This window comes from Copadichromis virginalis, linkage group LG20 (assembly GCF_057382275.1).
Source record: "Copadichromis virginalis isolate Kocher_CV1m ecotype Utaka linkage group LG20, C_Virginalis_male_GT1.1, whole genome shotgun sequence".
Taxonomy (NCBI): Eukaryota; Metazoa; Chordata; class Actinopteri; order Cichliformes; family Cichlidae; genus Copadichromis; species Copadichromis virginalis.
Genome location: NC_140637.1, coordinates 26,701,138 through 26,773,226, shown reverse-complemented (window position 1 = coordinate 26,773,226; position 72,089 = coordinate 26,701,138). Strand labels below are relative to the sequence as shown.

At 38.2% G+C, this 72,089-nt stretch overlaps 3 protein-coding genes and 1 long non-coding RNA gene across 4 annotated transcripts; 2 read left to right on the top strand and 2 right to left on the bottom strand.

Annotated features, from left to right (window-relative positions):
- Positions 1–2,798: 2,798 nt before the first annotated feature.
- On the bottom strand, positions 2,799–5,175 carry LOC146684956 (uncharacterized). The gene is made up of 2 exons (XM_085444559.1): positions 4,992–5,175; positions 2,799–3,601 (listed from the first exon to the last, which is right to left on the bottom strand). Exons 1-2 carry the CDS (start codon positions 5,160–5,162, stop codon positions 3,239–3,241), a joined length of 534 nt encoding a protein of 177 aa, XP_085300685.1. The 5' UTR covers positions 5,163–5,175; the 3' UTR covers positions 2,799–3,238.
- Positions 5,176–7,809: 2,634 nt separating this feature from the next.
- On the top strand, positions 7,810–9,683 carry LOC146684955 (uncharacterized). Its single transcript, XR_014917078.1, has 2 exons — positions 7,810–8,518; positions 8,926–9,683. It is a non-coding gene; the product is annotated as an uncharacterized LOC146684955 (long non-coding RNA).
- Positions 9,684–35,250: 25,567 nt separating this feature from the next.
- On the top strand, positions 35,251–41,654 carry LOC146684954 (PAN2-PAN3 deadenylation complex catalytic subunit PAN2-like). Its single transcript, XM_085444294.1, has 13 exons — positions 35,251–35,946; positions 36,354–36,909; positions 37,039–37,181; positions 37,360–37,466; positions 37,563–37,661; positions 37,759–37,887; positions 38,152–38,289; positions 38,377–38,436; positions 38,527–38,775; positions 38,920–39,063; positions 39,162–39,341; positions 39,449–39,500; positions 39,843–41,654. Exons 2-13 carry the CDS (start codon positions 36,830–36,832, stop codon positions 40,025–40,027), a joined length of 1,566 nt encoding a protein of 521 aa, XP_085300420.1. The 5' UTR covers positions 35,251–35,946; positions 36,354–36,829; the 3' UTR covers positions 40,028–41,654.
- Positions 41,655–43,169: 1,515 nt separating this feature from the next.
- LOC146684953 (uncharacterized) lies at positions 43,170–65,086 on the bottom strand. The gene is made up of 28 exons (XM_085442981.1): positions 64,922–65,086; positions 64,790–64,841; positions 64,388–64,531; positions 64,111–64,296; positions 63,287–63,442; positions 63,023–63,190; positions 62,531–62,560; positions 61,601–61,756; positions 61,320–61,487; positions 60,988–61,017; positions 60,302–60,457; positions 60,021–60,188; positions 59,689–59,718; positions 58,759–58,914; positions 58,479–58,646; positions 57,563–58,350; positions 57,402–57,454; positions 52,315–52,427; positions 51,969–52,190; positions 51,006–51,209; positions 50,675–50,803; positions 50,403–50,581; positions 47,604–47,780; positions 46,129–47,502; positions 45,993–46,034; positions 45,469–45,519; positions 45,282–45,348; positions 43,170–45,048 (listed from the first exon to the last, which is right to left on the bottom strand). Exons 1-28 carry the CDS (start codon positions 65,069–65,071, stop codon positions 44,990–44,992), a joined length of 5,376 nt encoding a protein of 1,791 aa, XP_085299107.1. The 5' UTR covers positions 65,072–65,086; the 3' UTR covers positions 43,170–44,989.
- Positions 65,087–72,089: the final 7,003 nt, after the last annotated feature.

The following is a 72,089-nucleotide window of genomic DNA, read 5'->3' as shown; positions in this document are numbered from 1 at the left end:
AGCTCATTCGTTCCCTTGCAGAGAGCTCAGTGTGGTATCATTCATCAGTTCGAGCAGCCAGTTTGGTTCTAAAGAACATGCAGCTGACTGAATGAGGCGTTTCATGATATTTAACCCACCGACAGCATAAAACAGAGTCGTTAGCTGATGAGCAGACTCTGGATTTTCTGTTGTTTGAGACTCGGTCATAGCAGCGTTTCATGTTAAAGTAAAACATGTTAGACTGGACTGACCTTGACCTTTGAGAGGTCAAACTGAAGGAAGCCTTTGTGTTTTACCTTCATTTTTCTGTTTATGAACAAAGACACGAGTCTGCAGAACATATCGTCGATCAGGCCTCTGTTCCCTAGATTTAGACACATTTCACACCCCTTCAGTGAGTCTTGATCATTTCAGCTGTGTTCTGAAATGAGAAACTGAACCCTTGAACACATCAGGGAACTGTTCACAGAGGTCCCAGAGACCTCTATAGGGCCAGAAGTCTTTTACAGACGCAGGGGTCGCCCCCTGGTGGCCTGTAAATGGAGTACAGTTTTTTTGTTTTGTTGCTTCACTTTTCCAACCTGGCAGCTGTGTCAATGTTCTGATGTCTGTGGTCCTTTTTGGCAGTGACGTCATTCCCGAGTTTGTGCATTCCAGCAGGAAAGTCAGAAAAGCAAAGTAAGATGGGATTTATTTTAGCTGCAGCACGTTCATTGATAGAATGTGGTAAGTGCTTAGCATGTGGCTTATATCATGAGTCACAAATACAGGTGAGTGACAGAGCAGATTATGTTTATGTTCTCTGTCACCATCTTGGATTGTTGAGGCTGCCTGCTCTGACTTTCCAAGAAGGAAATACTAGTTGAGGGGGAGTTCCAGATGAAAATTACTACTGGGAGCTCAGGAATTCCGACTTCCGACTCAATCTGGAATGCACCGTAAGCCAAGGGCCAACAAGACAACAGCAGATATTTTGACGTCGCCCCCTGGTGACAGGACAAGGTTACAGCACCATTGTACAACCACACCGCTGCCTTCAGTGACCTTGCTTTTTAGGTGTAACCACTTTTCTGTATCTCTGTTGACACTTAATCGCAAAAAAAAATGTTGTTTGAAGTCAAAATACAAAGAAATTGTGAGCAGTAATCGGCAAAAATAGTCTGATAATTATGGGGCGCCGTTTGTAAACTGAAACATGCTGAAATTAACGGCAACATTTTTCCACATTTAGCTCAAAACCTTACAAAAACATGTTTTTTCGAGTAATTTTTTACAACATTTAGTAAAATATTTGTAACTTTTCATCAAATGTTAAATATTAAATCTAAATGTTAAATATTAAATCTAAATATTATATTTAAATCTAAATGTTAAATGTTAAACCTAAATGTTTAGGCTAATATGCAAATTTATTGTACGAATCAACGGAAATACCAAAATAAAAGCTTCCCGAAAACCTCCGGTGCAAAATTGTGTCTGTTCTCACCCCTCATTTCTCCCCGCCATGTGCTGCTTCACTTCTTGCCTACGAGCATGTCCAGCGATTTTGCTGGACATGCTTGAGGATTTTGTTTAAGTGTGGTAATGAGATGATGATTCTTTTTTCTGTATAGCTGAACAGGCTCTTGAGATCCTACATGTGCTGCCATCACTGTTCCCATCCACCTCTGCTCCTCCAAAGAGGGCACGAGATGCGAGTGAGGCTCTGGTGCATGTCCTTGAGGTGAGTTGTGTAAAATGTAGTAGTTGTTTTTTGTTTTTGTTCTTTTTGGGACAACAGTATTAAAAAATGCTTCTGATGAGTGCCAAAGTATTTTATATTCACATATTATATGTTCTAAGCCTTCAAAAGGCACCTAAAACACATTTTTGGAATGAGGGTTCTCACAGGTTAGATCTCTGTGACCAGTAAATACAAACATGGATGCATTACGTGGTAGCACATTTTTATCACCTCAATGATACCTAATTAAATGTAGCCTTGGTTTTCTGTTTTTCAGGAAGGCTAGACAGATGTGAACAGTAATTCCATCGAGAATAATTAAAAGTAGCAATTTCAGATGTGTTTTCTCAGAACCTCAACTTTTGTTGTAATTTAGCTTTAGTTATGTGTTTGAAACAAAAGTGCATCATCCTTACAAAAGTATGTCTGTGTTATGTGTTAAAGGACCAAGAAGACCCTAATACCTATCTGATGAAACGTCCTCTCTCCTGCCCAGTCCTGATTGTGAGTCCATCCAACTGCATCCTAGCGGTAGGAGATGTGCCAATAACCACATTTCCAAAAGACTTGGTTACCGAGGGTGCTTTATACCTTATGGCCTACTATTACACCCTTCACCTTACATACCCAAAGTGTGTAGCCACTCTGCTTTCCGTCATACAGACGGAGGTTCTCTTGGACAAAATCCATGAGAGAGATCTCACATCATCTTACAAGAAGAGCATGGCTGAGTGGACTGCTTTTATTGGCCAGTAAAGCCAATATGGTCAGATGGACTATAGGAAAGGACTTCCTCTCTCCTTCCACGGCTACTACAGTCCATGTTGGTTGTGATTGATTTTTGTTTGTAATTTGGCCAGGTTAGCCCAGTGTTATAATTAAGGGTGCACGATAATATTGGCTAACATGCCGACATTTTGTGTTTGGTTTGTGCAGTGCAGAGACAGCCTCGCTTTTAGTTAATTTTAAGATTTTTTTTTTTTTTAATCTTGAGTTTAGACAGAAGACTATTCAGAAAATAGGCTCTACTGTGAAAGAGTAAATTGACTAAGCTGAGACTGACTAGTTTGGTATAAAAGTAAGAATTGCTTTATTGGGTATTGGCTAGTACAACTGTAAAATATTGGATACATCCTTACTCAAACCTATAGACTGTTACCAGACAGAACCGCAGCTGAAATAACAAGGGAGAGTGAAAACTTCCCTTTATTCTTATGGTGTTTACCTAGCAAGAGTTGAAAAGTCCGACATGCGGCTTATTGTGATCTGGTCACCCTGTGTGCATGTCTGGTATGGCTGCTCAGCAGCCATACATTACAGGGAATGAAAAAATCTTTTCAATTTGTTATTGTTGCAATTGCATTCTCTTAATAAAACCCAGTATCTACAGTGCAGGCTCTCCTACTGAAAGTTTTTGAGATACATACATAAAATGTCCAGTTCACCAGCAGTTTAATGCTCTAAAGATTTATTTCAGTCCTTCATGTTCGAGACTCAGATGTTGACACATGGCAGTACTGCACTTTAAAGATTTTACGTGGACTCTGCTGACTCCATTGCTAATTTCAGAACATTTTCAAGTGGCAGGAAGTCACGAGGAAAGGTGTACTCAGTCAGGTTGGAAAGTCCGGACATCACACAGCAGCTCAAGTCTGTGCGGAAAATATCCATGTCGCACGCCTCATACCACTCATTGGTTAAAGCGGTGTAGTACTCGACGTCCGAAGTGGTGGTGAAGCCGTTGAAACCCCCGACGACAAAGAGGCGATCATCAATTACCTCAATGCCAAAGTTGCTGCGGGGGGTCAGCATAGAGAACACGAGGTTCCACGTGTTGGTATGCGGGTTGTAAGCCTCAGCGGTGCGCAGATAGTTGTTTCCATCGAAGCCACCAACCTAAAAGTAAATACGTGGCTCAAATGATTGAATGTAAGTGTAACCAGCTTCACCGTACCCCTGTAAGAAAATGCACCTGCTATATGTCTTTAGCTGCTTTTGCACAGATACTCCAGAAAGTGACGGAAGAATTAAGTTGCAATATTGTCCAAAGTTGCCCTTAATATGTAGCAGATACAAGGAAATTGTTTACCTTAGGTGTGATCTGACTACTGGAAATACTCTGATTGGTTTAGGGTTTTACCTGGATAAAGCGAACAGCTACCTGACATATTCTCATGCTGTTATATAGAGTTTACACATAAAAGTTGTTTAAAAAAGGCCCATTAACGTCCCAGTATTTGCATTTTCACAGGCCCGCATTTGTTGGGAATGTCTAGAAAAGATCAGGGTGCAGTGGTGTGTGAAAATGACTTCTGAATTAAAAGGAGAAAGTAAAATAAAGTAGAAGCCAGCTGTTGTGGAAGTCTGTATGAGACCTTTTTTCACTCAAGCCTCAACTACAGCTATTAAAGTGCTGTTGTCTATTACACCACGCTATTATCAACAAAGATGAATAGCCCTCGACAAAAAGTATTTGTGTTTTCAGTATAAATGTCTTCACAGCTCTTTTGCCTTTAGTCCAAAAAGGAACATTGAGTTCCAGTCCTTTCTTCCTATAACAGATTAAAGTAGCCCTGACAGGCTATAAGTGCCTATAAGCCTGATCAAAGACCCTGAGGTCAGCACCAGGGTAAGGTCACTGCATTCTGCTGATGATAACTTTTCCTTTTTTTGAATAGAGACTTAGTCTGAATAGAAAATAAATACTAAACGGTAGCTAGCTAAATAAAGAAGTGTGTCTCAGAAGGTGAGACTAAAATCTTTGCTTTTTACCAAAGGGTGCAGCTGCAAAACAACTAAATAAGTGGTTTTAAGGCAAATAGCAAGATAAATTTACAGCTAAAAGGCCTACCGTCCCCAGAGGATGAGTTCTAATCACTTGGCTTATTCCCTCATTTTTCTAAAGGTATTGCAGGATAAGTTTGAAATTGTCTCTAACATATGTCCTCTATGGAACGATGAGGATGACAATGTTGGTTTTGAATAAGTATTTCTGTTGTACTGAGTGAAATGTGAAATCATCAAAGACACAACATTTTGGGAATGAGGCACATGAAAAAAAAAAGAGAGGCAGAAACATCACTAATCAGTTAAATTAATACATAGAATGAGTAAGAATGCCTTCTCTGAACCTGTGGTCAGGATAGGAATCTGATCATTGATAAATACAAAACAAAGTTAGCCAAATTCTGTGTCAGCCAAATCTGTGTTAAGCCTTGCTGATCAAAGCACATTACAGATTTGATTTGTATGTTACGTGAGTGTCAGCACTACTTTGTGGTCTTACTGCAAAGACATGATCCGCATATGCAATGACACCTATCCCGCTGCGGCGGCTGTTCATGGGACTGATCATCGTCCACTGGTTGCTCTCTGGGTTGTAATATTCAGCTGTCTGCAGACACTCGTTGCCATTGAGTCCACCACAAATGTAAATCTGAAAACAAAAAAGGGACATTTGAATTTTGTACGTGTTTTGGATTTTGCATGTGTTTTGGAGTTTGTACGTGTTTTGAATTTTGTACGTGTTTTGGATTTTGCATGTGTTTTGGATTTTGTACGTGTTTTGAATTTTGTACGTGTTTTGAATTTTGTACGTGTTTTGGAGTTTGCACGTGTTTTGAAGTTTGCACGTGTTTTGGATTTTGCACGTGTTTTGGATTTTGCACGTGTTTTGTATTTTGTACGTGTTTTGTATTTTGTATGTGTTTTGGAGCTTGTACGTGTCTTGGATTTTGCATGTGTTTTGGAGTTTGCATGTGTTTTGGATTTTGTATGTGTTGAGGAGTTTGTGCGTGCTATTTGGAATTTGTAAGTGTTTTGGAGTTTATACATGCTTTGTCTCTAGGGGCCACCGTACGACAGTATTGAGTGACCTCAAAGTGATAGTGGGGTAATGCGCCGAAAAGGATGCCAGTTGCCGTTAAGCACCGAAGAAGAAGGGGGGAAAAACACTCGAGTTGGTATGAAGGAGCAAAAATGTCGCGATTAAGAAATATTTTTTCTTATTCTAAATTGAAAGAAAACATGTCCAAAAGAACTCAAAGACAGAGAAAACTTTCCGGAAGCTATATAGAAGGGTAAAATGGCCTGGGTGTAGGACCAAGTTCATCTAGAGCCTCTAAACAAGAGTAATTCACTTTTTTTAAATAAAAAAATGGCAACTTTGCTAAAGCTAAGTTTCGTCTTTGTGTTAATTATTTTTTTAATTATATTATAATTTAAAATTATTGTTTTTGATTGTCAAAAAGACTTCTGAATTATCAGTTGGTTTCTTTTTACTCAGTTCAACAAACTTCACTATTATTCATTAAAGTTCTGCATTCTACATTTATAAAATAACTTTTATCCTCAAAGTATGCAAGGTTTTATTGTTATTAATTATTATTTTGGGGGCGGGCGGGGGCTGAAAAACGCAACACTTTTGTACAAACACAAACACTGCAAGAAATCTACAGTGAGGGGAAAAAGTTTGACTGGAAGAACTTAACGCTAGAGTTGTAGAAATATCTTGGACTTCTACTAGACATGGCTGTCATACGGCTACAGATATTTTGCTATGTATAACGTTAGTGTTTCTGAAAATCCTAAAAAAAATCTATTTATTAACAAAATAAACTAAAAATAGACTTTATTATATTTTATAGTTTTAAAATTGGATAACAACTGACTTGAACATAATATGAAAAAATGTGTTTTCACCATGGGAACACTGGGAACATTGATTGCTTTAATAAAGTTATCTATATTTTTATTTTCGTACTTTCCATTTGTATTTAGATGGGGCGATGCATGGCAGATTCTCTGATGTTTCTCTGTTTCTACCTGTACTGATGCTAGCACGACTAAAACTAGCCAAGCAGCATTAAATATGTGAAGCAAGGCAGAAGGATATACTCATAAAATGAACAGAATCATGAGAATATAACACCACAACACTGCAAATGTAACAAAAATATGTCAGTATCAACTGGTATGTTATTTAAAATCTATATGAACACTCAACAGCTTATGCTCCGCGGCTGTTGAGTGACCCCTCATCTGGGACTCTCCTCAGCTCTTTCTGGAATAGTGGTGCTGCAGCCCCTCTTTTAGTCTTCCTTGGTCTCTTGTGTTCTGAGGGCCTCTGGATGTCTGGAGTTTTGATCTCCTCCATACCTGCTTCATGCCCTGGTGGACGGGGCTGTGGCCCCCCCACACCCTCTAACAGATCATTACATGGAACCTTTTAAATACAAGCGCGCTCATGCTCACAGGTGTACACACGGGTGCTCATACACACAAACTACACCCTTTTTGGCTCCTACCTTAAAGCACACTGTGCGCTGTCGATCTTACGTGCTGCACAGTAATGTTTAACATTTAGTATTTACTGTTATATTCCCATAGATCATCGTGATGTTGTTTATTCTATTGCTCTAGTCTTCTTCTGCTTCTTTTCTTTTTTCTTTCTCAACAGGTGATCCAGGAAAAGAAAAAGAGAAAAAAAAGGACACAAAGACAAAGGTGATGAAGCAGATTTTCATTGTCTTTTCTCTCTATCTCTTTTCTCCTTTTTCTTTCCCTCTCCTTCTGTTAACTTTCTTCTGAACTTTTCTTTTTGTTTTTCTTTCCCGTCCACGAGTCTGGCCTGATTACAATAACTTAGAATAAAAATAAGTAATAAAGATCAAATAAACTATGACAATCAAGTGGACCAGTATAGCAAAAGGCCCACTTGGGAAAGTAAATCTGTTGGGCATTTTTCTTGGCCTTCAGACAATAATTCTGATTGCTACAGTGCCAGACAGGACACACACACACACACACACACACAAAAAGACTATGACATTAGAGGTTTTGTGCTTTGAAGTGATTGGTTACATGTCAATGGAACAGCCTTTGAGCTTTAAGTTATCTCATGTGATGCCATCACAAGCTTTTCTTTTGATGTGTGTTGATTGGAAGTATTGCAAAATAGTTGATTATATAATTATATAATTATAAAATAATAATTGTCCAGAAATAGGCTTTTAAAGGCTTTTATTTTTTTTTAGTATATGCTGAATTAACAGTATAAGAGCCTCTCTACCAGAGTATCACTAAAATATAAAGCAAAATAAAACGTTTAAAGGAAAACATGAGGTTTAATAAATGCTTAGGGTTTCCCCCCCCAATTGAATGCTTTCTTTTAATGACATCGTTAACATTTCTCAACAAAAACACATGAAAGTATCACTGATAATTCAACAATAAAATCGCTTCATGTTGTGGCCATCACACAGTGTTTTCCAAAGTGATTCACGAGCTGAAAGTGCGCAGATTTAACGTATATAATCCTTTGTTAGGTTTATTATTTTCATTTCACACGTAAAACACATTTATAGATTCATCCACCACTCCACCACTGTTAGTTTTGGATGCGCTCGGCTCCAACCAATCAGACCAATTTATGCAGACGGCGCACTAATCCCGTAACTGCACACTACCCATAATCCTCAAACGCCGTTGCTATGGAAATGAAGATAACAACAGCTTGGTGCTACCCGTTATTCCTTTATTTACTCTAAAATAATAACCAGCGATAATACGAAAATAAACTGGCCCAGTGTTTAATTATGTAATTACAAATTGCAATTTTTATTTTTTTATTTTATTTTTTACAAATTGCAATATTTATCTACAGCGCGCCTTTAGTGACATGTCAACAGATCTTAAGCAAGGCGATTGGATGGTTTTTACTGCAATGCATCTTGGGAGTCGTAGTAAATGTATCTTTCAACTCACGGTCCTGCAGCGAATCTTTCGACTCGACACGAGGCAGATCCTAGCTAAGTAAGTTGTAACAAACTGTGGGTAATTTGCATGTTAAACTGATATTAAACTTGAAATGTTTTCACAGAGCAGTCTGTGTACCAAGAGAACTACTTCTGCAAAAGTTTATTTAATTTTTTTTGGTGATGTATTCTCATGTGTAAGACACTTGCTTGGCCACCCAGCTAATGTTAGTGCTGCTCGATTTTAGTAATGTATCTTTTCTGTAATCAATTCAGTTTTTTTTAACCCTATTCACGTAATTAACTCAATATTAACGACTTTAATCTCGTAATTGATTTTTTTTCTAAATATGGTGTAATACTGCCTCGTAATATAAGTTATTTCTTTGGTCATAAATTATTTTTGTAATCATTTCACCAAAACAGACCTGAAATAATCCCTACATGTTCCATTTTCATTTGCAGAAATGACAAAGCCAAAAACCAAACCATGCCCTTCCTGTCAGGCTCCAAACACCTGCAACAGGAAGACATGCAGTGGATGTCTGGGCAGCCTGAACGTAAAGGAGGGATTGAAAAAAAACAAGAACAGTTTAAAAACAGTAACTGGGCTGCCTCTGTTAAAAACAACAGAAATGCGAGCAGGGTGGTTAATTCAGCCCAGTTGTCAGTAAGTTTAAAAGTTCTGATCTAATAAGTGGTTGGTCTGCTAGACAATTCTTTATTAATCACAGTTGTCAATGTTTTCTTGTATATCATGAAGTAAGAAACTAACAAGGCATGTATATACGCATAAAATATTAATTTATAAAAGAGCATAAATAAAAAAGTTATTCACATCAGAATAACATCATCACACTAAAGACATCAAACTAGAAAAAACTTGTTAAAAACTATGAGGAGACGACAGGAACAGTCAAGCTAGGTCGCTTAATCCAGAGATGGAATCACTTCATCCTCTACCAGCTCTTCCAGGAGACACAGGAGCAGGAGGATCCACGGGCCTACAGGACGACCAAGAGTAGGTAAAACACAATTTGTTTTTTTTTCTCCATACAGGTGACCCAGGAGTTCTTTTTTTTTTTTCTCTCTCTTCCCCCCGCCTTCTCACCGTCTCTTCTCCCCTTTGGTTTTCTTTCTTTCTCTCCCCCTCTTTCTCTCATTCATTCCCCCTGTCCTATTTATTAAAAAAAAAAAAAAAAATGACAAAGGATGAACTGAAGCTCTGCCATCACGTAATGTCGCATACTGCTGTTTCTGATGTCATTTAAAAAAAAAAAAAGCCATCTATGTCCACTGTGAGCGACCATCTTTGAACAGAGGCGGGGGTTTACGACACCAACTCTCTGCCATCTATAATCCAGTTTTGAGATCCCTTCCCAGATGCGTTAACGCCCACTCACATCCTTTTTTATTTATTTATTTATTTTTTGTCCCGTTTGGATCTATAGCCATCAGAATTGTTGTCTTAATTGGCCTTAAGAAAGATGCCAAGCAGATTTATTTTACCAAGTGGATCATCATGGCCTTGCCATATTGGTCCATTTGATTGACCTTTATTATAATTATGAATTTATTTTATTTTCAGTTGCTACAAAAGGGACAGACATGACTGGGGGATAGGACAGGGAGAAAGAATGAAAGAAAGAGAGGGAGAGAAAGAAAACCAAAGGGGAGAAGAGACGGGGGGAAGAAAGAAAAAAAACCCCAAACAAACAAAAAAAAAACACCTGGGTCACCTGTATGGAGAAAAAAAACAGAAGAGAAAGCAAACAACAAAGAGCAACATAATAAAAAAAAAAAGCACCATCACAATAAACTAGCTAGCAGTAGATATCAGTACTTACTAAATAATAAACGATAATGTGCAGCACGCAAGATAGAAAGCGCACAATGTGCTTTGAGGCAGCAGCCAAGAAAGCTGTAGTCCACGTCTGTGAATATCCAACACCCACTCACATCCTGGGCCATCTGATCTCAGGAATTCGCATGATAAGGTGGGGCCAGGTTTCACAATGAACTCACCCGAAACTCTGGCTGATTGGGACCCACACCCAGTTTCACACCTTGGCTCAGGCATTTAGAGGATCATCAGGGGGTCCTTTTGTCCCTCTGTGGGGGGTTAGTCCCACTAGGTTTATATCTGGGACTCTCCACCATTTGACCTTAGAACTGAAGAAGCTTCTCGGATGAGAGGTGAAACGTCTTCAAGCAACTTAAAGAAGTCCAGACGCTTTTCTTTGCAAGCTCCTTTGACTAAATACAGGTATGTTACTTTTCCTGGAGGGCAGCCATTTTTAAAAACAAGATGGCAGCTGAAGTGTAAGTCAGACTGTGTCAGACCTTCGTCCCGTAATGATTCTCTCCTTCCTGAAACAGTTCCAGGAACTTCCTGTAAAGCTTCAGGGCCGTGCATGAGTCCTCCGTGCTGTCATGGGTTTCTCCCTGGATGTTGAGGCCTGTGGACATGAAAAAGAATGATCAGAAATTATTCTCCTTTCTTTCTCTCTCAGTCTATCTTCCACAAGCTCTTCTGGAAGCTTTGCTGATTTCAAATAACCCTTATCTTCACCTTACACTCTCTTGTTCGTGAGCATGGAAGAGCCTTTGCCTGCCCTGGATCAATTGTTTGGTCTTTTTCACTTATTTTCCTAACTTAGTAGAGTTGAAATGCCTGCTCAACGAGAGAAAGGTAAGATGACATTTTTCTTGCAGACATGCTTGTGGCTCAAGAAAAAATGAGTATCTGTGTTGCATCATTTAGACATATAATGCTTATGAAACTACACATTGTGAATTCAAGAGGGAAATTTGTGTCACACGCTGAAGAGTATTTCATGGTTCTCATGGAGTGGTCACTTTTATCATGAAAGGCAAATGAAACTATGCGGAGAGCAGCATCTGATGAAGGCAGTAGATTCCATGTTGGTTGGTGGAGAAAGATCCTGAAAGACGTCCACTGTTAAAAATAAGCATAAGTGGAGAGACCTGAGTATGGTTTTCATCTAAAGCTAGTCCACCTTCCAGAGGTCGTCTAACTTCCAGGATTATTAATGGTAAACCAAATCAACAGTCAAGTATCTTTTGTCATTAAGTGTATTTTAAATGAAATTCAGCTTTCTGTTGGCTAAACAGCATATAGTACAATTCAGCACCTGGAAACACAACACTTACCAAAGAATCAGTACAGTGGTAGCTTAAGTCAAAGTGAGCCTGCTCAGCACATCTGTGAAACATCCAGCAAAAATCAGCAGCACAATCACATTCAGCCAAAGAAATATGTCTAGTATCTCGTGAACATGGTGGCAGAGTCTTTTTGGTGGCTGCCACTAATCTTTAGGATAACCTCCCCGATTAACATAACAGGTGTCTGATCATTTTAAGACTCTGTTAGAAATCAGTTTACTCTGACTGGCTTTCAGCTTTAGCTGTTTCAGCTGTTTTATTGAGTGTTATGTTTTTATTGTGTATTTCTGTGCATGTTTGTTGATATAGTGATCATAAATGTACATTTTTTTATAGCCTGTACAGCAGGTATTTTAAATGAGCTTAAAAAATAACCCTAGTCTTGACTTCTCACTGAGTAACAAAGGCTTCCCCTTAGAGTTGTTTTTCCTGAGCAGTAAAACCTGGGCTGTAAAGAAAACATGGCAGGGAAAAAGAAAAGTGTCTGACTGCTGTCAAGTGCTTTGCAAAAAGTTTTATTATGACAAGTTTTATTCAGTTTAATCAGCAGCTGGATTGAAAACGTTATATTTGCTTGTAGGAGCTGCACTGAGATCAGAATAAACGCTGAATTTGTCTGTGTTGATGTGGTTTGGTCTTAGATTTTTCTTTCTAAGTTTTAAGAGGCGCTGATCTTGACTATTAAAATAATGCAAGAAGCTCTTTTTAGATATTGTTTTATTATATAATTTAATTTATGGTTGATTTTCACATTTGCTTCATTTAAAATGTAAGTGATTCTCTTGCTTCAGACGTTATATCGGTAACAATAATAGATCGTATTAAAGATGGATGTGTTTTAGGTTTTTAATAGTGAAGCTGACACAGAAGTGTCTTAAAGCTGCATTCTTTCTTATGCTACCAAGGGGCAATACCTGGCTGAAAGATTTGTTGTCCTGTCTGAAGTTGTTTGTTTGATGTTGTTTGAAGTTTCCAGATCCAGATGCTCCTTCAGTCCCCACAGTCAAAGCAACTGAGGCACCTCTGAGAGTTAAAAACGGTCTTTCAATGTGCAGCTGTTCTCAGAGGTGTTACAATAAGGACTTCACCAAGTTCAGTGGAGTTAGAAGTTCACATGAATTTAGCAAGTTAGTTTCAACCTAAATATGATAAACCATGTTCTAACTAAAATGTACAGCTCTACCCTCATCATACGACAGGGAGAAGACACCAAAAACCAATATCACTCACTCATGAAAGGGAACAGCCATGGAATTTATCCATCAGGGTCAACTTTATTTAGCATCAGTAGGAATTTGAATAATGGAGGAACCTTCATTTGATTTTAATGTTATTGAAACACAAAAACTCCCAGGGCTTATGTGGCTGGTAAATTAGCCAACTAAATTAGCTAACTATAAAATTATAGCTTGCAAAAATGATTGCTAGCTAAACCATATCCTTTTATTCTCTTAACTTGTGTTTTATGCAGTCACCAACACATTGAAAAAACACAAAAGTCTCCTTTCTGCAACGTTACAAGCTGTCAGGAGAGATATGTTGAATTTTAACATCCTCCTGGATGTCCAGCAGTTGGTTGTCCTGTCAACGGCAGCATAAACAATGTGGCCGAGAGAGGAAGCAGGAAAGAAAAAAAAAAAAAAAAAAAAAGGAAAGAAAAAACCCCACGTTGCATGTGACAACTTAGTTCAAGCTATGCTGCTTCTTCACAATACGGTTATCTTCAGAGTAGGGGAGATAGGAGGGTGAAGCAGCAGTGTCTGTGCTTTCATAAAGAACTCTAACTTTCGTGAAATGTAAGATGTAAGTTTCCCTGAAACAATTAATAGAATAACGTAATAAACTGAAAAAACAACGCTGAGAGTTCTTTACTGCTCTAGATAGAAAAATACTGATTGAATATGGACCATCTTTTCCCTCAGGTGTTCAGCGATGACTCACAGCGGTCCCACATTTTAATCAGTATGAATTCTCATGTGCTTCTTTAATTTGTTCCTCTCAACAAATCTTTTCCCACAGGTGTTACAAAAATACAGCTTTTCACCTGTGTGAATTCTCATGTGTGTTTTGAATGTTGATGAGGTAGCAAATCTTTTCTCACAGGTGCTACAAGAATACGGCTTCTCACCTGTGTGAATTCTCTTGTGTTTTTTGAATGTTGATAAGTCAGCAAATCTTCTTTAATCTGCGGAGTCTCTGGGTCCTCTTGGTCCAGACTGGAGTTCCTCTCCTGGTTACAGACCTGCTGCTCATACAGATCCTCCTCTTCCTTACAGTCATGTTGTTTTGGGAGGTCTTGAGGAATAAAGAAACACAAGAACAATAATCACTATTGTGTGATACAAAAACTATATATTTTTTATATTTAGTGATTGTTACGGCCCTAGCAGGGCCTCCTCCTGAAGGTGCCTGTGTGGGAGTGTCCTTCAATCGCTTCTGCTTGAGGTGCCACCTTTCCCTTTTACACAGCAGACTCGAAACAACTCAGTTCATTTTTGATCATATCAATACCAGCATATTGCACAACTAGTGATGGGATTTTCGTCTCTTTTTAGAAAGCCGGCTCTTTCGGCTCCCAACCGGCTCTTCAGGTTGTTTTGCTGCTTTAATTAATTAATTATTAACAACAATATAAAATTATGAACAAAAGGAATTACTAATGTAAAAAAAGAAACGTGGTTTTATTTATATAAGTTTATATATAAATATATATGGTGGCCCCTAGAGACAAAGCATGTACAAACTCCAAAACCCATTTCTAGCGTCAACTGAACTTCCAAAACAGAGCTATCTAGATCACTTAATTTACAAAATTGAAATCATATGTGTATTGTTTGTGTATTTATACACAAGCACTCATATATATTCATAAAAAATTCCAAAAACTGTTCATTTACCTGTTACTACCACACACCAAATCCGGTCATTGGTACTTCCTGGCTTGTGTAGCCACTAGGTAACAAAATCTCAACACTGTGCCCTAGCATCCTGGAGCACTTCTGTTGTGTTTTGTACGTGCTTTGGAGTTTTTACGTGTTTTGGGGTTTGTATGTGCTTTGTCTCTAGCGGGCACCGTAAATATACTTTTATTTATTCTCTCCACATAAAATTTAATAAATAAATCATATAATACAAAAAAACAACTATTTACATTTCAACTTTTAACTATTTAAATTTTTAGCTTTTTCCTTTTAAACAAATTTAAAGTGAAACAACACAAAACACTGCAAACCACAACACCAATATAAATTAAAATATGAAAACAAAAAGAAGATGCACATTCTCTGTCATATGGGCCTGCATGAATAAACTTTCTGAATTCTTTATCATCTGCAATTGAAAATAGTTGTGGATGATTACTATACCTTTCTAATGTGACGTTGTTGTCCCTGGCTCTCTTTCTCTCTCTCTCCCTCCTGCTCTGTTACTGTGCTACTGCATGTGTAACAACCGCCCCTCCCCCCTCTTCCCATCGCAAAGCACAAGGCTCGGGTGCAGAGTGAAGCAGGGAAAAAAGTGCGAGAGAGAGGGTGAGAGAGAGAAAAAAAACACGCTTGTGTCGTTCACTTCAAAGAGTCGGCTCTAAGAGCCGTTTCGTTTTGACCAACACATCACTAACAACCATGATGAAAAACGCTCATCTGCTTCCATCACCATCAGCTGATTAACATTGAGCTGCTGCAGTCAACACCATCAAACTAATTTAGTGTTTAATGTTATGTTATTGAATGCTTTTACTTTTAAATCTTTACCAGCGCTTAAAGACTGTAGATGTTCACACCTGGTGTTAGAAAACCGAGCTCACAGCAGTATTTTTTTTATAACAGGAAATTTAAATTTTTATTGGTTACCGTGTTTATTACCACTTTTATCAGTAATGTACTTCCTATAAAATATGGATTTGATAAGTTACCGGTTTATTGAAATCAGCTAGTGAACACATCGATCACTTTATTGAACTACACGCCTTACACTCTTGTGAGCTCTGGTTACTAACAGCAGGTGTGAATGTTTGGAGTCCAAAACGCAGATAAAGATTAGAATAACAAGGTAATGTAAAATCAGTTTAATGCAGTTGACAGTAGCAGCTCAGATGGAAATCAGCCAATTGTGAGGAGAGCAGAGGACCAAAACTGTCAGAGTTGTGGGACAAGTGAAGAGAACACTGTTGGCATTATTGTTAGCATAAAAGATGGAAATTTAAATAAATGTTAAATTTTAAAATAGATCATTGCCTCCTGTGCCTAAATAAATATATGTACTGAATACCAGTAAAAAAAAAAAAAGGATACCCCAAAGACCATCACTTTTCAAAAATAATAATAATAATAAGTAATACAAATAATATGAAAGTTACTTACATGTCAAAGATGGTGCTTGTGATCTTGAAGAATCTAAACGTGATAAGGAAATGAAAGAAAGTGCATGAGAAAATACAAACATTTTTGTTTTTTCCCAGGATAATTCAATATAAAAGATTCTCTTACTAATGCACAAAATGAACAGTGTAATTAAAAGTTTGAAAGGCACTGCATGTGTTTATATGATAAACTGACTAATTCAAGCAGCAAACACTAGCAGTGCAAAAATGTATCTAACTAGCTGACAGACTTTAAAGTCACAGGAAGATATATCAAAATGGTGACTTATGCCAGAACAAATGACTTGACAGACATAAATCCTAAATTCCTTTAAGTAAAAAAGGAATTACTTTTTCATAAGTGGTCCCTAGTGGTTTTCAAATTATTACATGGCTTGTTAATTTTTTATTAAATTATTAAGAAGCCAGATGAGTTCAAAACATTTACAAATTACTATAAAGCACTATCCAAACTTCAAATCAAGTGGCAAAATCTCCAAATTAAAAGTACTCGCAAACTATAAAAATTTGATTATACTTAAAAATATGCAAAAACTAATTTAGTGGAATTTTTACCTGCTCAAGAATACATTAAACATGCAATATTTAATTGAAAAGAACAAAATTTGTGTACTTTTAGAAAGGATTATTAAATATTTGGGGATACTAGCCATAAAGAGGGTGTCGTACATTTATGGGCATCTAATTTCCTGGATTTAATGGTTTAAAGGTTTAATAGGTCTTTGAAGTTGATAATAAAATTGAGTCCATTATTAGCAAAAAGAATTTAAAAAAAAAAGAGCAAAAAAAATGCTTAATATATAATAATTGTTTTAAACTTAAGCTTTGTAATTGTAGCAGATTTCATTATGTCTGTAATTTTTTTATTTAGCCCCACAGTAGTTAAAGCCATAAATGGGAGTTAGATTTATTACTAGTATTTTACACAGCATTCAGCTATAGTAACATGTTCTGCATTTTCCTACTTCACCATCTGATCTGAACAGCTGCACTCTCTTAATTAATTAATGACCTAACATTTCTCAGTAACCAATAAACTAGATGGAACAGCACAGTATCTAAGAGAGAGATCAGACAGTGTTTGAGCTAAAGAATCTGTGTGTTTCTTTTGGGGGCTTTTTACACACTGATCCACCACCGTTTTCCTATAGTACAATGCATATCTGGTAACATTACCGTAAACGTGACCAGTAGGTTCACGTTCAGATCAGAAAACCGTTTCAGCTGCAGGCATCTACTCCTGTAATTTAAACAATCACCTTGCTACACTGCACATGAATATTACGTAACATGGTATGACTAGCTCATGTTCAGACATTTAAGATACTGTTCAGCCATTTTGTTTACTGGGTAGTGCATAATGGCCGAGTTAGCGGAGCAGGAATCCACTAAAGCCAAAAAAATAATATACATTTTTTAAATTAATTACAAAAACCTTATAGGAAAACTTAAGAAACAGTTGCAGAAGCACAGAAAAAAAACTGCCGTGTACGTTATAGTGTGTAAATTCAAAAACTGTATAGGGCTTTGGAGCGTGATGTCACGGGGGGGTGGGCGTGGAAAGGATTTTGGCCCGATCCGCCATTTTGGGGGTCTAGCGCAAGTGAAAAGGGAGCGAAGTCACACACAACAGCCATGGTTCGTATTTGCTGTGTGGTCGGCTGCAATGTTCGATCACACGACCGGCAAGAGAATAAGGTTGAAAATGGTTTATCTTTTCATTCTTTCCCAACCTGGAAGCAACATGAGGCAGCTCGTGTATTGATGTTACCAAACGAAGGCGTCTAGCCTGGATAGCAGCTGTGAGACGAGCTGACGTGCAGTTCTCTTCCATCTCCAAATATCTGTTGGTGCTCCAGACATTTTCATTCCGGTAAGTTCTAAATATGTTCACATCACACTTTATAGCTGAATAATATCATCGTTGGTGGTCTCGGAAGTTATAGAAATTGCGATCAAACATAGAATGGAGTGACTTGATTGGTTGATGTAAAGACAATAAATGAAATGAGACAGGAAGGACACAAATTGGCATTAATAATTTACCCGATTATCAATGTGTTAACTTGCATGTACTTTACAATTATGGGCATATAATATGATAACGATATTTTAGCAGTTAAATGATAAATGTGTAACATTAATTATGGTGGGGGGTGAAAAATGGCTATTTCACTCGATGCACTCCAGCTGACTTACTTTGACGACGTACTCAGAGTTTGGTGGCTTGAAAATAGCCAAATCTTGCACCCAGCCATTTGTAAATTGGATGTGCGCCTCCAGTGACTTGTAATTACGAAACTGGTTCGCTGTGTAAGCGCTTACTCCACAAACAAGATACGTGAAGATATCGGGGTAGGACAGTGACGGTAAGTCGTCTGGGTCTTTACTCCACTGCCGTATTTCAAATGGGTCCAGATTTGCGATGCACTCTATTTTTTTTCAAGTACAGCTGCTTTTCTTTAAATGACTGTCCTTGCCCATGTCTAACCCATGTGAAAAACCCAAGTGGGTCCTACGTGTGTTTCCCATTTTGAAACAAGTGAAGTGTTTCCCATGTTTGACCCAGCCAGGACCTACTATATGTTTCCACTTGGTTTTGCCCATATGGCTTTCATGTGAGAAACCCAAGTGGGTCCCATATATACTAAACAATCTTGAGCCCACGTAAAATATATGCCCATATTAACTTAACATAACCCACCTGGGGCCCACATAGACATGTTTTCAGGGTCTGACTTGCATTTGCTCATGTGCGACCCATATAGTTTGACCAGGTGGGCCCCACGTGTGTCATCAGTGCTAAAAAAATGTATTGATTACCTAACTTTGCCCCACCTGGGGCCCACATAGACATGTTTTCAGGGTCTGACTTGCATTTGCCCATGTGCGACCCATTTAGTTTGACCAGGTGGGCCCCACCTGTGTCATCAATACTAAAACTAATATTGATTACCTAACTTTGCCCCACCTGGGGCACACAACAAAAGCCTATCCTTAAATGACTGTGTTTGCCCATGTCTATCCCAGGTGGAAAACCCAAGTGGGTCCTACATGTGTTTCCCATTTTGGACCAAGTTAAGTGTTTCCCATGTTTGACCCAGCTAGGACCTACTAAAAGTGCTCACTTGGGATGGCCCATATGGGTTTAATGTGAAGAACCCAAGTAGGCCCCATACAAAAAGCCCAGTTTGAGCCCATGCCCACATGGTACCCATCCAGCCCGAGCAAAAACCAGGTGGGGCCCATATATACATGTTGGCTGGGGACTGGCTTTCAGCTTTAGCTGTTTCAGCTGTTTTATTGAGTGTTATGTTTTTATTGTGTATTTCTGTGCATGTTTGTTGATATAGTGATCATAAATGTACATTTTCTTTATAGCCTGTACAGCAGGTATTTTAAATGAGCTTAAAAAAATAACCCTAGTCTTGACTTCTCACTGAGTAACAAAGGCTTCCCCTTAGAGTTGTTTTTCCTGAGCAGTAAAACCTGGGCTGTAAAGAAAACATGGCAGGGAAAAAGAAAAGTGTCTGACTGCTGTCAAGTGCTTTGCAAAAAGTTTTATTATGACAAGTTTTATTCAGTTTAATCAGCAGCTGGATTGAAAACGTTTTAAGAGGCGCTGATCTTGACTATTAAAATAATGCAAGAAGCTCTTTTTAGATACTGTTTTATTATATAATTTAATTTATGGTTGATTTTCACATTTGCTTCATTTAAAATGTAAGTGATTCTCTTGCTTCAGACGTTATATTGGTAACAATAATAGATCGTATTAAAGATGGATGTGTTTTAGGTTTTTAATAGTGAAGCTGACACAGAAGTGTCTTAAAGCTGCATTCTTTCTTATGCTACCAAGGGGCAATACCTGGCTGAAAGATTTGTTGTCCTGTCTGAAGTTGTTTGTTTGATGTTGTTTGAAGTTTCCAGATCCAGATGCTCCTTCAGTCCCCACAGTCAAAGCAACTGAGGCACCTCTGAGAGTTAAAAACGGTCTTTCAATGTGCAGCTGTTCTCAGAGGTGTTACAATAAGGACTTCACCAAGTTCAGTGGAGTTAGAAGTTCACATGAATTTAGCAAGTTAGTTTCAACCTAAATATGATAAACCATGTTCTAACTAAAATGTACAGCTCTACCCTCATCATACGACAGGGAGAAGACACCAAAAACCAATATCACTCACTCATGAAAGGGAACAGCCATGGAATTTATCCATCAGGGTCAACTTTATTTAGCATCAGTAGGAATTTGAATAATGGAGGAACCTTCATTTGATTTTAATGTTATTGAAACACAAAAACTCCCAGGGCTTATGTGGCTGGTAAATTAGCCAACTAAATTAGCTAACTATAAAATTATGGCTTGCAAAAATGATTGCTAGCTAAACCATATCCTTTTATTCTCTTAACTTGTGTTTTATGCAGTCACCAACACATTGAAATCTTTATGCTGATAGTGACCTATACAGTATTTAATCAGGTCTCTGATACATGCAAAAATATAACAAAACAGTGTTATGTATATTTTCTCACTGTTCACTGTCATGTCTGTCAATAAAGTACTTGGTTGTGGTTAATATATACTGTGGTTTCCAATAAAGCAGGAACTTCAGTTTCCTAGTGAACCTTAAACCAAAGGTTGTGATTTTAACAAACAAATCTATTTTCTGCCCGTGTGCATCGTGTTCACCTTTGGTTTGCTGCAGTTAAACTGCTCCAACAGGAGGACGTTTTTGAACCAGAGCAGAAAAGTTCTAAAGCTGAACGTCCATCTTTTCTCTCTCCTATTTTCTTTTTATGTTTCCTGTGTTAAAAACACTACTTCTCAAAAACAGCAGTTAATATTTCCCAGCCGAATTGAACTCTAATCATTGACTAATTAAGGAATCACTGCAGCTACAATGTATTTATTGGATTTGAAAACTGATGGAAAAAAAAATGTTATGCAATGTTCTAATTGTGTGAGCTGTATGTTAGTCAAGAATACACTTAGTGCCTGGAAATACGCCCAGATTAAAAAATATTTATCTGCTCATTATAGTGCACACACACTCATAACTGTCCTTGTGAGAAGCCCCTAGAAGGAAAAGCGCTATTGTGTGACAGTTTTAAAGCAAAAAAAGGGTGGGACTGACAAAATGTACTTGTTAGGATGCCTGGGTCGTTGACCCAGGGTTTTGAGTTTATTATATTATTTATCATTTCTAGTCTTTGGTTTCTTTGTTAGAGTTCTGTCTTATGGTTTATGTCTCTATGTTCTCTAGTTGCTCTGTCTCCCCTGTCAGTTGTATCCCCTTGTCAAGTTCGCATCTCTGTGTTATGTTTCCTGTTTTACTTTGAAAGTCCGTGTCTCATGTAAATGCGTCTGGTTTTGCTTCCTTTGTCTTGTTAGGCCTGATTTGCCCCAGCTGTGTTTCCCTCCTTTTACCCATTCCCTGATTGCTCCATCTATGTATTTCAGCCCTGTGTTTCTCTGTGTCGCGATCTACCCTTATCTACCTGTGTGTTCTGTCTGTGTAAGTGGATTTTGTATTCCTAGTTTTTGCCCTTTTGAGTTCAGCATTAAAGCTGTTTTGAGTTCACGTCTGTCTCCGGAGTCTGCACTTTGGATCCTTTTCCTGCCTGCACACAGCCGTCACATAACAGTACTGGGGACTTCCCCCTTCAAGCATGAAACTTTGTATTTCATACTTTTGCTCCCTTACAAGAATAAACACAATTCTTGACTGTTGTTCATTTTTATTGTGGCAAAAACTCACTTGACCAAAGGATTAAAATTATAAACCAGAGGATTTGGACTGGTTTTTGGTCCATTAGTGCCATTATAGTGTATAAAGCAATACTAATGAACAGACCTAAACAATGAACCAATAGAACAGGAGCATAAAGAACTCTTTTTTTTTTTTTTTTTTCCCCAGTTAACAACCTTTATTGATTCCCCCTGTGTGAAATACAAGTGCGGATTGTCATTGGATGGTTGCCAACTAGTTAGAACAAAAAGTAAAACCCTAAAACTATCACCATAGAGAAATATACATAAAAATATACCTCTGAAAAACTTCATATAGACATTTCCTAACAGCTTATAGTCAGGGCTCAATCAGTAGCAATAAAGACTGGTATGATGTGAACACAGAAGAAAAAACAAAACAAACACAAGGCCCTGCCCCATCTCACCCAGACACTGGACAGACGGTCATGTTACAGGAAGTATGGCTGACATGGGGAATGTAGGTTAATATTGCTTTACATAAACACAAGCTAGGTTCAGATTAGCTGGATTTGAACTGACTGCAGACAAACTGAATTCTTTGGCGTTTTATTCAGAGTACTTAAAACCATAAAACCAAAGTCTGAAATGGAAAAAAGAAATAAAAACAAAAAGCGCCTGCGTTTTAACCGTTCTTGCATATAGGATAAGCACCTGAAGAGTCCCTGCTTGTACCCCGGTGGCGAGCTAACGTTCCTCTCACACAACATGCGTCTGAAACTGGGGTGAAAAATGGACACATTCCTTCAATAAGACTTGAGTGTAAGAAGCATTCGCACTCTCCTCTTGAGGCACTGAAAACCCAGTTTCGATCAACACTTTAGGCGGCGCTGAAGAATCTGCGGGACTGAACGAGCGTCATTTCCTGCCTCTCATTGCACCTTTATCATATTTGAGTCACAAAGCCGATTGTTCTGTTCTCAAAATGTGACATCTCCAGATCAGAAATGCCTGACACGAGTCTGCTCAGCTTGTTTGACAATTACGTCTTAAATAAACGCACAAATTATGGCTGCTCGTCACGTTCTATGAAAACCACGACGCTCAGACTTAAATGTCATCGCAAATTGTGAGGATCTGCTTCTGTGAAGTGAAGCAGTCTCTTTCTCCAGCTTCTTAGCAACTCACTGACATAATTAGTGGGTGGGGGAGAGGTGAAGGCGATGGCATTGAACAGGCTCGCTGCTTCTTACTGCAAACACTAACAGAGCGTTTCCACATTTGTAACTAAATCGTTTAGAGCAGGTAAAAAAAAAAAAGAAGTGTGAGTGACGTGCTGGAATGATGCCTCGACACATTTGAGGAAGATTAAAGAAACATTTACATGTGTCTAATGCTAAATGTAACAGATCATCGTCTATATTATAAAGTAAAACCATACCACACCCCAGGCTTCCCCCATCAACACAGCTTTAAGATAAACAGCACACAAAAACACAAAGTCTCCTTTCTGCAACGTTACAAGCTGTCAGGAGAGATATATTGAATTTTAACATCCTCCTGGATGTCCAGCAGTTGGTTGTCCTGTCAACGGCAGCATAAACAATGTGGCCGAGAGAGGAAGCAGGAAAGAAAAAAAAAGGAAAGAAAAAACCCCACGTTGCATGTGACAACTTAGTTCAAGCTATGCTGCTTCTTCACAATACGGTTATCTTCAGAGTAGGGGAGATAGGAGGGTGAAGCAGCAGTGTCTGTGCTTTCATAAAGAACTCTAACTTTCGTGAAATGTAAGATGTAAGTTTCCCTGAAACAATTAATAGAATAATGTAATAAACTGAAAAAACAACGCTGAGAGTTCTTTACTGCTCTAGATAGAAAAATACTGATTGAATATGGACCATCTTTTCCCTCAGGTGTTCAGCGATGACTCACAGCGGTCCCACATTTTAAACAGTATGAATTCTCATGTGCTTCTTTAATTTGTTCCTCTCAACAAATCTTTTCCCACAGGTGTTACAAAAATACAGCTTTTCACCTGTGTGAATTCTCATGTGTGTTTTGAATGTTGATGAGGTAGCAAATCTTTTCTCACAGGTGCTACAAGAATACGGCTTCTCACCTGTGTGAATTCTCTTGTGTTTTTTGAATGTTGATAAGTCAGCAAATCTTCTTTAATCTGCGGAGTCTCTGGGTCCTCTTGGTCCAGACTGGAGTTCCTCTCCTGGTTACAGACCTGCTGCTCATCCAGATCCTCCTCTTCCTTACAGTCATGTTGTTTTGGGAGGTCTTGAGGAATAAAGAAACACAAGAACAATAATCACTATTGTGTGATACAAAAACGATATATTTTTTATATTTAGTGATTGTTACGGCCCTAGCAGGGCTCCTCCTGAAGGTGCCTGTGTGGGAGTGTCCTTTAATCGCTTCTGCTTGAGGTGCCACCTTTCCCTTTTACACAGCTGACTCTCATCAGTAATTAAAGGTATTTAACCCCAGGGAAAGGTGAGCTCTGGGCCAGAGTGCCATGTGAGTGGTTACAGCTAGTGAGCTGAGAGTTTGTGGTGTTTGCCGCTAGTGAGCTGTGTTATTGTGGTTTGCAGCTAGTGAGCTGCTCTTTCTTTTTGGCTTATGTTTTACTTTATTGACCAACGCCTGAGTTTTGTTTTTTTTCTTAAATGGTGATAGCGGCTCTTTTAGTTGAGCTACTTTAATAAAACTGTTTAATTTAACCCGTTTGCCTCCTTAACTCTTTTTCCTGACCCAGACACTTTTTGTTACTTCCCCCTCACCACCTAGACCCCTCAGGGGAACATAACAGTGATATAAAAACTAATATTTTTAAAAGCATGAATCAAAACCCAAGAAATGGTGATCAGCCTATCATATGACCCATTACGAGCCCCACACACACACACGCGCACGCTCAGGGAAATAGTTGTGCACACTCACAGCAAGGATCCTCACTGTGAGCAAAGACACAAAGTTCACCAAACTAAAATGCAATGTGACCACCATGAAAACAGTGTGTGTAAGGAAGAGGACTCCCTTACTGCATTTATTTATATTGTATTGTCTGTATAGCACTTTAGAGCACACCTTTCACTTTATTAAAAGCACCTTATCAAGCAATTTATGAGCATTGCACTTTAAGCATGGATTTGCACACTTCTTCCTCCTAGCGTTTTTCCCGCTCGGTTGCAGGGTCCGCTTTTCTGCAAAGTCGTCTCCACTTGGGTCGGTCAAGGGCGTCGGTCAGATCGGCTTCGATCTTCTTCACGTCGTCCTTGATTCGGTCCATCCATCTCCGCTTTGGTCTGCCTCTAGGTCGACGTCCTTGGGGGCTGAGCCGCAGTGCTGTTCTCACCACTGAGTTCTCATCGCTCCGTACCACATGTCCGTACCACGGACATGTGGTAAGCATGGATTTGCACACAAGAAGTTTAAATATTTGTTGACTATTTATTGGGAATTTTAGGGTCAGTTGGTGGCCTTGTTTCAGATCCTGCACAGCTGTTCCTCGTCAAGGAATGTGGTGGTTGTCTGTCAGGAGAGAAGAATGGTGATTGAGATTGTGATTAAGGTTTACCAATAAGGAAAACTAATGCAAATGTGTGTGTGAAATCTAGGGATAAAAGTGGTGCAAATAAGTGTTTGTAAGTTAATGATTACTCACCTTTCTTGCCTGTGTCTTCTTCAAGGTGTTTGGGCAAATGTTTCCCCTGGGGTCCAGACACCATTTAAAGGTTCCGGGAGAGACCATTGGTAAAGAGAGTGTGGTGAATCTTTTTGTGCTTGGGTTTCTGGGTTTTTATAATATTGGGGTTGGGGTAACATTAAAGTGTGAAATATTTATTAATATGTAAATGTGAAAATGTATTTATGTATTTATTTATTCTTATTGATATATTGTGTACTGTGGTGGAAGGTTGGGATTTAAGAATTTACCTGAGAGTGGAATAATGGTTAAGTCTGTGACAGCTGAACATATTTAAGGCTGCCAGTTGTCATTAGAGGGTGGATTTTTTTTTTGTGCTGTGAAGAAGCTCGACAAGTTAATTGTTTTAAGGAGAGCCATATAGCAAATAAATACTTTGTTCCACTACACTTGCCTTGGTCTGTCTCACTGTGTTTCCAGCCGCTAAGGGCTGCCCTGTTACAGTGTGTAAAATCCTTTTTTAAATGAAACTTCACTTCAACTTCAGAGAAGGCTGTTAACAACTTGTTAAATGTGTATTCCGCTGACATCTAACTATATTTTACTGCACAATCTCAGTGTTTACAGATGATCTAAAACACTAATGCCTGATGTACTCAACATTGGAATCTGTTAGAGAAAAAATTTAAATAAATAAATGAATTAAAATGTATTAAAACCTAACCTATCAGTGACCATCGACCTGCACCAGTTCAACATAGTCCATCACTGAACATTGAACTACAGCACTGATAAATTCAATTTATTTATTTATATAGCGCCAAATCACAACAACAGTCGCCTCAAGGCACTTTATATTGTACAGTGGATTCTACAATAACAAATACAGAGAAAAACCCAACAATCATATGACCCCCTTTGAGTGAGCACTTTGGCGACAGTAGGAAGGAAAAACTCCCTTTTAACAGGAAGAAACCGCCGGCAGAACCAGGCTCAGGGAGGGGCCGGGCCATCTGCTGCGACCGATTGGGATGAGCAAAGGATACCCAGTTTAACATATTCTAGTAAAGCTAATCATACTGAAGAATCTCAGCTTCAACAGCACATTGTTAAAAACATGTCCATACCTATGATGTGTGAGTTTCTGTCAGGTTTCCGGTTGATATCCTGTCTGCGTAGACGGTTGATCTCCTCCTCATACTGGATGATGGTTTTTTGAACCTCTGAGAAGATTTCTTCATAAACAGCAGTTAGTCTCTCCTTGATGAACTCTCTCAGATACTGTACTGAACTCATTGCTGCTTCAACTGAGACTGGGCGGATCAATACAAGCATCAATAGAAGTGACACAGATGTTAATATTGGTATCAGATCCACACTAACTTGACGGGATCAATACTTTAGCTTCTGTCTCTTCTCTAGGTTCAGTCCGCTTCTTCAGCAGCAGCTATGTCTGCAAACACACTGCTCCACTACCACAGTAGTGCTGTCCTCCTCCCTTCTTCTTTGGGGGTTGATGGCGTTTGACATATCAGCTTACAGATGCATTTATCCCACCTTCTGGACTGGAGTGTGAACAGGAGAATAGCAGGGAAGACAATTATATTCTTTCATCAGTCTTATAATTCAATACTACAATTTTCCATTTACGCCTAGATTTCTGGGTTTAATGTTTTCCATAACACGTTGTATGCCTGTATTAAAGAAGACAGCTATCATCATTTCCTTATTTGTTTGAGCTTTCCTGATTTCTGATTCCAAACATAATAAACTATCCATCATCCCTTTCTTTATGAAACCCATTCTGATCCCCAGAGAAGAGACTGTTAGTATCTAAAAATCAGGTTAATCTGTTTTCTTTTAGAAGTTGAGAAAGAAATTAATAGATTACCCACAAACTGAACATGGACAGGATTTACTACAGTAGTTGAAAAATCCACTGGAAAAGGCACACATGAGATTATAGGTTTCACCTCTCGTTCGCTCTTTCCCTCCGTGCTCTGTTTGTGCGCAGGCTCACACTGCACTCACCCTCCCCCGAGCTAAACATCCAATCACTGTTAGTATGCAAATGACCCTGCGTCAGGTTTCTCATTAGGCAGGGCTTTAGGGGTTATTTATTTGAATTAGACTAGCCAATCAAGATAAATTTTATGTTGTTGGTTGTAAAGATCTTGATGGACATTTGATTTTATTTTTTATTCTAGTTTTCAGTTTTATTTTTTAAGCTTTGCTGAATTTCCTTTTTTTTTTTTTTTTTTTTTTAAACTTGGTGTTAAGGCCCCTGGTCTCGGAGGAAGTGGCCGGCCATCCTGTAAAGAAATCCAAGCGTGCCAGGACTCACAGACGATTGGCTGGCTGGGGACCCGTGCCTGCCCACTTGCATGTAGATTTTAATGTGCCAGTCCTCAAGACCATTGACTGCCTGGGGATTTGTGGTGCTCCAGGGACCAATGAAGCGACTAACTGTGTTCATTGTGGCAACAAAAGCCTGAGGATCCTTCACTCAGGGGAAGACTATGTTTTTGGACTGAGCAGGCAAGTTGTCCCTCTTGCCTCTGTCCTTGACCCCGCTTGCCTAACTCAGGTTAAGCGTGGGAGTTCTGCATGAGTAGCCTTGAGATGTGTTTCTGCCTGAGTGGCTAGTTTTCATTTGTATTTGAATGTGTGAGAGTTCTTTTGTGTTGTTTAATTAGTGATTCGCTGTAAGCTACACTAACAGTTTTCAGTTCTGTGTTTGTAATAAACCCTTTTCTTATATTGACCTCCCTTGTGATGGGCTCGTTTATGTTACCTTCCATGGCCCCAAGCCGGGTCGTAACACTTGGCCTAACCTTGTTAGTTTTGTTAATATTGGCATTGTGTTAATGTCATATTTGATATAAGCTACTCTGCATTTATTAAGGCTGTTGTGTGCTTAACATGTTTTAATCCTTTGTATCTTGTTTTCTTTAATCTAGGGCTGCTCGATTATGGCAAAAATGATAATCACGATTATTTTCACTGAAATTGAGATCACGATTATTTGACGATATTTATTTAACCCTTTAAGACCTACTATAGAACCAAGTCCACCAGAGCTTATATTATTTTATTTTTTTTACATGCTGTAGTGCCATTTGTGGGAGCATTTCAAGTTGCTATACATCAATACAACTGTTATAGCCCATATTTTAATAATATGTATGCATTAAGTCCATAGTAATTACATAAATTGCAAAAAAGTGCAATAAACTACAAAAAAAATTGAAAATCGCTTTTGTTTTGTTTACATATATTTCTACTTGGAGAAATTTAAGAGGTTTATCCCTCAAAACTTTAAATACAATAAAGTTGCAAAAAATAGTTTACAACAACAGGAAATTTATTTTGAGTGTCTTCATAGTTTTATTTTGGAGATACACCAATTTTTATATACTGCAGGAAAAACAAAAAACAATCCTATGATGCAAATTTGCAAAGAAAACAGCATGTGCATCATTTCACTGTGGGAAGTGTTACGAACAGCTGATAGGAACGGCAAAGCGTGTTTCTGGAATATTATGTTTTTGTTCCTGCAAGCACTTTTTATGCAATTTTTGCAAAGCTATATGTGGAACGAAACCGTGACCGAGGACAAGCTGATGGCATAAGATGTAAGTACAACTCCTCCGGTTTCATATGCAAAACAAATTATTGCGCTATAGCTTACACGGTCCAGGTTCTACAGGGATTTAAAAATAGTTACGCAAAACGGAGCGTGCTGCTCTGACCGGCTTTAAAGGGTTAACAATGACTTTAAAAAATAATATAAAATAGTGTGCAACACCACTGAAGTTTTTTTTTTTAAACTCTCTTTTCAACCAACGGCAGTCACTCTCCAAATAACTTCTGCTTAGCTTTCCGAGCTTCCCTCGGGTCCTCTTAATCAGCGGTCTCCAACCTTTTTTGCGCCACGGACCGGTTTATGCCCGACAATATTTTCACGGACCGGCCTTTAAGGTGTCGCGGATAAATGAGGGAGGGGCTAATAATCGGCTCAGTCATTTTTAATGATCGTTGAAAGCCCAGATCGTAATCGTGATTAAAATTCGATTAATTGAGCAGCCCTACTTTAATCTGAACAAGCACCTAAAAACAGACAGTGATCTCTGTCGGCCTCTCTCGGTTTCATTGCCACCATTCATTTTAAAGCTCCGTTTTTAAAACCTTACGATGTAACTCCAGCCCAGCCTATTGTTGTTCTGCTAACTGAAGTTTGGTCCTTTTACAGCATCCTGCCATGTGATTACATTTATCCCTTACCATCGGGAATCCTCACGTTAACTTTCACCAAGTGGAAAACAGTTAGCATTCATCTTCCAGCTTCACTGTGTTTATATTATGCTAAGCATAGCTGTGCAGCTAGCCACCAAGTAGCACATCATTATATACCAGCTAGCCCACCTTCAGTAACCCAACAAACATCACTGCCATTTAGTTTTCTCTCTTAATTTATGTCACAAGTGATAGCAGAGCTGTGTGTTTTAATTTTTCCAGAAATCCATCAGTCAGGGTTTGCTCACCACCATAAGCTCATGTGCCCCCTTTACATTTCTGTCTGCCCCCTCATGTATGCCTGTCTAGAACCGGCTCAGATAGCACTCTTAATCTCCCAACATGCTTATTTATTGGTGTTGTTGCTGAATCTGGTTCCACTCACCAAACGACGGCCATTCTGGATTTTATGATCACTTGAAATCCCTCTTCCCGTTATCTTATTTCACTTCTACATCATCTCTCCTGCCATCTACTTCTGCTCTCCTTTCACTTCCGTCACATCACTTTCCCGCCTGCTGTCCAGTCACAGCCTAACCGGCCAACCGCGCCCCTCCCCCTCCACTCCTGCTCTACTGTGAGTTGTTGTTGTGTGGCCAAGAGACTAAACAGACGCCTTTGTTTGTTTGTTTTTGGTTTACAAAACTTATCCGGTTGTTCAGTGATGACGCGACGAATCCTACTTCCGGGTCTAAAATAGTCTGCGTTTAATATGGCTTTTGTGTTGTTAACATGTTTAATGCTATGTATTTTCTTCTATTTGATCTCAAAAAGCTCCTAAAACAGTCAGTGATCCCTGTTGACCTCCCTCGGCTTTTATTACCACTAATCATTTATTTAACCCTTGTGTGGTGTTCGTATTTTTGTTACTCAGCCAGTGTTCATGGGTCTGGTGGACCCGCTAGAGCAGGGGTGCTCAATACGTCGATCGCGATCGACCAGTCGATCGCAAAGGTAGTATTGGTAGATCGCATGGCATTAAAAAAATAGATGCCAGCCTATCATCCATCCCGTCACTTGATTGATACAGGGAAGCCAGTCAGATGACAGCAGATTTTTTCTGACGCTTAGGTCGCTGCGCATGCGCAAACAGCGGCGCGAAATGTAGTAAAACTGACAAGCTAGTCAGCGAGTTAACTCCAATTTTTAGCTCTCGGTTTTTTCTCTTAAACCTGGCCGTCAGCAGCTACTGTCCGGACTATGCATCCCTGGCTGATTCAATTCAGTGCAAGTCATCAGAGTAAACTCAGGTAATGACAAAAAATTTACATAGTTAATTGTGTTGTGAAATATTGGATATTGCGGTTATGCATGTATATACATTGTAGATATAAAGAATCCTCAATATATTTATAAATAAGTATATGTTTTGGATTTTTGTAGTGGGTAGATCATTTTGACTTGGTCATTTTATAAGTAGCTCACATGCAGAAAAAGTGTGAGCACCCCTGCGCTAGAGTTTTGGCTTTCCAAATTAACACTATCAAACAATTTTATGTTAAATTACTCAACAGATGTTTACTTCATCCCAATTACATATGAACAGCAAACATGGTTAATTTTTTCCCTTTACCTTTGTTAGATCACATTTATGAATTAATGTGCTTCTCGTTTTTCTTTTATATAAAATGTTATAAATAAATCAGTTATAATCAAGTGGAGTGAGTGGAAAGACACAACACATTTACACGTGAAAAAATAATTAATTGTTTAATTTTTCTTTTGAAAAAAACTGAACACGGGTCTCACAGACCCGAACACCATACAAGGGTTAAGCTCAGTTTTTAAAACCTTAGGATGTAACTACAGCCCAGCCCATGCAACAGTATATGAATGACTAACCTCGTATTGTGGATGGATTATCTCAGTTGTTCTCCTGGCTGAAGTTTGGTCCTTTTACAGCATCCTGCCATGCGATTACATTTGTTTCTGACCACCAAGAACACTCACGTTAACTTTTATCGAGTGGAAAAAAAGTTAGCTTGTTTATATTATGCTAACATAGCTGTGTCGCTAGCAGTCACGTAGCACATCATTATATACCAGCTAGCCCAACTTCAGTAACCCTACAAGCGTCACTGCTGTTTAGTTTTCTGTCTTCATTTATGCTGGAAGTGATAGCAGAGCTGTACGCTTTAATTTGTTTCCAAAACCCCGCAGTCAGGACATGCTATATTGTATTTAGATAGAAGCTAGCGAGCTAACTCCCTGCTAACTTCTAACTCTGTTAAATGTCATAAATTCCGTTTTCATGGATGCCTGGATGTTAAACTCAATTGTTACACCTGGTAGAGCAGAACGCTGATCATTTTATTAAAGATGAAAGACTTTAGACAGTTTTTCAACTCTCAGTAATGCCACAGTGATCGTTTGATATATGGACCTGCAGCGGAGTTTAGACCCAGACACGGCTAGTGACGTCAGACTGAACAACCGGATAGAGACAGTGTAAACAGGTCCGTACAACAAACCTGCGACATTACCCACAAACTGAAAGGTTAAGAAATACACTTTATTAACCTTGTTATTGATACAGTATTTATTACAGGTGCTCCATGCATTCTCCTGCTGTATATCATTAAGCAGGGCTGCCCGTTTGTCACCTATTCTGTTCGTAATTATTTTTATGGACAGAATTTCTGGGCGTAGCCAAGTGGCGGAAGACTTTCACTTGGGTGGTCTCAAAATCTCATCTCTGCTTTTCGTAGTTGATGTGGTTCTTTGGCTTCGTCGAGTGATGGCCTCCGGCTCGCACTGGAACAGTTCGCAGCCGAGTGTGAAGCGGTGGGAATGAGAATCAGCACCAAATCTGAGGCCATGATCCTCAACAGGTGGTGTGCCAAAAAGTGATTGTCTGCCAGAAAGTTGCTTATAAAGCTGCAGCGCCCAGATTACGCACGTTGACAGCTACTTCCGTGCGACTGATTATGAAAAAACAACAACATTTATGCATTTGTTATTAGACACAGGTATGCAGTTATGAAACTTTAACGTTTCTTGTAACCGAATTATGACGCTTGTCAGAAGTTTGCTTTCAGTGTGTAGCGCAGTCACGAATAACTACACGCTTGAAATAATTAATGCCTACAGGTTTAGTATATATACTCTCGTTTATTATATTTGTTTTAGTATTTTATATTTCATATGCATTCATTTTGTTTTCTTTGTTCTTTTTAAACATACTGTAAGAAGTTTGTAAGAATAAATCATTCCCATTGCCATACACGGGAGGTAACTCTAAAGGTGGTGGAAATTACGGCGGCTGGCTCGAGTACATAATGTCAGTGGCACAGGAAGGGCGACAATATTGAGTGACCTCAAAGTGATAGTGCAGTAATGCGCCGAAAAGGATGCCAGTTGCCGTTAAGCACCGAAGAAGAAAGGGGGAAAAACACTCGAGTTGGTATGAAGGAGCAAAAATGTCGCGATTAAGAAATATTTTTTCTTATTCTAAATTGAAAGAAAACATGTCCAAAAGAACTCAAAGACAGAGAAAACTTTCCGGAAGCTATATAGAAGGGTAAAATGGCCTGGGTTTAGGACCAAGTTCGTCTAGAGCCTCAAAACAAGAGTAATTCACTTTTTTTAAATAAAAAAAATGGCAACTTTGCTAAAGCTAAGTTTCGTCTTTGTGTTAATTATTTTTTTAATTATATTATAATTTAAAATTATTGTTTTTGATTGTCAAAAAGACTTCTGAATTATCAGTTGGTTTCTTTTTACTCAGTTCAACAAACTTCACTATTATTCATTAAAGTTCTGCATTCTACATTTATAAAATAACTTTTATCCTCAAAGTATGCAAGGTTTTATTGTTATTAATTATTATTTTGGGGGCGGGCGGGGGCTGAAAAACGCAACACTTTTGTACAAACACAAACACTGCAAGAAATCTACAGTGAGGGGAAAAAGTTTGACTGGAAGAACCTAACGCTAGAGTTGTAGAAATATCTTGGACTTCTACTATACATGGCTGTCATACGGCTACAGATATTTTGCTATGTATAACGTTAGTGTTTCTGAAAATCCTAAAAAAAACTATTTATTAACAAAATAAACTAAAAATAGACTTTATTATATGTTATAGTTTTAAAATTGGATAACAACTGACTTGAACATAATATGAAAAAATGTGTTTTCACCATGGGAACACTGGGAACATTGATTGCTTTAATAAAGTTATCTATATTTTTATTTTCGTACTTTCCATTTGTATTTAGATGGGGCGATGCATGGCAGATTCTCTGATGTTTCTCTGTTTCTACCTGTACTGATGCTAGCACGACTAAAACTAGCCAAGCAGCATTAAATATGTGAAGCAAGGCAGAAGGATATACTCATAAAATGAACAGAATCATGAGAATATAACACCACAACACTGCAAATGTAACAAAAATATGTCAGTATCAACTGGTATGTTATTTAAAATCTATATGAACACTCAACAGCTTATGCTCCGCGGCTGTTGAGTGACCCCTCATCTGGGACTCTCCTCAGCTCTTTCTGGGATAGTGGTGCGGCAGCCCCTCTTTTAGTCTTCCTTGGTCTCTTGTGTTCTGAGGGCCTCTGGATGTCTGGAGTTTTGATCTCCTCCATACCTGCTTCATGCCCTGGTGGACGGGGCTGTGGCCCCCCCACACCCTCTAACAGATCATTACATGGAACCTTTTAAATACAAGTGCGCTCATGCTCACAGGTGTACACATGGGTGCTCATACACACAAACTACACCCTTTTTGGCTCCTACCTTAAAGCACACTGTGCGCTGTCGATCTTACGTGCTGCACAGTAATGTTTAACATTTAGTATTTACTGTTATATTCCCATAGATCATCGTGATGTTGTTTATTCTGTTGCTCTAGTCTTCTTCTGCTTCTTTTCTTTTTTCTTTCTCAACAGGTGATCCAGGAAAAGAAAAAGAGAAAAAAAAGGACACAAAGACAAAGGTGATGAAGCAGATTTTCATTGTCTTTTCTCTCTATCTCTTTTCTCCTTTTTCTTTCCCTCTCCTTCTGTTAACTTTCTTCTGAACTTTTCTTTTTGTTTTTCTTTCCCGTCCACGAGTCTGGCCTGATTACAATAACTTAGAATAAAAATAAGTAATAAAGATCAAATAAACTATGACAATCAAGTGGACCAGTATAGCAAAAGGCCCACTTGGGAAAGTAAATCTGTTGGGCATTTTTCTTGGCCTTCAGACAATAATTCTGATTGCTACAGTGCCAGACAGGACACACACACACACACACACACACACACAAAAAGACTATGACATTAGAGGTTTTGTGCTTTGAAGTGATTGGTTACATGTCAATGGAACAGCCTTTGAGCTTTAAGTTATCTCATGTGATGCCATCACAAGCCTTTCTTTTGATGTGTGTTGATTGGAAGTATTGCAAAATAGTTGATTATATAATTATATAATTATAAAATAATAATTGTCCAGAAATAGGCTTTTAAAGGCTTTTATTTTTTTTTAGTATATGCTGAATTAACAGTATAAGAGCCTCTCTAGCAGAGTATCACTAAAATATAAAGCAAAATAAAACGTTTAAAGGAAAACATGAGGTTTAATAAATGCTTAGGGTTTCCCCCCCCAATTGAATGCTTTCTTTTAATGACATCGTTAACATTTCTCAACAAAAACACATGAAAGTATCACTGATAATTCAACAATAAAATCGCTTCATGTTGTGGCCATCACACAGTGTTTTCCAAAGTGATTCACGAGCTGAAAGTGCGCAGATTTAACGTATATAATCCTTTGTTAGGTTTATTATTTTCATTTCACACGTAAAACACATTTATAGATTCATCCACCACTCCACCACTGTTAGTTTTGGATGCGCTCGGCTCCAACCAATCAGACCAATTTATGCAGACGGCGCACTAATCCCGTAACTGCACACTACCCATAATCCTCAAACGCCGTTGCTATGGAAATGAAGATAACAACAGCTTGGTGCTACCCGTTATTCCTTTATTTACTCTAAAATAATAACCAGCGATAATACGAAAATAAACTGGCCCAGTGTTTAATTATGTAATTACAAATTGCAAATTTTATTTTTTTATTTTATTTTTTACAAATTGCAATATTTATCTACAGCGCGCCTTTAGTGACATGTCAACAGATCGTAAGCAAGGCGATTGGATGGTTTTTACTGCAATGCATCTTGGGAGTCGTAGTAAATGTATCTTTCAACTCACGGTCCTGCAGCGAATCTTTCGACTCGACACGAGGCAGATCCTAGCTAAGTAAGTTGTAATAAACTGTGGGTAATTTGCATGTTAAACTGATATTAAACTTGAAATGTTTTCACAGAGCAGTCTGTGTACCAAGAGAACTACTTCTGCAAAAGTTTATTTAATTTTTTTTGGTGATGTATTCTCATGTGTAAGACACTTGCTTGGCCACCCAGCTAATGTTAGTGCTGCTCGATTTTAGCAATGTATCTTTTCTGTAATCAATTCAGTTTTTTTTAACCCTATTCACGTAATTAACTCAATATTAACGACTTTAATCTCGTAATTGATTTTTTTTCTAAATATGGTGTAATACTGCCTCGTAATATAAGTTTTTTCTTTGGTCATAAATTATTTTTGTAATCATTTCACCAAAACAGACCTGAAATAATCCCTACATGTTCCATTTTCATTTGCAGAAATGACAAAGCCAAAAACCAAACCATGCCCTTCCTGTCAGGCTCCAAACACCTGCAACAGGAAGACATGCAGTGGATGTCTGGGCAGCCTGAACGTAAAGGAGGGATTGAAAAAAAACAAGAACAGTTTAAAAACAGTAACTGGGCTGCCTCTGTTAAAAACAACAGAAATGCGAGCAGGGTGGTTAATTCAGCCCAGTTGTCAGTAAGTTTAAAAGTTCTGATCTAATAAGTGGTTGGTCTGCTAGACAATTCTTTATTAATCACAGTTGTCAATGTTTTCTTGTATATCATGAAGTAAGAAACTAACAAGGCATGTATATACGCATAAAATATTAATTTATAAAAGAGCATAAATAAAAAAGTTATTCACATCAGAATAACATCATCACATTAAAGACATCAAACTAGAAAAAACTTGTTAAAAACTATGAGGAGACGACAGGAACAGTCAAGCTAGGTCGCTTAATCCAGAGATGGAATCACTTCATCCTCTACCAGCTCTTCCAGGAGACACAGGAGCAGGAGGATCCACGGGCCTACAGGACGACCAGGAGCAGGTAAAACACATCGTTGTTGACCTGCATTCTTACTGGACACTGTCCCAGTCTTATCATTATGTTTGTTTATAAATGCAGAGTTTTCCTTCTGGTTTCTGAAACTGTGATTTGTGTTTGTGTTGCAGTTCTCTGGGCTCCCCTGGCGACTCTGTCATTAGAGAGCTGTTTTGTTCTGAAGTTGAGAACCGCAGCCCGTGTCTCTGTGGCATAGAAACAGTCTACTCCTCCCTCGTGTTGCTGTTCAACATGCATTACCCTGACTCTCAAGGTGAGTCTGAGAGCACTGAGAGCATGGATATCTGTGACTGTGAATTACTCTGTCTTTGAAACTTGAACTATTAATGATTACATAATAGTTTGAATTAATTTAGTTTTTGAATGAGCAGAGGGAAATATCTGCTTGATTTGATGTATACACTGATATTCATTGTACTTTGACACTTCAGGAGAAAGAATAAAGGAGCACGACTTTGCTGAGATCCTGAAGAAAAGCATCTGCCTGCAGCAGAGATCTCACACATGGTGTGGAAACTGTGACAAGTATCAGCCCACAGTGAGTTACAGCTTTCATTCACTCATAATGACAATTCATTTATGGTTGATTGTTACCTGTTGTGCAGGGTAATCATTTCTTTGTGTTACACTGTAGGTGCAGACACGCAACATTCGACGTCTCCCAGATGTTTTGGTGATAAACTGTGAGGTGAACAGCAGCAAAGAGGCCGAATTCTGGAAGGTTCAGGCCGAGGTAAGCCACTGATTCACTGTGTTTAAATACAGTTAAAAGAAAGTAATGATTTATCTGTTCATTATTTACATGATTGCCCATGTTTCTGTTTTTATAGTACACCTTCAACAAATCCATGCAGAAGACAGATCAGGATCAGCGTCACGTGTGGATCCCCGCCACTCTCAAGATGTCCCTCAGCAAAAGTCAGAGACTGGAGATCAGCAGCTGGCCTGAGGGCGAGGAGGTGAGGACTTTAGATTTTCAGCTGATCTTTGCACTTGAAGAAATAACTGAGTAACTTTTCATTACTAAGTTAAAATTTCACTTCAAAATTAAATCCATATTTCCAGGAGCAATATTTTTAAAACATTATTACACTAATCTGAAGCATTGTAGATATTGAACTATAGGTTGGTTTTAGTGTTTTTGTTTCTGTAACACATGAATTTCTCAACTTTTGTGAAATGAAAAAGTTTATCTTACAATTATTTGCACTTTCTGTTACTAGTTAAGTGCTGCTGAACAGGCGGAGGGAGCTTCTCTGTATGACTTGGTGGCCACGGTGCCGCACATCCTGGACGCTGGCGTGGGTGGTAATCTGGTCGCACACATCAAAGTGGGTGAGACCTACCATCAAAGAAAAGAGGTGAGCGACGCTTAGATAAGAAAATTTGACATCTGCTGACTACAAAAAGTTTCATTTTTAACATTCAAAATGATTTTATTATTTCAGGGAGTCTCTCGCCAGCAGTGGTACCTCTTCAATGACTTCCTCATTGAGCCGATTGAGCAGGTAAGGATCCTAGATAAGATTCCTGCTTGTTTATTCATGCTAACTTTAATGTGTGCAGTCATTTAAAAATGTTTCTCCTTTTGTTTTCAGACTGAGGCTGCACAGTTTGATGTGAGCTGGAAAGTGCCAGCCATCCTGTGTTACGCCAAGAGAAACTACCACACCAAATACGACCTCCGCAGTGAGTTTCAGCACAATCAGTCTGAAGTCAAATCCGACTTATATCGGACTCAGAAGCAGAGCAAGACAGACGCCACTTTCATCCCACTCACAGTCAGTGAGATGCCGCAGGCTGGTGACCTGGTGGGGCTGGACGCTGAGTTTGTAAAACTCAGTGAGGTAAGTCTGGCTATGATACCATCATTAATTATAATATAGGATCAAAAACAATTTTAAATATTCCTAATACATATTTTCAGTAGTTCAGCTAATCTGACTCAAGTATTTAAAACAAATTTGACCCCTGAATGTGTGCGTTTGCAGGAGGAAGCAGTGCTGCATAGTCACGGCACCAAATCAACCATCACGCCCAGTCAGATGTCTGTGGCCAGGATCACCTGTGTGAGGGGTCAGGGGCCCAACGAGGGGGTCCCCTTCATCGATGACTACATCTCCACTCAGGAGCAGGTGAGAAGCTGCAGAGAGAAAAGACCACGATGACCTAAAAGAATGAATATATAATGTTTCAAGGATCCACCCGCTAACTTGTCAATTTGTTCTTCCAGGTGGTCGACTATTTGACAAAATACTCTGGAATCGAACCTGGAGACCTGGATGCCACAGTATCCTCTAAGCACGTGACCACGCTGAAGTCGACCTACCTGAAGCTACGCTTCCTCATCGATGCAGGAGTTCGCTTCGTCGGCCACGGCCTGCAGAATGACTTTCGTGTCATTAATTTAGTGGTACGTTATTTCATCTGTTATATATTTCAAATTAGTTCATATAGTTTAGAGATGTTTTTTTATAGATGTGCTTTGATTTTAATGTTTTTTATTTTCTGTTTCTTAAGGTTCCCAAAGATCAAGTTATCGACACGAAATTCCTTGCTTGGTATTTTCTTGGTAAGTTAGTAGAAATAAAAAAAACAAAAATCTAATCCAAATATGAGTCTGTAATCGAATTAAATCACATTATTACAGTGAGAGGGATTAGGATTTAAATATGTAAACTGGATAATCCGCTCATATTACTGTCAGTATTAAGTTAAGTATTCAGTATTAAGTCAGTATAGTTTTAGTTGTCATCAAACTCATCTTGGAATTAAATCTGAACAACAAAGTATTTAGAGGCTTTTTTGAGTTCATGCACTAAAGCGTACGTGTCAATTCCTCATATCCACACTGTAATCTGAAGCTGAACACTTTCATTTTAATCATTCCTGACCTTTTTTTTCATGTCCACAGGCCTCAACATCCAGGGAGAAACCCACGACAGCATGGAGGACTCATGCACGGCCCTGAAGCTTTACAGGAAGTACCTGGAGCTGTATCAGGAAGGAGGGAATCATTACGTGACGAAGGTGCTCTACGAAGTCTACAACAAAGGCTTCCAGTTGAACTGGAAAGTCCCTGATTCGGACATGAGATAGTCCGTCTGAGTGGACTGAATGCACTCTCCTTCCATCCACGGGTGCTGCTGTGCTTCCCTCTGTGATGGGACTGTGAGCAACACCATGACCTGAGGATGCTCGGGCTGCTTATTTTGTATCATATTTTATAGTTATTTGCTTTGAGTCAGTGACTCAGTTGTTTTTTTCCATATCTAAATGCTTTTTATATCAGAGAGGTTTACAGGGGGGAAAGTGATCATTCAGAATATGAATTTGAACCTTTTTTTTTTCTTTAAAAGAAAAAAACAAAATTGTTGCATATAAATGAAGTCATCCTGAGCACTGTGTTACAATCCAATGTTGTCAGTGTTTTGTTTAGGCGTGACTGTTATGTGTTTCCTGCTTTACTTTGAAGGTCTGTCTTATCTCAGTGTGTTCAGTTTACGCTTCCTTGTCTCGTCAGTTCTGATTTGCCCCAGCTGTGTTTCCCTCCTGTTGTCCGTTCCCTGATAGCTCCCTCTATGTATTTAAGCCCTATATTTCAGTTTGTCATTGTTGCTGTTGTGGGCAGCACGGTGGCACGGTGGTTAGCACTGTTGCCGCACAGCAAGAAGGTCCTGAGTTCAATTCCACCATCAGGCCGGGTCTTTCTGTGTGGAGTTTGCATGTTTTCCCTGTGTCTGCGTGGGTTCCCTCCGGGTACTCCGGTTTCCTCCCACCGTCCAAAGACTTGCAGTTTGTGGGGATAGGTTAATCGGATAATCCAAATTGCCACTAGGTGTGAATGTGAGTATGAATGGTTGTCTGTCCTTGTGTGTTAGCCCTGCGACAGACTGGCGACCTGTCCAGGGTGTACCCTGCCTCTCGCCCTATGACAGCTGGGATTGGCTCCAGCACCCCCCGCGACCCTGAAAAGGATAAGCGGTAGCGAATGGATGGATGGATTGTTGTGATCTCCCCCTGTGTTGTAAATAGTTTGTTGTATATAGATGTAAATAGTTGTCGATACTTTGTCTTACTTGGTAGCTGTAGGGGTGAGAAGCCATTTTTCTTTGGGAACCTTTTCTCCTGTTTTTGGTTAGGGAGGCAGGTAAGACACCTGTAATTTTCGTTTGGGGTTTTCTGTGAAGGTAAGCCAGCTGCATTTCATTTCTAGAGTTTTTGTTTGTTGTTTTGGCCATGCTCACCCTGACGCCTGCTACCTTTTGGGACTTGATAAATTGACAGGCTGTTGTGAAATCCGTGGTAGCTGTTTTTTGTTGGTTCGTCTTCCTTGAGAGCAGGGAGTGTGGGGGCATTTCTCCTTATTTTTATTTTTCTTCTGTTGCACGCCAGTTTTCCCTGGGCTGGGGTGTAACAACTGTAAAATGTTTGTTGTTTGATACCAGGAAGTGGAGAATGTGCATGAATCCATGCAAATCTTGATTAAAACAGATTCCAACCACAATGAATTTAGTTTGTTTGTTTCACCAGCTTCTGTGAAATCTGTTGCACTGTTCATTTTACAGCTGGATTTTTATTTTTATTTTTTTAGGTTTCTCAGAATTCAGATCGATTTTTAATTTTTCAAAAGCTGTTATTTCTCTTCTATAAATGACACATGTAACATTTTTGGGGGAAAAAAATGTCCTCAATATTTCACCTCGAGCTCTTTAAAAAGCCCTAACTGGTAAGGACTGTGCTTCAAGTGCAGCATTTACAGCCACCACCTTTGAAAAGTAGTAACTATACTTTAATAGATGTGTTTAATTTAACCCTGTCAAGGCAGGCGTTGCAGATTTGCAACAAGTAAAAGCTAAACAACCTGATTACCCCACATACATATTTTATGAGGTTTTTTTTTCCCCTCAGAAGTACCACTGGAGGTATTCTTTTGTACATTAGCAACAAAAACTTAATTTGAGCCTGAGAGGGTTAATAAATCTTTAAGTCACATTTGAACGATTTTTTTGATATAATGGTGCCCTCTGCTGGATGATCTGCATACTCTTACCGTTTCCACACAGTTGTTTTTAAAGGTTTATGTCATTATTTTCATTGTTTTTTTTTTTGGCTTGTTTTGTTTTGGGAACCATAAAATTTTTCGAGCTCCTTGTCTGGTCTTACAACAACTCTACAAGTAAAACCAAACATACAGTTAGTAATGATCCAGGAGATATGTTAAAAAGATTTCCACGAAAGAATTTGTAAATCTACACAGTATAGTAATCCTGTTCAGCTGGATATGAGGAGGTCAGGGATGAATGTGTTGTGTAGTCTCAATAATGTTAAAGCAATAGTGTGATCACAAAACTGATAACTGGGAGGCTTAAAAACGAGCTCTCAGAAATATTGTAACATCGAGTAAGTAAATGCATGTATTTGGAAACATATACTTCTAAAAATACTTTTATTGCACCATGTTCATTCACTCATGAGCTGCTGTAACATGAATCAAATGGCTGAATTTCCAACTCAGCATGCAGTCAAGTTCTATAGTCTTGCTAATGACCTACTAGGTGTGTTACGCGTCGGGAGTGAGAACGGGTTGTGCAACAGGGACACATGGAAAAGTTGCAGGACGGCGGCCCTCGAGGACTGGAGTTTGAGACCCCTGCCGTATGGTGTTCATGCAGTTATCTACCCCACAGTGACAGCATGTCTGACTGCCTGTTCAGCATATGTAAAAATATATGATGAGTTTAAGCATGTGATGACAAACATGGTGTTTGTCATCACATGTCACATACATCTGGATGATCATTTGGAATAAACAAGAAACTAAAAACTTGTTGCTTCATCTTTTACCGTTATTATCATTATTATTATTATTGATCTTATTTTACATTTTTCATTGTTAGGCATTAGGTTTATTTTTTTTTCCTTCCAACTTCTTTTCCTCTTCCATGTTACTGTGTCAGCTTGTCAGCATCTATTTGGGGTTGGGAGCGGAACAGAAAGTAAGGAAATCCAAAGTGCCATTTAAACCAGGAGAGGTTCTTTTTCAGAAGAAGGGATTAATTCAAAAGAAATGAATTTACACAGGTGTTGTCGAGTTTGGCGGGCCACTCAAGCGGCCCTACTACGCACAAAAGAGAACAACAAACGCATCGCAGATCGGCACCGGACCCGTTCCCTGTGCAACTGTGACTGAGCAAGAAGAGTGGTGGAGAAAAGAGGAGCTGTTTGTGTGTGGAAACCCCCTCCCCTGGACTCTGGCCCCTTTCACTCCTGGACCCTGGAACCCTGGCCCTTTCCCCCAAACACCTTTGTATATATATTGCACTGTGGCAGATCACTGTAAATAAATTCACTCTTGTTCGAAAGGAGTTTGTGGTCTGCGCTTGAGTCTGTCCCTCTACTCCTCTTCAGTTCGCCTCAACATAAGCTCATCATATTCTATGATTTACTCTCAGGTGTTTGACGAGGTTAATGGTGCTGTCACAACACCTTACTGTCTTGCCACATGTATCGCAAACCGCGTCTTAGCTGTTTGTGGAGGTAAAATACATCCACACATGACTCCGTTTATGCTCAGCCATTGCTGTGAGTGTGCATGCCAGAGGCTGCTACACATTTATCCAGCCGTATTTCACAAATGACTAAGGCGTAAGAGGAAGTAGTTCCTTCCAATTTAGATGATCCGAATGATATAGTTTATTTCCACTGTTCCTGTTAATGAAACACTACAAATTTACCCCAAAGTACTAAAATATCGATATTTTAATATGAGAATCGATTCTAGAACATAAATTACTGGTATCGGAAGAATCGATATTTCAATATCGATCCGCACACCACTATTAGGAACTTCGTCTGTGTGTCATTCCAATTCAGGTTTTTATTATTTTATTTTATTTATTTATTTATTTATTTATTTATTTATTTATTTATTTATTTGTTTGTTTGTTTTAGGAATTTGGATTTTAGGATACTTCAAACAAATCTGCCAGATTAACAGGGTGTGTGAAGCTGGAGTTTGACACAAGATTGGTATTTTTAAAAGATTTAAATCACCAAATTCTGAATAAAAGTTTAACAAATTCAGGACATAATTAGTAATAGAAAGTAATAGAAAGCTAGTTGTATACATTATTAATCAGGATCAAAATTAAGGCATGTCAAAGCTATCCAAAAACATACCACATTAAATGCACAAAAGGCGCACAGAAAGCATACTTAGTTAATCTTTGAGTAGCCAGTAAAGATTATGAAGGTGCTAATTAGAATAACAGTTATCTGTTCTGCAAAGAAAAAAATAAATATGGGTAAAATTAACATGAGTATGAGAAATTTCAGCATTAAGATCTACCTAATGTGCAACAGTTCCCTGACATCTGTTTCATCTTTACAACACATGGCTACTTCACAAAATGCACAAAATAAAAGATTACCAGAAATTATTGAATTACAAATGAATGAAATTGTTACAGCTCAATTAACAGTTTTCATGTGGATCTTTGTGGGACTGTGTGCCATGATACATACTGACACAGAATGAAACGGCAAGATTTTGAGTAGATGTCCCCAACACAAAAACGTTTTTTTAAACAAAGGTAGTTTGTATTTCTGTGTATATTGCGAGTACAATGTTTTACTTATGTTTACATCAGACATCAAATCTACTCACTCTTTAGAATATAAGAACACTCAACTCTTTTCTTTAAAAACATCTATAGATTGATAAAAATCTATTAGTATAACTACAAATCTATGCTCTGTGCTGTGTTGATAATCATGCATGCAAATCAAAATCAAAGATGAAAACGATGACATAATTTTTTTTAAAGTTTGATTACAATTCCAAAATTTATTATGCCATTCAAAAATATTTTGGTGATCACACATATTTTTCTTTATTTGTTTTCCTTAAAAACCAAGCCAAATTCTTCTGGGATTAAATATTATATAAGCTATTAATAAAAACACAACAGATTAACTCACTGATACTATGGAAAAAAGGAACAAAGAAAAGCCTGACTTCTTGTTGGTTATCTGAATAACCACAGATTTCTGCATTCATTATGTGTTGCTAGCTGAATGTAAATCACTGGATGCACTGGATGTCATGTTGTAGCCATCTAAAAAAAACAGAGCAGTATAGTTAATCTGTGGCAAAAAATAATACACAGTAGACACTGAAGTAAGAAGTAAAATAATTGTATGAATAAATAAAATTAAAAAAATTAATTTGTGTTAATGTGCAACCCATCCAATTGTTTTCTGTGTTGGACTGCCTGATTAAGGTACAAGCACACCTAACAACACACAGCTTTTCCTGCATCTTTATGTTAATTTTTTAATTGTTATTTACCTCTTCCACGTCTCCAGTTCCTTAAAAATCGAAGTCCACTTGACGATGAGTTTCCAGCACTTGTGCTCTAAAATACAATACAAAAAACAAATCATGCAATATTTGAAAAAACAAAACAAAACAAAAAACAAGTTGGCTGAGATCCAAAAATAAGGAAAGAAAAAAGGAACACGAAAACTGTTCTTACCCCTGTCCCACTTCTGGACGGTCGTGCATATGATGATATTGCTGACCGCACCTGGTAAGTGAAATCTCAAATGTTACACTACAATGGAAGTTGCACAAGTTAGCTGTAAAAGTAAATTAATTCATGATGCCCAGCCAAACACTAAAAGGAATCTTTTTGTAAGTCTATGGTGATGTTTATCTTGCTTTTTTGTGTGCTTGTGTGGGATACGAACACATACATATAACTGTTATTTATTGAAGTGTGGGCCCACCTGCTGTTTGCTACTTTCACCATCAAGTCTGAATTAGTCATTTATATGGATTTACAGAGAAACCATGAAATGGCACTAAAAGGCAGAAGTTTGACTTGACAAGAGGATTTTAGTGTAGTATTATTACAATTCATATTCCTTTGTCAGTAAAGGTTTGTAGACATTAAGCACTTTGTTGGTTAAACCAAATTATATCATTTAACATTAATTTAAAGTAATTCAACAATAAGCACTTATTCATTAACTTGACTTAAAATTGAGCTGTACATACCTTACCATCCAGCAGTGTTCCAAACACCAAAATAAAGAAGCCCTTTTTTAAAAGACAGAGTAATGTCCGTTATCAAGGATTCAGTGATTAAAGATTCTGCTATTATGGTATAAAAAGGTAAAAAGTTTATTTGTACCTGTAGCGAATTGAAGAGTGCGAATGCAATATTGATTCCTATGTCTCTTGGATGCACCAGAAGTCCAGCTCCCAAACCCCAAGTTATTCCAAAAAATGGTGTAAGCACAGCCAAGCTCTTGACAATAACCAGTAAAACGCTCTTTTCACCTGCTTGTGCAGCAGTTGTTCCAACCCTTCTCCTTATAATTTTGTACAAAACCACAACCAGGATAATGAGATTTATCAGCACTATTGAAAGTGCAGGAATCACAAACGCCAGTAGAGCTTTGGACTCATCCCAGTTGAGCCAGCAGATTACATTTTCTCTGATATATTTGTTGTCTGGTGCAGTTGCAGCTATAGTTACTGTTGCTATGATTAGAGGAGCTCCGTAGCCTAGAGAAAATCCAATGGCCAGCATAGATGCTTTAGACAAACCCCCACCAAAGACATTAGTTGTACGGTAGAGCAGCAACAAAGCTGAGGCAAACATCCAGAAGAACAGAGCTAGGTAGAACAAATGGATAAAAAAGGTAGTTGCAGTGCATGCTGAGTGGTTTTTATGATTTGCATCTGAAATGGCTGCTCCAATTATAAACCAAATATCTGCAATCAGGAGGGACACAGCAATGTTAACTATGGAAACATGACGCAGGTAAGAGGTTTCATTCGTTCTTATTTTTCTCCATATGAGGCCTTCAATGATGAGACATATGACCAAGGAACCCATGGAAATGCCAACTCCGATGTAGGTTATATAGTCCAAAATTGGGCTAATTGGACTGTTTGGTGACATCAGGATAGAGAATGAGGTCAGGTGGTTGCAGTTGCAGGTGACAGTTCCAGTTTCATTTGTATTTACCACTTCACAGCCCTCATCGTCCCATCCTCCGAGACCATTAAGGAGACTGAAGTTCCAGAAGACACATTTTGGATCTCTCAGTGTATCATTTAAAATATCAAATGTCAAAGAGATATTATTGATTTGGCCACTGGACTGAACAAGTACAACCCTGCCACCGATGACCTTAATCGATGAATTGTCTATTTCTCTTGCAGGGAGTACATTATTGAGCGAGGCAAATGTTATCACTGTGATTGACTTAGTTTTACCCTCATTCTGTGGTATTTCTATCACCACTGAAGAATTAAAATCACCAATGATAGGGTTTGTGTATATAGTTCTGTTCAAGATGATAAAAGGCGTGTCAATACCAGAATTATTGAAACTGGCAAGGTGTTTTGTTATTATTTCAAGAGACTGCAATAATGATGAACTAACACCGTCAGGGTTAGAGATGTTATACGAGATACTTTCATTGTTTTTGTTCAGAAAGTTCCATGAGTCCCTTGCCTGATCTGTGGTGAGAACACCTGCAGTTATCAGGATATCCTACAGTAAAAAAAAAAGTATTAGATTGAATAAACAAATACAAAATTAAAAAAAAGCATGTATTATTTAGAATACTCAAACTTCAGTAAACTAGCATGTACCTTCATTGAGTTTTCATTGATTGCGATATTGAATAATTCTGTTCTGTTGGCTACATTTCTGAGGATTTGAACAACAGCATCAATATTTTTAGGTGAGTTAACCACTTGCTCAGAATTCCCATTAGTAACATTGCTGAGCTGTTGCAAAAATGCTGGCAGTGTAGTGGCAGTCAAGACCTGCAAGAGTTGAAGAGAAAAAGTATTTAGTTTCACAATTTAACTCAATGTTTAAGTTAGAATGACAAACTTGGGCTTCCTATTTACTAATTCCTATCTCAAAGGTTTTTGTTTGTAGAAATCCTCACAGAATCTGGCTTACGTTTACTACAGTCTTTTAACCTTAATCTGCCTGCAGTTATAAACCGAACAGTGAATACCGTGTAGTGATGCGCGAATCATGAACGAATCGTTCAATACTCGAGAATCACTTTACTGACTCATGAATCATGATTCACAAGTCCAACTGACTCACTGACTCATCCCTGTTGCTGTTAGCAGCAATGTATCTAGCTTATAATTAAAATTGTGGAGAAAAACACAACATCCAGTATCGTAACAAAAAAACTTCTGCTCTGAACTGGAAGAAAAAACCCTGAGTAGAAGCTCACATCAAGAAAATAGCTCCTCGGTTCACAGTAGCATCGCTCTGCCTAAGCGAATCACTTAGGACTCGCTCACCCCCTCCCTCCTGGCTCACAGCTTCTTCTTCTTCTTGGTTGGCAACCAATGTTAAGGCGCATTACCGCCCCCTGGCTCACAGCTCAGTGGACATTTAGATGAGAAAATATATATTTAACACATTTAAGGAAAATACTAATAAAATAAAATAAAATAAATGTTTATTAAGCAACTTTGATAGGAAATTGCTTAATTTTAGAAATGTTTTTGCTCTTTTTTGCTCTATAAAATTGTTGTTTTCTTTTAGAATCATTCATCTTAGCAGTAGGATTTACATGAAAAGGGAAACAAATTAAGTTTGATTGAAAATGTACATTTTTTGCACTCTCTGGTCAACTGACACAGTGAATCAAATGACTAAAAAACCGATTCACTTTGGTAAGTGACTCATTAAAACTCGATTCAGTAAAAAGAATCGAATTTACCATCGCTAATACCGTGTTTCATTTGTGCTTTCCATGTCTTCTGATCACAAATTGTAAATAGTGCTGTAGTGGCAAAACAAAGAAACACTACTTACTTACTTTGTGGTTATTTATTGAAAAAGTGTTTTTTTGTGCATACTTTATAAACTTAAACTACCTGCTTACTTTGTGGTTATTTATTTGACAAGTTTTATTTTTATTAAATGGGTGACAAGTTTATTTTGTATTAACAGTTTGTCTGTCATCACAAATTGTATTAACAGTTTGTCTGTCATCACAAATGGTATAAAACTGTAAAACATGTATTGCACAAAGTTAAAGGGCTTGATAAGCATTGACTCATTGCAGCTTACTTTAATTTCTGTTGTGCGGGGTTTTTTGGTGCAGTGGTTATCCTTTTTTATCTTTTTTTTTCTTTTTAACTTTCTGAGGTTTGTACTATGAAGCAGAACTTTGTCTTATCCGGGTAACTTTGGGGTGAACCAGGGTTTTCTGTAGTGATGGGATTTCCGGCTCCTTTTAGAGAACCGGCTCTTTCAGCTCCCAAAACTCGAAAAGCACATACAAACTCCAAAGCACGTACAATTTAGGGGCATCTATTTGTACTTGTGGACAATATAAATTGGTTACTTTAAATTAGGGAATATTACATTTCCTACATTTTGTATTTGTATTTTACTTATTCTCAGACTATTAAACAACATCAAGGTTCCAGCTGAAAGAATAATAACTAAAACTGCGTTATGCAAATTTAAACATTTATTTAACTCTTTTTTTTCACCATTGGCACAGCACCTGCCCCAGCTCTGATGCTTTCGGAAGGAAGAGAAGACAAGCTTTATGGTGATATTTTAAGTATCATGTTAGCACAACGCATTCAGAAGGTACTGTTGTCTGAACACAGACAGAAAAATCAGCTTCTACTAGATACTAGTTAACATGTGCAGTTCACATCACTGTAATGCTTTAACCATTTTGGGCTAGAGAGAGAATTCAAATGTTCCTTGAAAGAGGAGAATTATATCTCTAATTTTATAGCTGAAACTTAGTTAACTTAGTAGTTGTGATGTTTGACGTTAGGGCAATTGAATCCAAATAATGGAAAGAATCCCTGTATATATTTAACTTACTTTGTAGTACATAGAGCCCTGGAACTTGAAACTAACACTAGAAAACTAAAGTCAACTAAAACTCAAGTATGTTCACCAAGAAATAAAAACACCACTTAATCCTAAGACCATGATCGTTTTGCTGTCTAACAGGATACCATCCATTTGGAAACTGGTTGAAGGAGCTGTAATAATTTGAGAGGTGGATTCATCTTCCATTATAGCCCAGAATAGAATCAACAGGATTGTGTTGAGAACCATTTATATTTTACATTACATTACATGGTCATTTCCATCATCAGCAAAATTGAAATGTAGAGTAGAAAAAATTAGTCATTTAAGAGCCTATCTTACCATTTGATATAATCTAGTTTTGAAATTTATAGTCACAGTTGTCAAGTAAAACACATAGCAAATTAACTTTAATTAAAAGAGTAACTTAAAGAGAGGTTTGTGTAATATTTTTGTGGCTTCACTTAGGTGAACTTTCTAAACTCTTTAAAATATGTAATATTGTGATTTATCTCTAAGGTACATTTTCCACAATACAAAGAACTAAAAAGAACATGGCAGTTTATATAAGTCACCTCAGATTGGTCAAGCAGCTCCTTAATGGGTTGCAGTATGCAGGTGTCTCGTATTTCAGTATATGTTGTGATGTTGCACAATGCACTCTTTTCTCCTTCCTCATTGTTTGCACAGGGTATTCTGGCTCTGGAACCACTAACTGCCTTTCCAAATTCTTTATCATCACACATTTGAGGATCTAATAAAACAAAAACAAAAAAAAGACCTTATTAAATGTAGATAATTTTTAACCTGAATTTAATAAATTGCTTTATAATGTGTTAATACTCACTTCCTTTGTAAAATCTGAGTGTTATTGTTTCTTTGAATTCAGGATAGGTAGTTGATTGACAGGTAATTGTATCCTGCTCTTTGTCTGTACAGCTATCAGTTTTATATTGATAGGAAATGCTTTTTTTACCTTTGGATAAATCGCAGAAACAACAAAGTCAATATGAATAGCAATACAAGCTAAACATTCAGAGCTGATGTAATATTAATCAGACTAGTTTTTAAAAAGTTTTGTCTCATATTAGTAAATAACGTAAGTATTGCAAGATGAGCAGAGAAATTATTTCCCAATAGCTGATTTGCATTTTGTTGATTCTTTGTTTCAGATTTACCGCTAATATTCACGTTTGTGAAATTAATATTGTAGTCATTGTTGACAGTGCAGCTTAGTGGCACATTTTGACCACTACAATTCAAAAATTTTTGAATTGGGTCCACTCTGATCAAGGGTTTCTCTTTGAGTGTGAAGGCTCCATTGGATCGTTGTCGATAAAATGATTCATCCTTTTTCCGTATGAGCCTGCATTCATAATTTCCTGGAATGAAAGTAAATTATTATATACATAAATAAAATAGTGTTGCCAAACAAAAATAATAATATATGGGTTGACAGTGTCACTTATTTCTGTATTATACAGTTGTAATATGGCTGGTTCTCCTATGCAGATTCAGTGTTTCCTACAAAAAAGCAATAATGTAGCTGATAACGAGTTTTTGCTCCATTTTGTTTCAAGAATACCATTCTCTGTCTAGCAACATTTTATTTTACTGTTATATTATTAAGAGCTCAGCAACCATTTATTTCCAAATTTAAATAGGATTTCTAATATGAATTAGTTGACATCTGTGTTCACACAAGTACACATTTACACTGGCACTTGTAATTTGGTATTTCTTTCTCTTGAGAAAGGCTTGTGCAACAGCAATGGTTTAACTATTTAAATCAAATGATTTCAGTCCTTCTGCACTAATATTGATTGCTCCATTGCAGTAACAACGTTTTCCTTAACCCTCTGGGGTTGCAGCGACCCAGCGACTCCATTTCAACTTGGGTCAGAAGTGCGGACTTCAAACTATATACCAGATTTTAAATTGTGTCGATAGGCCACGTAAAAGAGTTATGATAAAAGATACATGTGATGTTTTTTTCTGAACCAAACAAGTTTTACCCTTAAGCCAATCAGAATGTTGTAATTGCACTTGCTGAATCACTAAAAAATGCTGAGACTGCACTCGCATTTTAAATGTATATGATTTGTGAATTTCCCCATGGAATGCAGTTGTTTGCTTCTTACCACTGTCAGCACGAATGAACTGTGACACAGATAAGACTGAGTGACTGTTGTTTTTTGAAATGGTATGATGTACTCCATCTGCAACTATGACATTGCCATCACGTCTCCACTCTGCTCTCCAGTCAGTACGAAAGAGATCCAATGGTGGATGGCCACATGTTACATTGACTTTATCCTCCCAAAATCCACTACCTTCAAATTTAAAATCCAGAAAACGTGGCTCTATAAAAATGAACATAAATATAAAAAAATGATTAAACAATCATCTGATCTCATGTGTTTTTTGATATGACCTTAAACATATATGTAAAATTGAATAAAATCACAAATGTAGACAAGTGCTTACCATCTGATATCATAGAGTAGATTTTTGCTAGCTGGTCAAAAATTCCATTGTTTAGTGTTTGGATGACTGTAGTAGCAGCAGTGACATTATATTCAGCGATGGTGCTTCCACTCCTATAATATGGAAAAGGATTGGAAACGCTAACATTTCTGGCATGTAATGTACATTTTCACTCTCACACCTACAGATAAGTCAATGATAGTTGAGTCATAGTTTTATATTTTCAGTCTACTAGCACTTGGAATCCAATCCCCTAAATAGCTTTGCACTATACTTAACTTAAAAAGAATTCTCCAAAAACCTCACATTTTTCTTCAATTTACGAGTTAGTAGTTTACCATTTGGTAAAATCAAGTTATTATTATTATTATTATTATTATTATTATTATTATTATTATTATTATTATTATGACCACAACATATTACTCAAATGACTGGAGAACTGGGCAGGTCTTTCAGGAACTGTACTGAACTGGTTCAAAACATACTTAGAAAACAGGAAATACTTTGTATCAATAGGTAACTTCACATCTTCACAAATGACCATAAACAAACTCCTAAGCATTGTGGAAAGTATTCCCAGAAGATCTGAAGCTATTATAGCTGTAAAGAGTTGGTCGATATTATATTAAGAGGGAAATATCACTCAAGATCATATGTGTGTGAAGGCAGAATACTTTTGGCAATATAGTGAATATATATATATTTTTTTCAAACCATTATCTGTAAACCCTGGAGCTAGTTGTGCAGGAAGATGTGAGTAGATCAGCATTTTCTTAATTCTTAGACAAATCTGTCTTGCCCCAATAACCATGCCACGTTCAAAGTTACATAAATTACTTTTCTTTCCCATTCTGATGCTAGGCTCTTATAGACTAGAGAATGACAGACTAAGTGGACTGGGTTTACAGTTTTTTACAGACACTAGGACACATTTCTCAATACTTAGGTCACTTTTGCAAAACTCCTCACACAGTGAGCACAACAGAAGTCTATGTGGGCTAAACTGAGGATCAGTTATCATTGTTTTGGCACAAAATGCATTCAATGACTACATCTCTCAAATTTCATGAATTATTTTCTCACTCAGACACAACAACTGCCAAAAATCTTTGTACGTACAGGACATTTTGCATGTACTTACATACTGTTTTCAAAACTGTTAAACTTATGGCCAAAACAATAACATAATGCAAAACTGAATAAGACAGCAAAATTCAACAGCAATATTTTATTGAAACATATTTTACAGTTTTTTCTGAATGCTTAAACCCTAACTGTGATTCCTGTAGCACAATCTCTAAAACTATTCAGACTTATAGCAAAACCACTCACTGAGTTTGCAAAACTAAAAGCACAAAAACTGCTTTGCACTCAGTTTGCAATTTTGTAACACACACTTTGCAAAACTGTAGGCACAATTCACTGCACAACACTCAATTACCAAATTTCCAACACACTCCTAGCAAAAGTATACACATGTATGGCTATCATTAACACTAATTTGCCAACTGTCTGGCACACTTTCACATGTGAAAACTTTTTTAGATAATTAGTTCACTTTGCAATCAGCCTAAGCACTATAATACAGGTAAGCTGTGTGTGCGGAGTACAATGGAGGGAGCAGAAAGAGTGAGAAGTAGAGGAAGCCGAGGAAGAGGACGTGGAGGTGAAGAAGTAGGATGAAGAGGATGACAAGGACAAGGAGGAGCAAGAGGAAGACGAGGAGGGGGGAGAGGAAGATGAGGAGGGGGGAGAGGAAGGGTAGGAAGAGTAAGAAATAGAATTGCTGATGACATCAGAGCTACAATAGTGGACCATGTAATCAACCGTGGAATGACCCTGAGGGTAGCTGGCCAACGGGTCCAGCCTAACTCGAGCCGCTACACTGTAGCAAGCACCATAAGGACATCTTGAAATGAGAATCGGTTAGTACAGTCACTTCGCACAAAGATTTGTAGCACTGCCATATGCCAATGAGAAACACACCAATACCATTGATGTAAAAATACTGAAATTGTTACTTTACAGAATTGCTAGATGACCAGATGCTGGGGCAGAGGAAGCATGTTCACTGCAGACCAAGTAACCCATATAGTCATTATGGCGATTGCAAATAATCCTATACTTGGAAATAAACACTTGTGTTTGTTTTGATGTGTTTGAATAAACACCAGGGGCCTGTTCTTCGTACCGCGCTAAGTGAGTTAGCTGGATGAGATTGTTGACGATTTCGCGTGATCCTGGATCGTTCGGTTCCCCGAAGCCCATCCGGGACTTGCTGTCATAGCAACAGAGCCGTAAGCGTAAACCTGCTGGGGAGCAGGTTTACTTTATGTAAACAGGATTAGATCGCGGCCACGCAGGTATGTCCGCGTCATTCATACGAAAGCAACAGCGATATTCCACCACTGTTTCACCATAAATAAATAACATCAATGTAACTAAAGATAATGCAGCACTTGATCCTTTTATTGATTTCACACAGATACATACAGGTCATTCCCTAAAAAAGGGAAATGTACTATTAACATTCTATTACATGTATGTGATTATTACAGATGTAATTCATATTTCAGAGTAGTAATTGTAAATTACTTCGTGTAATCAAGATGAGAGACCACGGCTATAAAAGCGAAGGTGGATTTGGGAAGTCTGTCGCAGTTATATCCTGTCCGTTTACGCGAGCCACCCATTGCGGAAGGTGCAAGATTGATAAGGAGAGTCCTCAGAATTCAGCGTATATTGCGGGACAGACAGGATCCTTTAGCTCAGCGCGACAGTGTGCTCATAGAGAGATATCGATTTTCCCGTGAGGGTATTATTCACTTAACCAACTTGTTGACGAGGGGGTGCAGGACCACCACCTGTCTTTTTTTTTGCTCTGCCCTTTTCTTGGTTGCTGTTATAAACAAACAGATCATTCCAGGGTCTCTTTCCAAGAGACTAAAAGCAATATAAGTGATAAATATTACCATTCTGTAGAATATTCTTATATTTCACTTTTACTTGTTCCCATGTTCTAGTGGGTCCTGTTGTGGCTCTCATGTGAAAGGGGATATAATATAACATATTATAATATAATATAATGTAATATAATATTGGATAATATGGTGTGATATGATAAATCTACCCTACCGCCTACTGGTGTTGGCCAGAGGGGCCGATGGCGCAATATGGCAGCCTGGCTTCTGTCAGTCTGCCCCAGGGCAGCTGTGGCTACAACCGTAGCTTGCCTCCACCAGTGTGTGAATGTGAGAGTGAATGAATAGTGGCATTGTAAAGCGCTTTGGGTGCCTTGAAAAGCGCTATATAAATCCACTCCATTATTATTGTTATTATTGAATTACTTACGAGTTTGATTTGTCAGCAACTTTCTGCCAGCCCTCTCTCCTTGCTTTTGCAGCCTTTGCAGTGTTCTCTTGCGTTTTAATTAAACTCTGAAACTCCTGAAATCCCTCACTCAAGAGTTCTTGCTCTGCTGCCGAAAAATACCGAGCGCGCTCCTTCGACATTTTCGCCGACCAATCAAAGGGTTGCCGATCAATGTTTCTACTATCGATGCGTAGCCCCTGTTGGGCCACCCAGTGATCTCACATTACTTCATCCAGCTATACTAATCGTCAACAACAGGTGTGTTCGGGGAACCGGAATAGCGAGCTCAGAGTTAGCGCGATGATTTGGTCTTGGATGTTTCATTTGATCTTGGATGTAGTAAGCGACGTACGAAGCACAGGGCCCAGTACTTGAAGTTTGGATCCCTCCATGCTTATGGATCTATGACAGAAGTATGAGCTCAAACTGACATAGCCTACCTTGTGCACAGAGAAAGCAAAAGCCAGATGTGTTTTGTATTCATACCATCAGTGTGCAGTTGGCGCATTGTGTGCTTAGTAGATGATGGCTTGTGTGTACTGTTTGATACGGAAACACCATTTTTACGAAGGTGTGAAGAGTTAATCTAGCTGTGTTTGCTTTTGCAAGAGAACTACAATGTTTTGATTATTGGGTGACAGGTTTTCTTATTTGTGTGAAGAGTTTTGCAAAATTAGCCAATAGTTACAAAAAATGTGCTTAAGCAATCAGAAAAAACTGTAAATCTAAAAATGCAGTTTAACCAGCCACAGCTGATTCTCATTGTAGATGAACATCTACACAGGTGTTACTCCTTCAATTTTTCAACTCCTTCAATTCTGGCATGCCAGAAGATTCTTTCCTAGGTGTATTGCCCTAGATGACATAAGATGTGATGTGGATGGGAACCTGTGGCCAAATGGAGAAGACCGAGTAGATTAGCATTACTATTGTATGTGTATCAGTGGATGGTGTGTATACAAATTCTTGTATTTTGGGATTACTTAGTGCAAAAAACTAAAAATACATAAACAAATATTGACGAATTCTGCATGATGTCTAATTCATTCCAGTAACATATATTGAAATTATAAACAGAGATGTGTCCTTGTTTTACACAAGAAAACACTGTGTAATGCTACATGTTGCTAGTGTTTTTTAGGTCATTGTTTTGTGGGTGACAAAGTGTGTTTGTCGGCTGTCAACCTTTGCTAGTGTTCTGGAAGAATGAATTTATTTGAGACCTGAATAAAGTGTTTTGGTAGTTGTAGTGCATTTTGAATGTGAAATGAACTGCTTTGCCAAGCTGAAGGTCAGTTAGGAGAATTGTGTGAAGAGTTTTGCAAAAGTGACCTAAGTATTGAGAAATGTGTCCTAGCGGCTGTAAAAAACTGTAAGTCAAGTTCTTGGCCTGTATTAGAGTCTCAGTCTGCCTCTGTATAAGGTGATGATTATACAGATGTTATACTAGATGTTTTTGCCAGTATGGTGTGTGTGTAAGTGATTCATGGGTAGTGGAACTTTAGGTTGTAGTTATCCCTTTTTTGTAGGGCATTTATGTTAAGAAGCTTCAAGGTAGCCACATAATGATTTTTTCTTTTGACTTGCAGTGTTGACACAGAGGAGAAACTTTTCAAAGACTGTAACAACTGTAAAAAAACAAACAAACAAAAAAACCTAAACAAAGAAACAATTGTTAGGATTGGTATATTAAAAAAGATAATGTGACTTACCGGAATTTAATTAATTGTGCTGTGATTTTGTTCTTCTGTGCTTCTGCTTTAATCTGTTTGAGATAGTGACATTGCCAAACATGAATTAAACCACCTGAATTGAGTAGTTTGAGATTATGTGAAAATTGAATGACACAAAGATGGGGCTAATTGAGACTTACAGCAGTGCTAACATTTCCGAAAAAATCACTGTTTGGATTATTGTATGTGTCACTAAATTCCACATTTATGGTCAATTGATCTGTTGTAACAGAAGCAGTAGTTGGTGTTATTGTAGTAGTTGTGTTTGCTGTTGTTGTTGTAGTTGACATCGCTGTGGTTGTAGTAGTTGGCACTCTTGTAGTACTCGAAACCCGTGTTGTTGTTGTGTCTGTCATTGGTGTGGTTGTATTTGGCATCAGAATTGTTGTATTGGTTAGAATTGGTGTTGGTGCAGTTGTTGGTAATGGTTTTGTTGTAGTAGGATCTGGTGTAGTTGTGTTTGGAATCAGTGTTGTTGTGTTTAGCATTGGTGTTGTTGTAGTAGGATCTGGTGTTGTTGTGTTTAGCATTGGTGTTGTAGTAGTAGGATCTGGTGTTGTTGTGTTTGGCATCAGTGTTGTTGTGTTTAGCATTGGTGTTGTTGTAGTAGGATCTGGTGTTGTTGTGTTTAGCATTGGTGTTGTTATAGTAGGGTCTGGTGTTGTTGTGTTTAGCATTGGTGTTGTAGTTGTAGGATCTGGTGTTGTTGTGTTTAGCATTGGTGTTGTAGTAGTAGGATCTGGTGTTGTTGTGTTTGGCATCAGTGTTGTTGTGTTTAGCATTGGTGTTGTTGTAGTAGGATCTGGTGTTGTTGTGTTTAGCATTGGTGTTGTTATAGTAGGGTCTGGTGTTGTTGTGTTTAGCATTGGTGTTGTAGTTGTAGGATCTGGTGTTGTTGTGTTTGGCATTGGTGGACAGGGAATGATATCTGTGGAGAAACATTCAAGAATTCCTTATATTGTTTTAGTGACACGGAGAACACTCATGACGCAAACTTGATGAATTTAAAGTGAATAAAAAAAATACATCTTGTTATAAAAACGACAAGGTCCTTACTTGTGACTGGTTCACAGAATTCTCCATCAGGAGGAAATCCCTTTATGCAATCACAGGTTTGTGAGGTAACATTACTGCATGCGCCGTACTCATCACACTTGCCACATGACCAAGCAAACTGGTCTTCACACTGACACTGGAGTCCTCCAGTGGAGTTTGGATAGCACCCTTTTCAAGACATTTAAAAGAATAACAAAACACAGTTCACAAGTCATACAGCACCATATGAACAGCATTAAATGTGTTGGAGTGCAAAAGTCAAATAAGATCAGGTCCTTACATGTGGTGAAGTTCAAGTCTTTCAGTGTTAAAGACCCAGTGATGATTTTGGGGAAGGAGAAATTTCTCAGAATATTTCTGAGCACAACACTGAAATTCTGGGGCACACTAGATGCTGGGATGTGCAGTTCAAGGTCTATATCAAAGTCCACTGGTGCTGTGAAGGAGAAAAGGGGAAATCCATCACATACAACTGTTGCAATGATGGGAAACTATATTTACGTGAAAATGTAAAACTGACCCAAGTTCGACTCATGCATGTTACAGATTTTCAAATACCTTTATCATTTAAGAATGCATTACTTATTAAAGTATGTTACTTGTCCAGGTTTATCCATTACCAACACATGGGTTTAGGTCAATGCCTAAAAAGCTACTTGGTAAGTTTTAGAAAATTAGCAGCGGCTGAGCTAAAGCACAACAGTAGCCATATCTTTTGAAAGTGTTTTCTTTGTTGCCAAATTGATGGCCTCCATGTTTTTCTCTCTAAATAAAATATTGTATACACTTTCCATTGTAAAAATAATTTCTTACATATTGATAATTAATAACACACCCAAAATACAAATGAAACATAACAAGATCATTTGTGTCTTTGAACAGAAACAATCAGATAATTCTGTAGTGATGACTTCACAAACTGCCATGAGACTGGGATGCTCAGTTCGTCTGGTGTTTCTTCAAATACAATTTTTTATGTTTTAAGAGTTTACACTATATCTCAGGCATACAAAGAAACAATAGAGGTGATATTTAGAACATCCTGTACAGTATTCTTTTAAAGAATAAGAATGTATAAATGTGTGTCACATTTAAAGAATTTGCAAATAATGAACGCAGTGTTAGATCTGTCAATGTTTCTTTAATACAGTGTGTATAGAATGAATTGAACTGTGCTTCCACAAATGAATAACAAAGATGTTTGTCATACCAGGAGGTGGTGTTGGGCAAGGAGCAACGCCTGTGGAAAAACATTACATGTTTAATTATTTAAATTTCAAGCCAGAAACTAAACACCATGACTTTGGTTATGTCATAGAAATGTCAGCAAGGATAATGAATGCAGTGTTAGATGTGTTAATGTTTCTTTAATACAGTGAGTATAGAATTAATTGCAGTGTGTTTCCACAGAGCAATTCATATCTAATGTCTAATCACTCTCATAACACAATGTTAGGTAATCAGACAGTTGAAAAGTTCATTCATTTATTTGATAAAGGCAGTAGTCTGTTCATCCAACAGCTAGATGATATCAGTTCTTACTTGTGATTGGTTGACAGAACTCCCCACTCAGAGGAAATCCCTTTATGCAATTACAGGTTTGTGAGGTGACATTACTGCATGTGCTGTACTCATCACACTTGCCACATGACCAAGCAAACTGGTCTTCACACTGACACTGGAGTCCTCCAGTGGAGTTTGGATAGCACCCTTTTCAAGACATTTAAAAGAATAACAAAACACAGTTCACAAGTCATACAGCACCATATGAACAGCATTAAATGTGTTGGAGTGTTGGAAGTCAAATAAGATCAGGTCCTTACATGTGGTGAAGTTCAAGTCTTTCAGTGTTAAAGACCCAGTGATGATTTTGGGGAAGGAGAAATTTCTCAGAATATTTCTGAGCACAACACTGAAATTCTGGGGCACACTAGATGCTGGGATGTGCAGTTCAAGGTCTATATCAAAGTCCACTGGTGCTGTGAAGGAGAAAAGGGGAAATCCATCACATACAACTGTTGCAATGATGGGAAACTATATTTACGTGAAAATGTAAAACTGACCCAAGTTCGACTCATGCATGTTACAGATTTTCAAATACCTTTATCATTTAAGAATGCATTACTTATTAAAGTATGTTACTTGTCCAGGTTTATCCATTACCAACACATGGGTTTAGGTCAATGCCTAAAAAGCTACTTGGTAAGTTTTAGAAAATTAGCAGCGGCTGAGCTAAAGCACAACAGTAGCCATATCTTTTGAAAGTGTTTTCTTTGTTGCCAAATTGATGGCCTCCACGTTTTTCTCTCTAAATAACATATTGTATACACTTTCCATTGTAAAAATAATTTCTTACATATTGATATTTGATAACACACACAAAATACAAATTAAACATAACAAGATCATTTGTGTCTTTGAACACAAACAATCAGATAATTTAATACAGTGTGTATAGAATGAATTGAACTGTGCTTCCACAAATGAATAACAAAGATGTTTGTCATACCAGGAGGTGGTGTTGGGCAAGGAGCGACACCTGTGGAAAAACATTACATGTTTAATTATTTAAATTTCAAGCCAGAAACTAAACACCATGACTTTGGTTATGTCATAGAAATGTCAGCAAGGATAATGAATGCAGTGTTAGGTGTGTTAATGTTTCTTTAATACAGTGAGTATAGAATTAATTGCAGTGTGTTTCCACAGAGCAATTCATATCTAATGTCTAATCACTCTCATAACACAATGTTAGGTAATTAGACAGTTGAAAAGTTCATTCATTTATTTGATAAAGGCAGTAGTCTGTTCATCCAACAGCAAGATGATATCAGTTCTTACTTGTGATTGGTTGACAGAACTCCCCACTCAGAGGAAATCCCTTTATGCAATTACAGGTTTGTGAGGTGACATTACTGCATGTGCTGTACTCATCACACTTGCCACATGACCAAGCAAACTGGTCTTCACACTGACACTGGAGTCCTCCAGTGGAGTTTGGATAGCACCCTTTTCAAGACATTTAAAAGAATAACAAAACACAGTTCACAAGTCATACAGCACCATATGAACAGCATTAAATGTGTTGGAGTGTTGGAAGTCAAATAAGATCAGGTCCTTACATGTGGTGAAGTTCAAGTCTTTCAGTGTTAAAGACCCAGTGATGATTTTGGGGAAGGAGAAATTTCTCAGAATATTTCTGAGCACAACACTGAAATTCTGGGGCACACTAGATGCTGGGATGTGCAGTTCAAGGTCTATATCAAAGTCCACTGGTGCTGTGAAGGAGAAAAGGGGAAATCCATCACATACAACTGTTGCAATGATGGGAAACTATATTTACGTGAAAATGTAAAACTGACCCAAGTTCGACTCATGCATGTTACAGATTTTCAAATACCTTTATCATTTAAGAATGCATTACTTATTAAAGTATGTTACTTGTCCAGGTTTATCCATTACCAACACATGGGTTTAGGTCAATGCCTAAAAAGCTACTTGGTAAGTTTTAGAAAATTAGCAGCGGCTGAGCTAAAGCACAACAGTAGCCATATCTTTTGAAAGTGTTTTCTTTGTTGCCAAATTGATGGCCTCCATGTTTTTCTCTCTAAATAAAATATTGTATACACTTTCCATTGTAAAAATAATTTCTTACATATTGATAATTAATAACACACCCAAAATACAAATGAAACATAACAAGATCATTTGTGTCTTTGAACAGAAACAATCAGATAATTCTGTAGTGATGACTTCACAAACTGCCATGAGACTGGGATGCTCAGTTCGTCTGGTGTTTCTTCAAATACAATTTTTTATGTTTTAAGAGTTTACACTATATCTCAGGCATACAAAGAAACAATAGAGGTGATATTTAGAACATCCTGTACAGTATTCTTTTAAAGAATAAGAATGTATAAATGTGTGTCACATTTAAAGAATTTGCAAATAATGAACGCAGTGTTAGATCTGTCAATGTTTCTTTAATACAGTGTGTATAGAATGAATTGAACTGTGCTTCCACAAATGAATAACAAAGATGTTTGTCATACCAGGAGGTGGTGTTGGGCAAGGAGCGACGCCTGTGGAAAAACATTACATGTTTAATTATTTCAATTTCAAGCCAGAAACTAAACACCATGACTTTGGTTATGTCATAGAAATGTCAGCAAGGATAATGAATGCAGTGTTAGGTGTGTTAATGTTTCTTTAATACAGTGAGTATAGAATTAATTGCAGTGTGTTTCCACAGAGCAATTCATATCTAATGTCTAATCACTCTCATAACACAATGTTAGGTAATCAGACAGTTGAAAAGTTCATTCATCTATTTGATAAAGGAAGTAGTCTGTTCATCCAACAGCTAGACAATTGCAGTTCTTACTTGTGATTGGTTGCCAGAACTCCCCACTCAGAGGAAGTCCATAACTTTTGGTTATGTCATAGCAATGTCAGTAAGGATTTTGAACGCAATGTTAGATCTGTTAATGTTTCTTTAATATGCTTCTAAAATGCTTCTATTTCTTCAGCTGCAAGTTTCTTACTTGCGTTTGGTTCACAGAACTCTCCATCAGGAGGAAGCCCTTTGATGCATCCACAGGCTTGTGAGGTGACATTACTGCATGCACCGTATAGGCCACACTTTTCACATGACCAACCAAAGTGGTCCTCACACTGACACTGCATTCCTCCGGTGGAGTTTGGATAGCACCCTGTTAAAGTCATTCAAAACAATGACAAAACACACCTCATAAACCATGCACCAGAGTATGAACACATTTAAATCTGTCCGAGTACAAAATTCTTACATGTGGTGAAGTTCAAGTCTTCTATTATTAAAGACTGAGTGATGGTTTTGGGGAATGACAAATTTCCCACATAGTTTCTGAACAGATCAATGAAATTTGGGGGCAGGCTGGATACTGGCAAGAGCAAGTTAAAGTCTATATCATACTCCACTGGCACTGTAGAGGAGACAAAAAACAAGCACCCCATTTATTTAAGATGTTTCTACTTCTGTTGCAACTTTATATATATAATATACATGTGAAATACATATATCACATGTATATTAAATTACATGTGATATATCATTTAGTGATATAGCTGTTGGTGTAGCTAGTGTTGACACTGAGAAAACATTTCTCAAACATTTCATAAATTTTAAATATCTCTCGTAAACAAGAAAATTGCGACTACAGCAACTGAACCTTTGAAACAAATTTCATACAAATGGTCAGAGGGCCCGGTGGCGCCAGTGTCCGGCAGCCTCGCCTCTGTCAGTGCGCCCCAGGTTGGCTGTGGGTACAATGTAGCTTGCCATCACCAGTGTGTGAATGTGTGTGTGTGAATGGGTGGATGACTGGATATGTAAAGCGCTTTGGGGTCCTTAGGGACTAGTAAAGCGCTATATAAATATAGGCCATTTACCATTTTTATACAAAGTTATGGCTTTAGGATAGAATTCAAATCAACATCCTTTACACTTTAAAAAAAATTACATTATTAAATCCTTTCACAGAACACAGATGTAGAAACCTCAGTCTAACTACATATGCTGGATAAATGTACTTACATTTGCATTACATACTTACTTACCTATCACATGTGATACATGTTTGCCTAGTCCTACCTGGGTTGCTGGTTTTTAACTGGCAATATTGCCCATCTGCTGGAAGTCCATTAATGCATCCACACGTATCACCAACGATGGCATCACAGGCCTCATAGTCAATGCATTTGTTATATGACCAAGCAAAGCTCTCCTCACATGTGCACTGGTATCCAGTTATGTTTGCAGTTATGTTTGGTGAACACACTGAGAAGAACACAACACAATGGTTCAATGTGACACTTTGAGTGAATAAGATTGGCAAGCAATGGAGATGCAACATAAATGGATGTTTTACCTGTTGTTGTATTAATGCTTGTAATCTCACCAGTGGCGTTGATCAATAAAGGAAAACTGAGAGTGTTCAGTATCGACTGGAATTGTTCCAGATTTGAGACGCTTATAACAGCTTGGAACTCATACTCAGTGGAATTTGATGAAGCTAAAGGTAAAAAAAAAAGAAAAAAAAAGAAAAACCCAAACAAACCATAAAGCAATGATAACACTGATAATCTGGACTTGGTCAGATACTGTTATTGCTATTCAGTTCTGCTTGTTCATTGAATATCCTCCCTCGTCTAGTTTTTCAAAGCACTTTGCAAAGCATGTTTTTTTTTAATAAATACAATTATTATATAATTATATTATTAGTCAACAAACATGTGTTACGTTGTAGTAACACTGCTAAAATTTTACTCACTTTCTCTTTTTTGTCTTAGATGAATGCTGGATTCTTCTGCACTCATTAACTCCTGGAAGAAAATCCAGGAGGAAAATGATTTGTTTCACTGTATTTTTTCATCATTATACATTCATTCATTTTTATTCTTACCTCAAAGAAGCCGTTTAGAAACTCTCTGTGTCTCTCATACTTAAGACAGTTCCATATGACTAGGAGAATAACGATGCATAACGAGACCTTTCGTAATGTCATCCTAACTAAAGAGAAAAGAACACAAGTCCTTTTAATAAAATCAGTCATTATTCACGGTGTCATGCTGCTGGCATTCCTTCTGTAAATGGGAGCCAACAGGAAGGCAAAAGGTTTTCTGCCTTCCAGATAATGTGCTGCTCAACTTGTTTAAATGTATTTGGATCATACCAGCCTGTCAATGTTTATTTGTTAGCATGCAAACAGAGTTTTAAAAATGTTTAACTTCAAACATTGTCAAAGTCAACAACTTGTAATACTAAGCAAAAAAACAAAAAAACAAAAAACTGATGGTCTATATACAGTATGAGAATTTTCGAGTGCCAATAATCTTTCCTGTTCTTAGATAAGAAAATAGTAACTGATGTTTTAATTTTCTTATCACAGTTGTGTCACGGTAGTGGGTCGTGTGAGTTTTCCTTGTATTTTGATATTCATTGTTTCTTTCTTTGGTATTAGCTTCTAGGTTTCTTTAGTCCTTGTTTAGTACGGGCGATCGTGGCTTAAGAGTTGGGAGTTCGCCTTGTAATCGGAAGGTTGCCGGTTCCAGCCCCGGCTTGGACAGTCTCGGTCGTTGTGTCCTTGGGCAAGACACTTCACCCGTTGCCTACTGGTGGTGGTCAGAGGGCCCGGTGGCGCCAGTGTCCGGCAGCCTCGCCTCTTTCAGTGCGCCCCAGGGTGGCTGTGGCTACAATGTAGCTTGCCATCACCAGTGTGTGAATGTGTGTGTGAATGGGTGGATGACTGGATATGTAAAGCGCTTTGGGGTCCTTAGGGACTAGTAAAGCGCTATATAAATACAGGCCATTTTAGTAGATCCATTTATGTAGTCATCCCTGTGTTAAGTATTCCCTGTTGGCTCGTGTCCCCATGGCTCCTATTTTACTTTGAAAGGTCTTGTGTTTCTTTGTACTACGTGTTTAGTCTTACTCTCCCCTTTAATGTCATTATGTTTCATTCTAGTCAGCTGTGTCCTCATGTGTCTCCACTTCCCCTGATCACCTCATGTATGTATTTTTGAGTGCCTACTTGGTAAATCCTTTTGTAAATAGCTTTTCTGTTTCCGTGAATACTCATGGTCTTCAAAGAGTTCAATGTAGGAGGTCAAACAACTTGAACAGCACAACCTCCAAAACAACTCCAGTACTATCGCAAATCTGATTTTGTTTGTAAAAATGCACTAATTTTTTATTTTATTTTATTTCTTTCAGGACCAATGGATTGGTGAATGAGTGAGAAGCTGTGGTTTGCTGCATTTGTTTTTCCTATAAACTGTAGGGGGAAAAAAGATAAACTGGCTTTGTTGTACAGGTGATTTAAATTATAGCTTACTTTCATTATCCATCTGGACAAACACACTTGGGGCCACCATGGAAACTGAAGACAAAAATAGCTGTGTCCCAGGTTGGTAACCCAAGTGGGCCCCAAGTATCAGACCTGCTTCTATCCATCTGGGCCCCATACTCATTTGTTGTCTGGGGCTGATTTGGGACCCATCATTAACCCATCTGGGAAAACACATTTGGGGACATCATGGAAACTGAGGACAAAAGTAGCTGGGTGCCAGGTGGGTAGCCCAAGTGGGCCCCAACCATCAGACCCGCTTCTACCCATCTGGGCCCCATACTCATTTGTTGGCTGGGCTTGATTTGGGGCTTATCTCGGACCCAGCATAAACCCATCTACGAAAACACATTTGGGGCCACCATGGAAACTGAGGACAAAATTAGCTGGACCCTAGTTGGGTTTCCCAAGTGGGCCCCAAATATTAGCCCTGCTGCTCCCTATTTGGGCCCCACATATGTGTGTTGACTGGGAGGCAACCGCCTGTGTTGCCTGGGAGGCAACCGCCTGTGTTGCCCGTATCAAAAACCGCTACTGCATCTGATGATTAACAGGTGTGCCAGGTTCAGTGACTCACTGCCCCGCCTACCTATACAAAAAGGGAGGCACCAAAAAACACATACAGACAAAAACACTACATAACCAGAACCCAACTCCTAACAGTGCAAGCCTTTTACCTCAAACTTAGTCACTGCTCGGTGACATTCGTCTATCCTGGCCTGAAAGGAGACACTACCTGTAGACTGCAGCGAGAACTGCCAGCATCTGAGCCAGCCAGACTCTGACCATGATGAGAGAGGCTCTCTCTCATCATGGTCACCTAAATGCAACACACAGTAATGGCAGGTTTTGTAATAAGGCAGATCGCGCTAACATAATATGCACTGTTAGTTGATTATTTACCTGCCGCATTAACGGGAGAGGACGTGCAATGTCACCGCTGCTGCTGGGTTGAGATTCACGAGTCCGGGGCGGAATTAACCGTCTCGAGGCAGGCGTTGCCGATTTGCAACAGTTAAAAACTAACAATCTGATTACCCCACATACATATTTTATGAGTTTGTTTTACTCAGAAGTACCACTGCAGGACTTGGTTGTGCATTAGCAACAAAAAACTTAATTTGAGCCTGAAAGGGTTAAAAACATGACATTCATTTAAGGTCATCGCGAGCAAATGCTTTTGCATATTCATAGTGTTTCCTCCCTTAAATGAAATATCTACTTTGCAAGTATTGCAAGTTGCCCTGTTCTCATAAAGTATAACAAAACATTTGAGCGTTTGAGCTGCTTAGGCGCCGTGTTTCCTGACAGGTAAATGACGCTCCGCAACGTGGTGACATCATTCGTGGTAACTGGAATCGATAAGGGAATCATTTGCAAAAATGGCAAACAATTTCAAGGAATTGAAACAGTGGGAACCGGTTCTCAACAAGAACCGGGTTTCGATACCCATCCCTAATTATGTCAGACTTTGAAACAAAGACACTGTGTTGTGCAATACATACTAAGTGCATTAAAATAAAGTTTATATGTACAGCAGTGGTAAAGAATTTAAACACTCACTTTTGACTTTAGCAGCACAGTGTGAGTAGAATTTCGTTAAGTTAGAGAAATGACACAGACATAAAAACGTAACAATGAGATTAGTCTAAGTTTAGGTGAAGATGGCGTTTGGTTTGCTGAAATGTGCCCATGTTTATTAGTTGTTCTGGATCATGAACCCGATAAATGTTTCACAGTTCTTAGCAGCATTATACCCCAAGAGTTCAACCTTACTAATAAGATTTTTGTCTTATAATTTATTTTAAAAGGAAACTAATAAGTTAATGCGCATGTGTACCCCTGAGACTGTCTCAGATCTGTTATTGATGTTATTGATGTTTGTTCCTGAATTGAAAAGTGTATTATCTCCAGTCATCCATCCATTAATCCATCCGTCTTCCTCAACATACCCTATTCAGGGTAGCAGGAGTTGTAAGCTTGTCTCAGCTGTCATACGATAACAGATAGCAAACATTCAAAATATTTAATTTATTGCTGTTTGCTTGCAAAGTTAATTATTTGTTTGTTTTTAGCAGTATTGAATAGCAGTATGCTATTCAATACTGCTTATTGAATAGCAGTAAATGCAAAATAGCTAGATATTAGATATGTCGGTAAACATTCTAGGATACTTTTTTAAAATTGGTCTGAAGATATGAGGAATAATAATACAATATAAAAGACACTGAGTAATGGAAATTCTACATTAAGTTGATTACCTTTTGCCGTTGTTGCCGTCTGTAAAGCCTCTTGTCAGGAGAGCATAATCATTTTGCAGCACACCTTCACATACAGACTACAGCATCAAATGAGAAACCAACTTCCTTGATTGCTTTTTCTGAGTCACAAACCTGTCTGTCTGGTTTCTTTGAGAGAAATGTAGATCATACACTTGATAAACTTCAATGTGTTGATGATTGTCCTTGTTGAGGCAGACAGTGCTTCATGGTCTTCGTTCAGTACCTCAAATTGGCTGACTGGTGTTTACAAACAGAAAACCAAACAGGGGTGCCAAAGCTGAAAATTTCTCTCATAATATGCATGAATTTAGCTCCTGGATCCAGAAACATATCTGCTTTATTTTATTAGTTTGTGATATTTTCTTAGGATGTCATGCAGGTTTTTTTTTTAATCATTATTTGTCATTCAATTTGTTTGATGAAAAATTTCATATTTTATTGTTCATTGGTAAAAAGCAAATAAATGGGCTTTCCAGTTGTATGAAATTTATTGCCAAGAACCATTGTTGCAGAAAAGAAACAATGAGCCAAACATGGTTTATGTTTTGTGGTAAGTTTATGTGAATTATTATGTGTTGTGTATTATTATACATATTACCAGTGCTATAAAAGTTCCAAAGTTGTGGTACTCATCTGATAGTTATTTGTTTAGATATCTGTGTAACTAACATCATAAAGTGGATGAAGTGAACTTCTGATGTGTTCCTGTAAATACACAGAATGTATTCCCTTGTCTGTTTTCCTTTTTTCATGTTAATTGGACTCTGTGGGTATAATCTCACTTTATTCAGATCATTAAATGGCCATTAATTGGTTTGTTTTTTTAGTTTTCTTATTGCTGGAAAAGAGTGAGGCCCCATGTTGAACACCTCAGATGATCTGGGGAAGGAGAATATATTTGTGTTTTGTTGTTTGGTAACATATTAACTCAGGGCCCAGCAACACTCACACTATATAATCACACCTTTAATTGAAGGCTTTTGAGACATAATTAACACATGAGTTTGCATTTGCGATATCACATATTAAACTATTTATTTTAAATCATGTTGTATATTACTAGTGCTGTTATTTATAATACTTTTAGGAAAAAATAGAAATGAAGCAAAAATGTAATATTACAAGAAAATAATAAAAAAAAGAAAATCTCAAAACTGTAGGTTGTGATTATTACATGTTTTGTTTCATTCAGTTCATTAGTGAAGTCAGCTACATGTTACAGTACCATACTATACTAAGTTGCAGTAAAACTAAGGTCCCCGAACCCAAAAACTGTACGAACCTGATTAAAACCTGTTTGCAAAATTACAAAATGAAATCAAATCTGGTGACTTTTTCTGGTGTTATTGGAGACTTATTTATGACAACTTTTGACGTGAAAGTATGTATTGCTCTTCTCAACAAGCAGCGGGTGCTGCCGTGGGCACCTCGCCCGTGCCAAAGCGCTCACGGGCAGAGGATAGTCCTCCCCCAGCTGCTATCAGGGCAGGAAATGTTCCCACCTATGCGTCCAAACTGCAAATGATCATGCATGAGTGAAACCTCTGCTCCCGCAATGACTGTAACGCAATCAATTCTTCTTTTACTGTTATGTTGTTTTGTGGCTCACAAGGTTTAAAACTACTTAAACACACACACGCACTCTCTCGGGATAACTTTGTCGGAGATGAAATGCCGGGTTGCTAGCGAAGCTCCAAATGCTATCCAGACCACCGACAGGTCCCGCATGCCACAGCCGCTCTATCACGTGATGCATACTGCTCCGACGTGCTAACGTTCTGAGGTGAGTTATGGTGTGTTGCAAGTTTTGTGAGGTGCTTTCGTGATATTTAATGGATCGGATTACATTTTTTATTTTTCTCCGATATCCGATCCAGTAATTTAGGTCAGTATCGGACCGATACCGATACGTAATATCGGATCGGTCCATCTCTAATACACACACACACACACACACACACACACACACGCACAAAGTAACTCCACCAGAGTGCCTATTTCGGGTCACTTTTGCCGGTCCAAGCCCAGATAAAGGAGCAGGGTTAGAATTGGGACATTAAAAAAAACAATAATCGCTAAAAGAAATTTAATTTGTAGTTCTAAATAAATTCTAAATGCATTTAGGACGTTTTTTTACTCACTTTATGTCTCTTCTTTTTTTCTCTCCTACAACGTGGGTTACAATTGCATTAGCATGACCAATTATGCAAATTAGGCGATTATGCTATAGCGACTTCTAGAGATTTTTAGGATAGCCAATAGTGATTTTCCTTACTGAGGAGTTGGCAACACTGGCCAGGGGCTGCGACACATTTATACAGCCATATTTTGCATATGACTATGAAAGGCCCCTGGCCAGGAAGTAGTTCCTTCCAATTTAGACGATCCGAATGATACAGTTTCTTTCCACTGTGTTCCTGTTAATAAAAAACTACAAATTTTTCCCAAAGTACTAAAATATCAATATTTTAATATGAGAATCGATTCTAGAACATAAATTACTGGTATCGGAAGAATTGATATTTCAACATCGATCCGCACACCACTAATAGCGACACTGCTCAGTGGCTAGTAGATCTAAGAGCAGACTAGAGCAAACTCTCTGAATAGTATCCAATAACCATCGCAGTGGCAGACATCCAAGACAGAGTCGCCAATATTGTATGAAGAGTTGGACAGAACCATTCCCTGACATGATTCGCACTTACAAGCTAAAGAGGCACCAGTGTCTGGTGGCACAAATGAACCTGCTGGTAAGGGAGAAGACACATCCAGAGTGGCTAACCAAATGCCGGACAGTCCTGGTCTCCAAGGATCGCCAGAAGGCATTGGTCCCATCCAACTACCAGCCATCTACTGGCCAATAACCTGCCTTAGTATGGAAGCCCTTGTCAAGCAACATAGTGACTATGAATAACAGGCACATGGCTCAATACATGAAACGGGCACAGAAAGGAATTGACAGAAACATCAGAGGGGCAGAACACCTGCTACTAGTAGATAGATCAAACTGACAAACTGTAGTCTGGATTCACTACAAGAAAACCTATGACTCAGTAACTCAAACATGGATCAAGAAATCCCTGGAACAATACAAGAGCACACCTTCACATACAGACTACAGCACCACATGAGAAAATAAACTTCCTTCATTGCTTTGTGTGAGTCACACACCTGTCTGTCTGGTTTCGCTGAGACGAATGTAGGTTGATACATTTGTTGAATGTGTAAAAAACTATGTTGATTGTCCTTGTTAAGGCAGACAGTGCCTCATGGTCCTTGTTCAGTATCTCAAACTGGCTGACAGGTGTTTACTGTGTGGCCAGTCTGTTTGTCTATTCACAAAGTGCTTTGTGCACCTCTGTTACAGAATATCAAAATCAAAAACACGCCTGCAGTGTCATACTAATGGTTGGTGTCAGTAAGATTAATTTAGAAACTCT

Excerpts from the sequence above, each read along its gene's own strand:
- LOC146684956 (XM_085444559.1), bottom strand. The coding sequence starts at position 5,162 with ATGTCCCTTTTTTGTTTTCAGATTTACATTTGTGGTGGACTCAATGGC. Across the intron at positions 3,602-4,991 it reads ATGCGGATCATGTCTTTGCA|GTTGGTGGCTTCGATGGAAA; the intron begins GTAAGACCACAA and ends ATTTACTTTTAG.
- LOC146684954 (XM_085444294.1), top strand. The coding sequence starts at position 36,830 with ATGGAATCACTTCATCCTCTACCAGCTCTTCCAGGAGACACAGGAGCA. Across the intron at positions 37,662-37,758 it reads TCTGGAAGGTTCAGGCCGAG|TACACCTTCAACAAATCCAT; the intron begins GTAAGCCACTGA and ends CTGTTTTTATAG. Across the intron at positions 38,437-38,526 it reads TCATTGAGCCGATTGAGCAG|ACTGAGGCTGCACAGTTTGA; the intron begins GTAAGGATCCTA and ends TTTTGTTTTCAG.
- LOC146684953 (XM_085442981.1), bottom strand. The coding sequence starts at position 65,071 with ATGACTGATTTTATTAAAAGGACTTGTGTTCTTTTCTCTTTAGTTAGG. Across the intron at positions 58,351-58,478 it reads ATTCTGTGAACCAGTCACAA|ATATCATTCCCTGTCCACCA; the intron begins GTAAGGACCTTG and ends GTTTCTCCACAG. Across the intron at positions 52,191-52,314 it reads CTACTCTATGATATCAGATG|AGCCACGTTTTCTGGATTTT; the intron begins GTAAGCACTTGT and ends TCATTTTTATAG.